The sequence below is a fragment of the Oreochromis niloticus genome, unplaced genomic scaffold, assembly GCF_001858045.2.
Source record: "Oreochromis niloticus isolate F11D_XX unplaced genomic scaffold, O_niloticus_UMD_NMBU tig00001191_pilon, whole genome shotgun sequence".
In the NCBI taxonomy this organism is placed as follows: domain Eukaryota; kingdom Metazoa; phylum Chordata; class Actinopteri; order Cichliformes; family Cichlidae; genus Oreochromis; species Oreochromis niloticus.
Window position 1 is genome coordinate 1 of NW_020327333.1, and position 57725 is coordinate 57725.

General features: G+C 40.3%; 1 protein-coding gene across 2 annotated transcripts; it reads right to left on the reverse strand.

Annotated features, from left to right (window-relative positions):
• Positions 1–4285: 4285 nt before the first annotated feature.
• LOC102081091 (uncharacterized) lies at positions 4286–33001 on the reverse strand. Of its 2 annotated transcripts, none has more exons than XR_003217500.1 (3): positions 6275–6707; positions 5800–5956; positions 4286–4846 (listed from the first exon to the last, which is right to left on the reverse strand). XR_003217500.1 is itself a non-coding variant. In XM_025904373.1 (3 exons), exons 1-3 carry the CDS (start codon positions 32877–32879, stop codon positions 4730–4732), a joined length of 363 nt encoding a protein of 120 aa, XP_025760158.1. In that variant the 5' UTR covers positions 32880–33001; the 3' UTR covers positions 4286–4729. The 2 variants fall into 2 exon arrangements, 1 of the variants encoding a protein (XP_025760158.1); XM_025904373.1 differs by lacking the exons at positions 5800–5956; positions 6275–6707 and adding exons at positions 22911–23085; positions 32809–33001.
• Between the last annotated feature and the right edge of the window lie 24724 nt (positions 33002–57725).

A 57725-nucleotide genomic window follows, 5' to 3' on the forward strand; every position in this document is an offset into this window, starting at 1 on the left:
CAGGTACTGGCTGGGGTGCGAGTGAGCTTTATTTACAGAACTGACAAAGTGGCAAAACAGGAAAACAAGAGCAGAACCCCCGAACAGTTAACAAAACCTAAACTGGGGAAAACTAAAGAACTAACCTGAAAACATAAGGACACGGGATGAGGAGCAAAATGCACAGATAATGATGGCAGAGAGACGCAGAGTGAACACCGGGTTACACAAAGAAATGCAGAGTAACACAGTGGATTCACGGAGAAACACAGATGACGAGAAGAGGAACACAGGCAGACACACACTATAAATACACACGAGGTAATGAGGGGAATGACACACAGGAGGGAAGCACAGCTGAACCTAATTTACAAGACGAGACACAGACCTACAAAGTAAAACAGGAAACACACAGACTGTTTTACAACACAAACTCGGGGACACGAACAGAGCACAGAGGACAGACACAGGTAGGGCTAATAAGAACCAACCCTAAGAACTAATACAAAATAAGAATTAACACAAAGATGAAACCAAAAGGAAACACAAAACGCTGGGTCAACAACCCAGGACCATGACAGTACCCCCCCCCTCAAGGGCTGGCTCCCGACAGCCCCAAAACACGCCACCAGACCCAGGTGGGCGGTGGGAGGTCCAGGACGGAGGGCCCGGACCAGGACCAAAACGAAGCCCCCAGAGTCCCCCAAAAAATGTCCATAACACACAGGGGAGCAGGGCCTAAAATGTAGTTCAGGTGGCCAGCCCGGGGGTTGCCCGCACAGGAGCCCAGAGTGAAACAGTTCAGGGGGTCGGCTACCTAGTAGGCAGTGGTGGCGAGGAGACAGCTCTGGGGGATGGCCCGGTCGCCAGTTCACTAGTCCATTGCCAAGTCCTCTCGGAGGCTGACCGCATGGAAGACGGCGGCGACGGGTGCGGGGCAAATCTGGTGGCCAACCGCGCGGAAAGCAGTGGTGGCAACAGAGCAGGTCCGGAGGCTGACCACACGGAAGGCAGTGGCGGTGACAGAGAAGGTCCGGAGGCCGGCCACGCGGAAGGCAGTGGCGGCGACAGAGAAGGTCCGGAGGTTGGCCACGCGGAAGGTAGTGGTGGCGACAGAGCAGGTCCGCAGGCCGGCCACGCGGAAGGCAGTGGCGGTGGCGACAGAAGTCCGGAGGGCTGGCCACGCGGAAGGCAGCGGCGGCATTCAGGAGGTCGTCCACGGTGGCGATGATGCCCGACAAGTGGCCTGGCAGATGGCCGACGATGTTGAGGCGGCAGTTGTGGACCTGAAGGTGGCGAGGCTGAAGCTGCAAGCGAGGCAGATGCTGAGGCCAGACCAGGCGAGGCAGATGCTGACGCTGCAGGCGTGGCAGGTGCTGACGCTGCAGGCGTGGATGCTGACGCTGCAGGTGTGGATGCGGACGCTGCAGGCGTGGATGCTGACGCTGCAGGCGTGGATGATGACGCTGCAGGCGTGGATGATGATGCTGACGCTGCAGGCGAGGATGATGATGCTGAAGGTGCAGGTGAGGCTGAAGCTGCAGGCAAGGATGAAGCTGATGCTGAAGCTGCAGGCGAGGCTGAAGCTGCAGGCGAGGATGAAGCAGATGCTGAAGCTGAAACTGATGCTGAAGGCGGGGCTGAAGCTGATGCTGAAGCTGCAGGTGAGGATGAAGCTGATGCTGAAGCTGCAGGCAAGGATGAAGCTGATGCTGAAGCTGAAACTGATGCTGAAGGCGAGGCTGAAGCTGATGCTGAAGCTGCAGGCGAGGCTGAAACTGATGCTGAAGCTGCAGGCGAGGATGAAGCTGCTGCTGAAGCTGCAGCCGACAAACATGGGAGAAACCAGTGCACGGGACAAACAGTTAGCCACATGATTGGACTTACCAGCCAAGCGCTGAATGTCCGTGGTAAACTCAGAAATGGCTGCCAACTGGCATGGATGAGAAACTTTGGACATCGCAAACGTCAAGGGTTTGTGGTCCACGTACGTAGTAAAGTGACGACCCTCCAGAAAAAAACGGAGATGACGGGTCGCCAGGTGGACAGCTAGTAGCTCCCTGTCAAAAATGCTTGCTGTCTCGTAGTGTACGCCTTAAAAAGGCGAGCGGTTGCCAGATACCCGAGATTCGCTGGTCCAGCACCGCACCCACCGCTATATCGACAGATCGGTGGTCATCGCAATCTGCGCCAACGGGGATGGGTGGGTCAGAAGGGCACCATTAGCTAACGCTGACTTAGCATCAGAAAACGCTTGGATGCGTTCCGGAAACCAGTCAATGGAGTCATTAGCCTTCTTACCTTTTAACACCCCGTAAAGGGGCTGCAGCAGATGCGCTGCTCTGGGGAGAAAAAAAAATTCACCATCCCCAAAAATTCCTGCAGTGCCTTAACAGATGTGGGATGTGGAAAATCTGAAACGGCTCGGACTTTGTCAGGCAACGGAACTGCGCCCTCGGCGGAAATACGGTGCCCCAGGAAGTCGAGAACCGGCAACCCAAACTGGCATTTAGACAGATTAATGATCAGTCCATGCTCCACCAAATGCTGAAAAACCTGATGCTGATGGAACATGTGTGGCCACCAGTATATCATCAAGATATACAAAGACAAAGGGCAGCCCGCGGAAGACCGAGTCCATCAACCGCTGGAAGATTTGGGCAGCACCTTTCAGGCTGAAAGGCATGCGCAGAATGGATGTGGGGAATGGGATAACGATCATTCTCTGTGACATTATTGAGACGGCGGAAATCCCCCACAAGGTTGCCACTGACCATCAGATTTGAGTCAAACAGGGTAATGAATTAAACGTCTGTTAGCAACATCAACCAGCAGTCCGTGAGCACAAAGAAAATCAGTGCCTATTATAGGCACAGAGCTAGCAGCAACTACAAAGTTCTACTGAAAGTCACGGTCATGAAAGCAAACAGTCACCAACCTTTCACCGAAGGTTTTGATGGGGGAGCCATTAGCTGCAGTTAGCAGTGGCCTGCAGCCCTCAGCTAGCCTGTCCGAGCCAGCCGGGGGAAGAAGGCTCTTCTGTGAGCCGGAGTCCACCAGGAAACGCCTCCCCAAGCGTGAGTCCTCTATGAAAAGCAGCCTTTCCTTGTTGCCAGCGGTCGCGGCTGCTACAGAGCGCTGGTGGGCCCGTTTCCCTGGGTCTTGAAACTGCAAGGCGGCAGACAGCGCCATGCCTTCACTCCAAAACGCTGGTGATAAAAACAAAGCCCTTTTCCGCTGTGCCACCGTGCAGCGATTCCAGCCACCATGGACGAGTCGGAGGGCCCCTGGAGTATCAGTGAGGGGGCGGGGGAAGCCGTTGGTGAGTCCGGGACAATCGCCTGGACACCGAAACTCCTGGTAGCCAGGGGGATGCGATCCGCCTCTTCCGCAAGGGAGTGGTAATCCTTCGCGGCCAATAGCAGGGAGTTGGCAAGGCCAGCGCGCACCGGAGCTGGCAGCCGTCGGAGGAAGAGGTGGATGAAGAGGAATCCTCCGTCATCCGCGCCCAGTAAGGACAGCATGTTCTCCATGAGCTCGAGAGCGGTACCATCGCACAGGCCCGCAAGGGAGAGGAGTGTCTCGGCCCGCTCAACATCAGAGATGGAGTAACGCCGCAGCAGCAGCGCCTTGAGGGCGGTGTATTTGCCTTGGGCGGGAGGGTCCCGGAGGAGAGTCATCACGCGGTGGGTGGACAGCGGGTCAAGTGAGGTCACCACATGGTGGTAGTTGGTATTGTCGGCTGAAACTCCACGAAGAGCAAACGGAGCTTCTACGTGCACGAACCATGAAGGAGGGTCGTGAAGCCAAAAATCTGGCAATTTAAGCGCCACAGCAAACGTAGCCATCGGCCGGAGCTGGCTTCGTCTTCTAACCTTAGCATGTTCGCCACAGGGGTCACCAATGTGGAGGTATGTAAAGACGACAGGAGAGGTCTCAGTGTCTCACTCCAACTTTTTTAACGGATTCACCAGAACTCCACGTACAAAAAGCACCAAAATCTCCACCCCAACACTTCCCTTCTACTTGGGTGTGAGTGGAGCCACCTGGTGGTCCGCCACAGGTTTCCCCTTAAGGGTCAGGTGTAATCATTGGTATGGAAAATATACAGGTTGCTCGTTTTATCTTACAGAGAAGAGGAGTAGGCAGTGTTATTACAGGTGTTTCAGTACATAACTAAAGAATTGAAAGACTGTGGGCAGAACCCAACAGAGTTGTATCAAGACACTTTATAAATATTTTTAACTTTATGGAAGAACAGGGTATGCTGGATTCACTGAATGAGCTACATCTTTTTTGCATGCATTATGTTTATTTGCCAAGGATTGAAAGAGCATTAACAGAATTTGTCAATCAGTGGAAGAACCATGGTCTCTCTACACAAGGAAGACAGACGCCTCTTCAGCTGTGGCATACAGGTGTCACAAACAATGTTGGACTACAGTCGTTTATAAATAACATTTTTTATGTCGATAACGCTCACCTCCATGAAGAAGGGCCATTACCAGAACTTCAAACAAACAATAATGTTGTAATTCCAGATATTGACATCAACATAAATGAGACTGCAATGAACATTATTCAACAAGTGAATCTGTCACAAGCTCAGGAGGGACTCAAGACGCAGACTGGAATCACAGAGATCAGTTAGTTTATTTTCTCACACCAAGTGCAACTATGTACAGGTGAAGGGAAAGGGGGTTGGGGTCTCCAGGGGTCATGAAGGCAGTGAGGTCAAAACACAAGCGGGTTATTCACACATGGGGGCTTCTCCTCCTAGGGATTCCTCTTCATGCTCACACCACACCGACTCACCACACTCACAGCAGATCAGTAGCAGCAGGTCCTCAGGCTGGGCATGCAGAGTCTGGCATGGAGAGAGGAGATTAGTATTAGAATGATGCACGAAGGAAACTTGAAGAAAGTGGAAGAATTAAGGAAACACTGACGAGGGTTACACAATAATCCAGCCACAAGGACTTCCCAGTAGCTGCCTTAAGTAGTGAGCTTGAGAGAGTGCTGATCACAGATGATTGTTTGCAGGTGCGGAAGCCAGGGGCAAGAGTCCACAATGAACTCTGCCCCTGGTAGTGCGAAGAACGCGAGAGGGGAGCGAGAAGGGACAAGATAGACAAAAACACTTGTAGCCACACTGAGCCAGCCAAACAGGCACAGTGACCATGACAGAATCCATTAGAAAATGATGGAAATCATGAAATAGATGTGTTTTCTTCACTATTACACCTTCTACATTGAATCAAATATTTTGCAAAAAAAATTTAAAAACAAAAAAATATTTCAGAACGCATATCTGATCAAAAATAACAAAATATTGAAAGCACTTTCTTTAAAAGGATAAAATGACAGCTCTGTTGTCAATCAAACACAAACTGAGACAGGCAGAAGAATAAACAGACAGAAAGACAACCATATCAAAGACAGATGCACATACACATGAAAAGAGTAAAGTGAGACAAAGATTATATGTTCATATTCAACACTCTAAATAAACTTCTGAAGTGCTGTTAAACAATTGGATTTTAATCCTGAAGAACAATCACTTCTTGTCAAATTGATGTCTTAAAACATCAATTTGACTGACGCAGCTAAATTTGGAAATATTAAAACCTTAAAAAGTGAACACTCAATACTAACTTTGAATCAGCAGAGAGACCAATACAAAAGAGAAAACCACAAACTCGTACAGCATAATGTGTTCACACCCTGCCAAAGCCGTAAGTGTTACCTAATGCAAAATCAAACATCTCCCTGAACAACTGGTATGAAACATGCAGTGGCAGCCTAATGCAGTTAACACACGTGTTGGCAAGAGGGAAAATTGGTGTAGAAGAGAAGTCGTCATCCCCTCTATGAATGAACTCAATCGAGGGTGCTGGGGAAAAGCCAATAGGTGGCACCGCAGTTGCTCCAGTTGCAAAAGCCAATAGCTTCTCTAACTTGGAAGGTCCTTCTTCTTCTGCATAAAACAGAGAAGGAAAAAAATGTTATAAGGTAACTTTATATTAGATCATTTGGCCAGAATAAATTGCCAGTGAGTATTAATCTAAAGCAAGAATCTTAATCACTGTTATTGCAATGACTATAGAGCATGCTTTTCATCTTTCAACAGTCTCAAAGAACTATGTAAAATGTTACTACAACCAAGAGGGTAATTAAGAAGCAGCAGAAGTTGTGGTGTTATTGTTATACAAATATGTTATTTAAAATAAAGATTTCAGAAATGCAGAACTATAAATCGCTATATGTGTTTATTGTAAACTAAAATGGCAATTACCTTCTGCATCTTGGAGATAGTCTCTCCAGAATATAACAACCATCTCCTCAGCAGCTCTTCTGTTGCTTCCTTCTGGAGATAGATGAATGTTGAAAATGATGAATGTTAATAGATGAATGTTAATAATTATGCAATTTCAGGTTTCTAAGTTAATTGCATATTATCAATTTGGCAAACTGGATTGTACTAGGTTATTAAACTGGCCATTTTGATTAATAGGTAAGATTTTTATCACTATTTTAATTAATCTGAAAAACACAGAATACCCAAATACCTTTGAATAGGACCTTGAACCCTGTGGATGACCTGAAATATGACAATGTCATGTACCAGCAGATCCCTGTCTCTTAGGCTACGTTCACACTGCAGGTCTTAGGTTACGTTCACACTGCAGGCGAAAGTACATCAAATCCGACTTTTGACCCTATGCGACCCATATCGATCATGGTATGACAGTTTGAACAGCACAAATCCGATATTTTCAAATCTGACCTAGTTCACTTTCGTATGTGGTACTGAATCCGATACATATCTGATGTTTTAGAAAGCAACTGCTGTTTGAATGGTCATGTCGCATTAAACTCGTCTTTTACATCACTGACACAAGACAGAAGCCAAGTATCAGCGCCGGAGAAGACAAACGAGAAAGCATGGCGGGGGAAACTGGAGACGGAGCGAGTCAATGGACAGAAACTGAGGTTTTGGACTTGATTAGCATATGGGGAAACAATTCTTCTTCAACTCGGAACTCTTCGACTTTTTCAAAGAGTTCCAAATCAGCTATGTCTTCCAGAGTGGATTTGCTGAATTTCCAACAGAAAATACTGTTGGTGACAGAAAGTTAGGTGGTGGACCACCATGTACCAAGCTCCCTGCAATGGCTCTGCCAGAGATGTAGTACCAGTCCCCTCTGAGAGCTGCAAAGCAACAGAATAAAAGGAAAAGCAAAACTGTCAGTAATGTTGCCTGTAAAAATAAATATCAGTTAAAAAGTTCACACTCGTGAGCGATCGTGGCTCAAGAGTTGGGAGTTCACCTTGTAATCGGAAGGTTGCCGGTTCGAGCCCTGGCTTGGACAGTCTCGGTCGTTGTGTCCTTGGGCAAGACACTTCACCCGTTGCCTACTGGTGGTGGTCAGAGGGCCCGGTGGCGCCAGTGTCCGGCAGCCTCGCCTCTGTCAGTGCGCCCCAGGGTGGCTGTGGCTACAATATAGCTTGCCATCACCAGTGTGTGTGAATGGGTGGATGACTGGATGTGTAAAGCGCTTTGGGGTCCCTACGGACTAGTAAAGTGCTATACAAATACAGGGCATTTTTTATCGATCCAGCAGATAGGATCAGACCCGAAGTTAACCGTAACGATCTCATTCAACTTGGGATCATAAGGGAACTCACTTATAATAAGCGAAATAAGCGAAATCACGTCGTTATTAATTTTGACGGACATGCAGAAAACATTGTACTGGCTTTTGAGGGTCTGTTGGGCAGGCTGATACAATCAAACGGCGTGATCGTGACCAGCTCTCCCCTAGAAACTGTTGTGCAAGTGATCCAAAACCCTTGTTACTCAGATGTGAGTAACAAACATACAGAATTTGAGTTCGAGACATGATTATAGCTTTGCAGAATTGTCAAATCAATGTAAAACTTTTAGGCTTTAAATCTCACATATGCTCAAATTCTGTAACAAGTGGCTGATATATTTTATTTTCTGTTTTATTTATTTTTTTAATGCAGAAAAAGTCCCTGTTCGCGAGACACTACTGGAACTGTCAAGCAAAATTAGCACAAAACAGCAGTGCAAATTTAATATAAATCGCTCTGCTGTGTGGGAGGGAGCCTTGCGTGGTTTTCAAAGGATATCTTATGATCCCAACTTGATGATCAGTGTGAAATTCTCAAATGATATGGGGAAAAATGAGGAAGGGGTTGATTTAGGCGGGCCAAGGAGGGAAGACTATTAATGGACACCAGCGCCAGGTCAGCCATGTTTGAGGGGAAAGAAAACTGCAAGAACTTGGCTCTTGACAGTACTGGTAATTACCTATTTTTCTAATATTAATAGTGTAAATGGTAAATGGCCTGTATTTATATAGCGCTTTAATAGTCCCTAAGGACCCCAAAGCGCTTTACATATCCAGTCATCCACCCATTCACACACTGGTGATGGCAAGCTACATTGTAGCCACAGCCACCCTGGGGCGCACTGACAGAGGCGAGGCTGCCGGACACTGGCGCCACCGGGCCCTCTGACCACCACCAGTAGGCAACGGGTGAAGTGTCTTGCCCAAGGACACAACGACCGAGACTGTCCAAGCCAGGGCTCGAACCGGCAACCTTCCGATTACAAGGTGAACTCCCAACTCTTGAGCCACGATCGCTCACGAGTGTGAACTTTTTAACTGATATTTATTTTTACAGGCAACATTACTGACAGTTTTGCTTTTCCTTTTATTCTGTTGCTTTGCAGCTCTCAGAGGGGACTGGTACTACATCTCTGGCAGAGCCATTGCAGGGAGCTTGGTACATGGTGGTCCACCACCTAACTTTCTGTCACCAATAGTATTTTCTTTTTGAGTTGGAAATTCAGCAAATCCACTCTGGAAAACATAGCTGATTTGGAACTCTTTGAAAAAGTCGAAGCGTTCTGAGTTGAAGAAGAATTGTTTCCCCATATGCTAATCAAGTCCAAAACCTCAGTTTCTGTCCATTGATTCGCTCCGTCTCCGTCGGGCGACCTGGCCCGGCCCCTCTGATCTTTCTGATTGTTGTTTGAGGACATAATCATGGATCTCTCTCCTGATTGGCAGACTTGCGTCACACCAACTGATTGGTTAGGGAAGTTGGATCTCCCGAAAATGAATGACGCTGCACGAGAGGCTTTAAACTCAGATATTACTATTGAAGAAGTTTCGAAAGCTATTAAGTCATTCCCCAGTGGAAAGTCCCCAGGCCTAGATGGGTTTGGCATTGAATTGTATAAAAAATATTCTGAAAAGGTGGCCCCGCTTTTATTGAGAATGTTTAAGCATTCTTTCCATACTCAAGCATTTCCCCGTACGCTATACGAAGCTAATATTTCTTTGTTATTGAAAGAAGGAAAGGATGAAACAGAATGTTCCTCTTATCGACCTATTGCTTTGTTGAATTTGGATATGAAAATTTTCACTAAAATTTTGGCAAACAGATTAAATGGATATGTTGGATCAATTATCCATCCGGATCAAACTGGGTTTATTCCCCAGAGGTTTTCCTTCTTTAATGTTCGAAGATTGATGAATATTATGTATCATAGGCATTGGGGAGCTTCCAAGATCGCAGTACTGAGTTTAGATGCTGAAAAGGCGTTTGACCAGGTCGAGTGGGCCTATATGCTCCGGGTACTGGAGAAGTTCGGTTTAGGCGAACAGTTTATATCATGGGTTGATATGATATATAGGCATCCCTCTTCTTCTATTCTTACTAACCAAGATAGATCAGCGCCTTTTTTTTTTTACACCGCGGGACACGATAAGGCTGCCCTTTGAGCCCTTTGCTCTTTGCAATTTCTATTGAACCTCTTGCAATAGCCATTAGGAATGAGCCCTCTATTGACCCTGTCAGATTGGGGAATATCAAGCACTACATTTCCTTATATGTGGATGATGTTGTTTTGTTTTTGTCAAATCCTGAGCGATCTGTTCCTGTACTCTTAGATGTGGTGAGGTCATTTGGGGAAATCTCAGGTTATACAATTAACTGGCAGAAGAGTGAGTTTGTGGCTTTAACTGCAAATTTGGATGTTGATTTTTTAAAAGTTTTGCCTTTTAAAATTACAGACAGATTGAAATACTTGGGTGTTATTTTGCCTAAGGATCCTAAATTGATCTTTAAGTTGAATTATCTTGAACAAGTAGAAAAATTGAAAATAGATGTTGAGAAATGGAGGGCTCTCCCTATTTCCATGGTAGGTCGCATTAATGTAATCAAAATGGTTTCCCTTCCTAAATTTTTATATTTATTTTTAAACTTACCTATTTTTCTGAATAAGCCATTTTTTAAAGTGATCGACTCAGTAGTATTACCATTTGTCTGGGGCTTTAAAACTCACAGGATATCAAAAGTTCATCTATGTAAGTCAAAACTTAAGGGTGGATTTGCTTTGCCACTGTTTCAGTTTTATTATTGGGCTGCAAATGCTAGAACTCTTGCTTACTGGCAGGAAGGGTACAAAAAAGTTAAGTCTGCCGATACCCCACCTTGGGTGGTCATAGAGAGTGGTGGGGTTGAGAATAGTTCCCTCCCTGCTCTTCTTTTTTCATCCTCTAATCTGCGAACCAAGGTCAATAATTTTATAGTTTCGAACTGCGTTAAAATCTTTAGTCAGATCAAAAAAGGTTGTGGTCTACCAGACACTTCGATCCACACTCCAATATACGGTAATCATGCATTTCCACCCTCATGTTTAGACGCCTCTTTTGAGGTCTGAACACAGAAAGGTATTATTACTCTCAAAGATTTATATATTGACAGGCAGTTTGCATCATTTACTCAGTTGCAGAACAAGTTCTCTCTCCCTGCGTCACATTTTTTTCATTATTTACAGATAAGAAACTATGTTCGTCAGAGTATTGTTAATTTTCCATCTCTTCCGGAAGAGGGGTCAATTTTTACACTCCTTCTGAGTTCCCCGGATTCTAAAAAGTTGGTTTCTGGTTTTGTGAAAGCCTTTTCTGAGTATTTAAATTTTAAATCTGACTTTTTGAAGATGGCATGGGAGGAAGAGCTTGGTTTGCTGATTGGAGATGAGGTGTGGGAGAGGAGTCTGTGTAGGATCCATTCTTGCTCTATAAATGCAAGGCATCAGTTAATTCAATTTAAAGTGCTTCATAGACTTCATTATTCAAAAACTAAACTGCACAGGATTTTTCCTTCTATCAGTTCGATATGCGATCGTTGTAAACTTGGAGAAGGCTCTCTTACTCATTTGTTTTGGACTTGTCCCAAATTGTATAACTATTGGTTGGACATTTTTAATTGTTTTTCTGATATCTATAATTGCACATTAGAGCCGGACCCAATAATTGCATTGTTTGGATCTTCCTCTTCCCTTTTACACCTCAGCTCTGCTGCACAAACTACAGTTTTGTTCGGAATGGTAATTGCTAAGAAAATTATCTTGACTCTCTGGAAGTCGGATATTGTACCTCAATTCAAAATGTGGCTCACAGAACTGACTGCTCTACTACATATGGAGAGAATTAGGTATACATTAGCGGACAAACTTAGTAAATTCTTTGATGTGTGGCAGCCATTTTTAGACCATGTATTAAAACAAAGTCCTGTTTGATCGATCACCAATAACTTAGTCTACCACCTTAGCGTTTTATTTTTGTTTATTGCCAGTGTTGAAGTAGTATTTTTGTCGTTGCAGTGTAAACTTTTGTCTTATTTGTGTGTTTTAGCCCTTGCTGTTGTGTTGTCTGTTGTTTTTTTGTTTGTTTTTGTTTGTTTGTTTTTTCTTATATCAAAAAATGTCAATAAATATATATATATATGAAAAAAAAAAGAAAAAAAAAAAAGAAACGTCACACCAACGACCTCCTTAACTTAAAAACACACTAAGCTTTCCAGGCAAACTGCTTGGCTGTTTAAGCAGGTGTTGTCTGCGTTCATTCGCTGATCTCTCTTAGGTGACACAGAGCCTGCTCTGCAGTCGCTGAGTTGGAGCTTGGCCTGGTCTTGCTGGAGGAGGGCGCTCTTTTCACCCCTCACTCTCTTGTTCCAACGCAACTTTATTGTTATTGCGGTGGTTCTGGAATCTTCTCATGATGGCCCCAAACAGCACGACCTTTGACCTCAACCACTGCCTGGGCTGTCAGCTATGCCAGGAATGGTCCCTGCTTCCCGCTGGGTCTCTGAAGACTTCTGATCAGCACCCAGTCTCAGTCTGGAGATTCCACCCTTGGGATGATTTCTTCCAGCAATACTTTGGCTGCTGCACCTGTATCTCCTTACTAGAAGGGAAAACTTCTAACAATTTGGAAAAGTATCAACCATCATCAAATCCTTATGTGAACATGGATGTACCACCTGTAGAGGTTTAATACCTGAACATTAACTATTAATCACACAAGTTACAGTACAATCATGGAAAACATTGTTTTCATGTTAAATCTGGAATCCTTCCTGTTTGACACATGGTCTCTCCCATGAGTCAACTCATCAGAATCAGGAAAATAACAAAAGAAAAGGGGTAGTTAGATCATTTCTCAGACAACATCAGGGCTTCTCCTCTGGAGTAATTTCGCTCCAGCCCTGTAAATCCTGTGTTAGAGAATAAAATCAGTATTAATGTCATGTTAAGTGGGTCTAACTCTTGGTTCTGCCTAGAGCCTGCACCCACACCACAATTACCTAGAAACCAAAATCTGTGAGTTAATACAAACTTCACACTTGCAAACAACTGTAGGGTCATAGCAATAAGGCATCCAACACCACAGACACAAGCGTGCCATGTGCAGTTTATTTCCCCAAAACATTAAAAACACTACTGTTGCCATAATTTGCCCAAATCATGGATCATCCCATGTGCTTAGTCAAAACTACTGTAACCAGTGACTTTTCTTAAGTAATGTCACTCACTTGTTTTCAAATTATGAGCTCAACAGTGATATGATAATGAGCCCAGCACTAAGATGTTCTGTGTTCACTGCACATCCTGCTTCATCTTCACTCATGTCTGTCTGTGTCTGTGCCGAATCCTCCACAAAGACCCTCAGAGAAAAAAAAACATTAGCAGTGGAGCGTCCGGAGGTCAGGTGTGGATCAACAGATTCCAGAGGTGCTGCTGTAAATCATGTGGCCAACCCGCCTTTTCTGTGAAAGGAGTGATACTGATTTTAACACAGTATGTGTTTCACATTGAATACACATTTTCCCACTGTAACATTTAACATTTTCCAACAATACAGTGTGATACTATAACCAACAAGCAGCCAGTAAAAACACAGTTTCCTTCACACAAAATCAGTAACACAGAAAAGTAGCAGCTAAAGGGTTAAGTCTGCAAGGCCCGCCCACACTCATGTGAACCTACAGTCTCCCCTCCTCTGGTCTCTGTCATCCTCCTGCCCTGCAAAAACAAGCAAACAAAAAAAACCCCACATACATCCACCCTTTTTTACTGTTTGGGCGAATCAGGCATTAGAAGTGACTATTTCTAAAATAGTTACTGTCTTCTCAATTTCAAGTCAGTCACACTTAGTCCACATCATCAGTCCAGCCACAGTCCAGTCACATGCATTCATACCATCACATGCATTCATCCCGTCACATGCATCCGTACCAATCATTGCCGATAGTGGAAAACCGCGCACTAATTTAAGGCTCCACTGACAGCAATATGATGTCATTCCAAAAATAAAAACAATTCTTATTGCTTTTGAAATGGATTGAATCGCTACAATCCTTTTGAACACAGGACTTACCATCTAATATGGTCAGCATCCTAGTTAGGTGAATTTCGTGGAGGAGGTTGATCCAGTTCCGTAGTCACACTAAGACATTTGTTTAATATCATTTCCATCACCGCTCAGTAACACTTTCCCTGTCTTATTCTTCCATCCACATTTTAACACATCTCTTTCCATCACTCTCTGTTAGACACACACCCACACCACTTCTTACACACACACTTCTCTTTACTGCATTCCCCAGTTTCTACACACTTCATACTCCATGTATTCTTTCTCATATTCTGAAAGAAAAAAAAAATCATACAATCAAAACCTGGATTTGCCTGGACCACCCAGAGGGATGCCTCCTACGGCCTCACTGGCCGTACTGCTGAGCTCAGCATTGCGGACAAGCACGTTCACCATCCGGCCTTTTCCTTGTGGTGAAAAAGTGCTAAACACCATAAACTAAGGACAGAGTCCTTCCCATGACAGTCCTGAAATCAGTCGTCGTATTCCTGAGGTTTCCCTCTCAGTGGTCCGTCCAAAAAAACCTCTTTTCTCTGTCGACATCTCTTTCTTCCCTCTCACACAACCATCTTCCACATGCTTGGAATTTTCAACCAGACCACAGAATTAAAATCTAAAAAATTGGGTTTTCACTCGGACCACCTCTAGGGACGCCCCCATTTGCTGGACCCAGCTTCCATTGTACGAACAAGCACGTCCGCTGACCGCCCTTTCTGCCTTTTTTTTTCACTGGTGCAAAAGTGCTAAAAAACCATACACTAACACTCAATTTGTTGAGCTTCTAAGATCCTGCACTAGAATACCCAAACTGAGTTTCTGGGAACCTGCACCCAATAATTGCAGCAGTAAGGAAGCAAGGCTTTCCCCACCAATTGAAAATCCTTCCAAATCAAAACAGCTCACCGCTGCAGATCCTTGCAGTCCGTCTCTTGGTTCTTTTAAACATTCCTGCATGTGTGAGTCGCTGAAGCACACCCCGCAGTTCCCCCTTTTTGAAAACAAAGGAATGGTGGGACTGATGGCCAGCCACCGCGTGCCCTTGATTCAGTGAAACTCACCTGAGGAATCCTGCCCGACAACGCCAAATTGTTGTGGAAAATTTGACAATAACCTGCAACACACCCAGTGAGCTTGACTTGAAGTGGGTTTAATAAACACATTGCAAAGTGGAGAGAGCATCCCAATGAAACATTAGGATCATGTCTGAATTGTGGCCGCCGCACTTACATCTTATATACAGAGACACAGACAAAGAAAATTCCACAAACTCTTACATGTTGGCCCCTCTCACGGGGGGGCTATACCTTCTCCCTCACAGAGAGAATTATGACCTTGTTTTCTGCTTAGCCGTCACCTAAGGATTTACATCCCTGATAAGCAGAAGGAGTCTCACTATCTGTTTAACATCTCCCATTACAATGGCCTCACTGTGTTAACATTCCACATGCATGCAAACTGGTGACAGGAGTCCTCTTACTATAGTAAAGTGAGAAAGTGATATTACTATAACTAATGTGATATGATTAAATATGTGATTAATACATGAGAAAAGAAATCTGCCACCACACTCCCAAGCTAGGCGAGTGGCTCCTACAGATCCCAGGAACAACATCAGAGATCTCTGTCCAGAAGAGCGCAGTCCTAGGAACCGCTAAGATACTGCACAGGACCCTCAAGCTCCCAGGCCTCTGGTAGAGGACCCAAGCTTGAAGGAGACCCCGAGAGGGGTCTGTCCTTCAAGCTCGGGGCGAGGGGACAAGAGGGATTTTAAAAAGTGATAATTATAGGAAAGAAATTTCCCTTTTTGTTTAATCAAACATATTATGCCTCAGCTGTCTCAGTCCTTCTATGGTGCTCTGCAACTACTAATGAATAAGAACGAGGGTAGGACTTGGCTGTGGGTATCCTTGTACCACGTCTCTTTCACCTGGAGTACATTTATAGTAATCCTGGTTTTGTTTTTTGATCCTACAAAAAGACAGAGGTCACCCTAGAGAACACAAGATACAGAAGAGCACCAACTTGGTCCAATTATACTAGATATCACTATACTTTACATAACTGTGTATGAATAATAAACAGGAAATAAACTTTGAAGATGCTGGGCATGTGGTCCCTTTATCAAACTGTAAACAAACATCCACCAAAACTTTGTTGGAAGAGGTAATGGATAAAATAGGACTGATTATCCCATCAAGGATATGTAGAGTGTATTAATCTGTGGTATAAGCAGCAGTCACTGAAATATTACTGTTTCAGGTAATATGATCTACTACATAAAAGCCAGGGTGGGAAGGTGTCAGGGGAAAATTCCCAAATAGAAGGCTGCCAAAGTAAAACAGAGATACAGTGAGACAATATAATCAATCACATGTACATGGGGTGAGCGTCTCAAGAGACAGTCACACCAGTACTCTTCTTTATTGCAGGTTATATAGGCATGTAGGTTACACAGCAGACGGAGGCAGTCTCCGCCTGTTCTCAGAATATAGATTGCTTAACTGACAAATGCATATCTTACTAAACATTCTGTCCGTACTATACTAAACGTCTGCTTAAGTGGCATTTTCCGTTGCTCTTTGCACAGGAACTTGTCTTCACAGGCATTTGATAAGCATAGGCAAGGTTTCATGTTTTATCAGGGTGAATCATCATTCAGAGTTTACACAATCACAAGCAAAGCATATTTGAATAATAAACAAAATCTTTTCACATTTCCCTCCTGTTGTTTAACTTTCACACTAGTTAAAACACCATTGGTTTATTATCTGTGCATGATTTCTTGCAGCGCATTTTTAATCAGCACGTCATACATTGGTGTATCACAGCATTTCAGTGTCAGGGGGATTTATCATCATCTTCGTCCATGGGCAGTGTCAGGTATGCCTGCACATGAACTGCAACAACTTTATTAATCATTGATTGTACACATGGCAAAATACAAGAAGTAAAACAACAGAGTAGGAGTAGAAGAACTCCTACAAAAACCAGTCCTTTTATTAAAAGAGATTTCCAGGAACCACTCAACAGCCGGGTAAGCCAATCTTCAGTGTTCGTGACATAGTCCTGTTGCTGAGCGTCCCTGAGTTGTTTCAGCGTGCGTAAGGCGTCGGTCATGTTGGAAGAGTGAACATTATCTGGAATGTATGTACAGCATGTGTTGTTAAAGAGTATACAGAGTCCTCCTTTTTCGGCCAGAATCATGTCCAGTGCGACTCGATGTTGCATCACAGTTATGCGCAGGGCATCAATCTCTTCATTTTGTTGATTGTTGATTTTGCACGAGGCATTCAGGAACAGTCCAAAGCGGTAATCCAAAGTTTCAATTCTTAGCATGTTCTTTCCGGTGCCCACCCATGGAAACAGTGAGTGGAGGACCTTTTGTCCGGTGGTCCAAAGCTTAAATTCCTCTGGCACATCACTGCCATAGATGGGATCATGTGGTTGTAGTGTGGAGACATCTCGTCGTTGTCTTGTAGTCTGAGAGCTATTTACAGCTGACATCCTGAAGGTGTGGTCTGAAATGAAGATTGGGGCACAGGTGCCCGTCCATCCGGGTGGCAGTATGAAGTAGGCATGTTGTCCACACAGCCAGGCCATTCCCTGCACCCAGTAGGTGCCGTTGCTGGGCGCAGACGTGTTTACAGATTCCTGCATGTGTGCGCCCTCTCCGTTGGCTGTGGTTTGGTTACAGTTGGTGGTGTCGCCTAGGGGTCTGTTACCGTCGTCTTGTCGGTAGCACATGGAGTGGTTCTTCTCTGGGGTTTGGTCCAAGAACACTGGGAAGTGAACGGACGTGTTCCGATTCGTCACGTTGAAGTTGATCCAGAAGAGCTGGTCACACGTTCCGTTGTCAAGTCCAGCGTTTTCGACGGTGATTACCTCGTATTGGGGTGGTCCCTGAAACATACTAAAGAAGGTTAAGCGCATAGATGACAGAGCTTGTCTCATCAATGATGATTTTCTTATGTTGATAGCCAATGCCCGTGAAGCTGGCAGCGCACTTGGCTTGTGTTTTATTCATGTAGTTTCCATAAAAAGTGGGATGTGTTGAAGTGCATGGCATGTGGGAGCAGACGTAACATGCAGTGTTATTAGGCTCTCCCTTAGTCCTGTCATGTATGTAGCGGTACCATGCGTTATTCATCCATGGGTGAATGTGGTCTTGTGTCATGTCACGGAGGTGTGAATTGTCATGCGTCCATCTCGTCCGTAGATGGTGCTGTTCGTTTTCTGTACCATCCTCTAGAAACATGAGGAGTCCTGCTGAGAGTAGGAGGACAGCCACGAGGACAACAGGAGTCTTCATGGCGACCAAACACACCTAGGTCCTCAGGTGAGTAGACTACTGGCAAGAAGCAGAGGGCGGGATATACCCGATCAGCCCTCCCTTCACCAGTCAGATCACCTGAGGGTAGGGGTGCCGGCGCCTAGGGGTCTGGGCTGTCACTCACTTTCTTGCAGTGGCTTTGGTGAATCCAAGATGGTCTTTCTGCTATCTTACAGGCAGTTGGTGTGGTGATAAGCACTTGGTGTGGGCCTTCCCAGCGGGGCGAGCTCCAATTCTTTCTATGGAGAACTCGAATCAGGACCCAATCACCTGGCTTCAACCTGCAAGATACTGGAGAAGATTCAGAAGGCAGTTTATTGTTCAAAACAATATCTTTGTTTTCTAGTAGCTTCGACATCCATTCTGCTAGTGTAGTTTCTCTGATTGATTTATCTAAAGGTTCACTTGTGATTGGCAGTGGAAATGGTCTGCCATGAATGATTTCAAAAGGTGTAAGTTTTTGTGAACCTTGTGTTAATTTCATCCACATTTTTACTAGGCCCATGCACTCTGGCCACGGCCTTCCTGTTTCTTCCATACATTTTCTAAGCCTCTGTTTTATTGTGCCGTTTGTCCTTTCTACTAGGCCGGCACTTTGAGGATGATAAGCACAGTGATATTTGATGCTGAATCCTAGTGCTTCAGAGACTTTGCTGATTACCTCATTGACAAAGTGTGTCCCATTATCTGATCTTATCAGAGTGGGGATGCCATATGTTGGAATAAAATGGTTACATAAGCATTTTGCTACTGAAATGGCATCTGCTTTCTTTACTGGATAGATTTCTGGCCATTTTGAGAATACGTCTATGATCACTAGAGCGTATTTTGAGCCTTGGCATTCATTTAGTTCAATAAAATTCATGTGGATTGTGTGGAAAGGATGAGGTGGTGTGGGAAAATGACCTCTCTTTGGTCTAAGATTCCCTTGTACATTGTGTTTTTGGCAAATCATGCATGTTCTGACAAATTCTTTTGCTGAAGTTTTGAAATTTAGAGTGTAAAAGTGTTTTGGAGATTATATCTCCTATCCCTCCTGTTGACGCATGGAGAGTAACTCCATGTGTCACTAAGGCTGTTGTTTTGTGTAGAGATTTTGGAAGTATTGGTTTTCCTTCACAAATCATCAAGTCATCTCTTAGTTGCGCTCCACATTTCAGCCATTTCCTTTGCTCAGCTGTGGGAGCTGCTTTTTGTTCATCCTTTGTCAGTAAAATTGTTTCCCTTTGTAATTTCATAGTCATTCTTCTGATGTGCTGCACACTTGCAAACTGCTAAATGTCGCATCACATGAGGAGTTTCCTCCCATGTAAATTACTTGTGTTGCATCAATCAAGCAGAAAGCATCTCACAATTTATTGTATTACCAACTAAACTTATTGTCTGGTCACTGCTTGGTCATACCAGACTCTCTCTGTGTCTTTATTTTTCCTTCTCTGTTTTCACAAACGTTTCACCTATTGTCCTGCAAGCTGGAGAGTTAAATGTCAGTAGTGGGTAAATTCAGCAGTTGATAACAAAACTATTAAGTTTTTCCTGTTTTAACACCAATGTGAGATATAGAGGCGCACATATAGTGTGTGCTCTAGTGTAAGCTGCTCTTCATTGCATGTATGTGTGTTAGTACGCTTGCATGCAGGGCCTCTGGGCCTGTCTCACCCAAAAGGGCATTTTCTTAACAGTTGCCTTTCACTCGCGTGTGTTAAGAAAGGCAAATGTGCTTGTAGCAGTTGTGAGATTATTATGCTGTTATATATTACATTATACCTGTAATCAAAATACTGCTGTAGGCCACATCATACTTCTTGTGTAATCAGTATGTAGTTTTAGTTTGCATCACACTTCTGAGTTAAAAGAATGTGAAAATCATTAGATTTATTAGATAGGTTTGTATTATCCTATACTGCTGATTTACTGTGAGTTACACTGTTTCATGACATTTCATACCGCTGAGTTAAAAAGAGTATTGTGTTCAGAGAGCAGAGGCCTGTCTTTTTTTTTTTTTGTGATAGTAAAGAGCCACGGGAGCGTCACCCCCACCCTTGGTGGAAGCAGAAAAACAGGGAGCCAAGGTCATAACTCAGGCTCACAAAGAGTCAGAAAGAATGTGAATACTTAGTTTTGTGGCTGTGGCGCATTTTGTATAGCTTCTTTTCTTTGTTTAGTAGCTTTCTGCCTTCACCTGAGGGTGTGCCCTAAGCATGTGACTTCAGGTCTCCATAATTGGAGTTTATTTAAAGATAAATAAGATGATTTCATATATTGCTCGCAGATCATGCACTAGACGATATGTTGCAGTATTAGCCTGCTTCAACACTTAAATAAAACATCACTCTTTGTTTTATTATTATTGTTATTATTATTATCCTGTCTCAAAACAGAAAATGAAATTGTAGTTGTTCTTGGCTGAGAAACACAAAACCTCTTTTTTTTTTTTTTTTTTTTTTTTTAAACAAGAACCTAAGTTTTAATCTCTCAGCCTTGTCACATAAAACAAAACAGATAACCCAGCTCTCAGCTGGCTCTGGACTTTATCATCATCAAGGACACAAAAAGAAAAAGAAAAAGCTGCTGCCAGAAACAAAGCAGAAGTGTGAGGAAAAAACTGAGCTCACAGACAGCTGCATGTGTGACCTTTAATATGCAGCTTCTGCTCTAAAAAACAAATAAAAATGTGTAACTTGCTCATCAGCTTGGTAGTGTCCACATATTTAATTCATTTTATTCAGCTTCTCAAACCTGTAGCTTTAGCTGTTGTATACAGGGTTTGGCTTATTAGTTGTTAGTATAGGTTTGCTCTTCATCTTAACAAAGTCTCATCTAAGATGACAGGTTTACAAGCAGGTCAAGTGTCTCTATGCACCTGATTAGTGTAGTTATTTCCTTATTTTCTTCATCTCCTATATCATTGTACTGAGTTTGAGCAAACCTTAAGCTTGAATCGGACTACTTTTAACAATCTTCCACCTCACATCATAACTGACTGAGGTGCCTCTTCCTATTAATAGTATGTCATTATTAATGTTATCATTGTATTGTTTTTCCTTTTTTATAACAGCAATAGTATATCACAATATACTATTGTATATTAGTAGTAAAGTAGTGTATTATTTTATATTTTATTATGTATCCATCACAGGTCTGTGTGAACCTGCAGCTTCACACCTTCCCAAGCTGGAGACATTTTCCTTGGCTGAACAATGACACAGCCTTAATATACCTTATGCATCTCTCTTTTTTATTTGATACATTTTGTGTGAATTATCTGGTTTCACGCATTCTATTCATTCAGCTTGGTTGTCTTCCCAATTTTGTTTCATTGCTTTAATTTAAGTTAACCTTAATTTAACCTTTTGTTTATTCCACTTCATTCCTCTTTCCATGCTTTAAAATACAACTCTTGTGTATGCTTTGATTTCTTTTTAGCTTCCTTTTCAGTATTTATTTCTGCTTGGAGGGTTTCTTATAATTTAGTTAATGCATTTTCCCTCCCACGTGGGACATTTAGGTTTTCTTTGGATTTCTCCATCTATATGCACTAATTTGTCCGGCGCCTGGACATTTCTTTTCTAGCCACTGCTCGTCAGCAGTGAGTTTTGTTGCTTTATTACCCATTATTAGTTTATGCTTCTTTTAGCGCTTAGTAATACACACACACACCTGCGGCGCTTTCACTGGCACGAGAACAGAGAGAGGTAGCTGACACGCCCTTCTACTTTCAAGCTATTCTTGAAAGCGGTGTCGACTTTACGTGATAAAACACGACCTTCCTCTCAATTCACCAGTACTTCAGCAACCGACAGTAAACAAATCAGTGGAATAGTTCAGCCTCCTTATTGTGCTGTAGAAATCAACTTATTCCACCAAAAAAGACAATAAAAGACAGACAGTTTTAACGCGCGTTCACGCTACCAGCCTCTTAAGGCGAGCGTAGTGCTTCCAGCCACTGCGGGCGAGCTAGGCCTATTTTACCCTTTCGGGGAGCTACCAATCACTTATGACGAGCTCAATATTTATTTTAGTGCTTCCAACCCTCTGCGGGCGAGCTGACTACCAGTCCTCAAGACGAGCTTAATGCTTCCAGTCTGTCTTGGACGAGTCTTAAGTTTCGTTTTCGTTTTTGCGCAAACCTTTATTATCTCAAAGTAGTCTGTCTTACCTTGGCGCTGGTTTCTTCAGATGCACCTGATCAGCCCCCGACGGTGCGGACCACTTGTAAAACGTTGACCAAGACCCGAATTCACGCTCTTGGGTTTTATCACACACCTAGTGCGTGAGCTGCCGGCAGACTTCAACGTGGGCTTCTCGCACCGACGGGACCTGATGAGGTGCTCTCTGTGAGAGCTGCTTTAAATAGGCTGTCTCATCCGGTTTCGAAGGACCAAGAAATGTCAGGGGAAAATTCCCAAATAGAAGGCTGCCAAAGTAAAACAGAGATACAGTGAGACAATATAATCAATCACATGTACATGGGGTGAGCGTCTCAAGAGACAGTCACACCAGTACTCTTCTTTATTGCAGGTTATATAGGCATGTAGGTTACACAGCAGACGGAGGCAGTCTCCGCCTGTTCTCAGAATATAGATTGCTTAACTGACAAATGCATATCTTACTAAACATTCTGTCCGTACTATACTAAACGTCTGCTTAAGTGGCATTTTCCGTTGCTCTTTGCACAGGAACTTGTCTTCACAGGCATTTGATAAGCATAGGCAAGGTTTCATGTTTTATCAGGGTGAATCATCATTCAGAGTTTACACAATCACAAGCAAAGCATATTTGAATAATAAACAAAATCTTTTCACAGAAGGTTTTTAGGTGACCACTGAATACTGACTTACCTCTGCAAGTGTGAGGCTGTTCCTCCTGCACAGGGCGCTACAAAAATCTGACTCTCCAGGCACAGACAAACAAAAAAGCCCAACAGGGAGAGGTGTTGCATTGTGGAGTCCACACATTAGCAGAGTGCTTCTTGTTCCCACTGACCCATGTGGACAGTGACAGTGGAGAGCTGCCCTGGCAAGGTGAAAAACGTAAATAAAATCTTAAAACCCAAACAGGATTTCCATAAAGACAATCTTGGACTCAGCAATCAAAAATTTATCACAAATTTACAGAACATTGTTGGTTCATCTTTTAATTAAATATATGTTCCTTTATTAGGGACTTTCTGGTCACCAGTCTGTCACAGGACTAACCGAGAAACAGACAGAGTAACAAATCGATTTAAAATTTCTGCAAGCTTGCTACAGCTAAATGCACAATCATGTGTTTCTGCACATACTGTCCACTTCTTAGAAACCTGCAGTTATTTTTTTTTGTCTACTTTAAACAGCCCTAACAAAAGGCTAATGTGGCCTAACCAGATAGTATGGTACCTTCGGTCAAGAATTAGAATCTAGTACGTCTCCTCACCACCTTCATTTTAATGGTCCTGGAGTGTGGGAGTATTTTTCCCACACCTGAATAAAAAACACTGATATTTACGAATAGCTGATTCAGCTGATGCAATCTGATTCACACTTGATTATAAATGGTTCCACAAGGACACACAGACAGACAGGTAGCATTTAAAGTTGAGGACTGCAAATGTTTATTGTTAATCTAAATCACTGATCACTTACAGTATTGTTTTCCATAAACATGACAGTAAGTTTCTAACTTACTCTCAGGTGTAACAGTTGTGCCAGGAGGAAAGAGTGCCAATAATCCTGCATCCTGAGGTTTCTCATGCATGATTAAAGGAGACAGACTTTGTTCAGACATCTAGGATTTTATTTTACATTGACCCTGTGTCAGTATTAGTATCATACAGTTTATACAGGGTGATCGTGGCTCAAGAGTTGGCAGTTCGTCTCGTAATCAGAAGGTTGCCGGTGCGAGCCCCAGCTTGGACAGTCTCAGTCGTTGTGTCCTTGGGCAAGACACTTCACCTACCGCCTACGGGTGATGGCCAGAGGGGCCGATGGCGCGATATGGCAGCCTCGCTTCTGTCAGTCTGCCCCAGGGCAGCTGTGGCTACAACTGTAGCTTGCCTCCACCAGTGTGTGAATATGAGAGTGAATGAATAGTGGAATTGTAAAGCGCTTTGAGGGTCTCGAAAAGCGCTATATAAATGCAATCCATTATTATTATTATAAACAAAGCACTGGAATTCCCACTTATTTCTTTAGATGCATTGAAACTAATCAGGATATTTTCTGTGAATCTATCGCAGAAGCTAATATTTCCTTCCTAACATCTTTTAAATAGTAAACGCTTTACTAAAATATATGCAAATGTTTACACATATGCCCTATGGGCCCATATCAATGGAGCTAATGGTTGTCCACCATAACCCTAACCCATTTGTATGCATCTTCATAAAGATAGGTTTAATTTTTATAAAAGAGACAGACAAAAATATTTATCCATGTATAGTATAGAATTGAGGATAAACATTGTGATGCAATGCGATGTGATGTGGTGGAGGAGTACAAATATCTGGGCACCCATATACACAACCGACTGAATTGGAAGATCAAAACTGAGACTGTATACAAAAAGCGGATGGGCAGGCTGTTTTTGTTAAGGAAGCTTGTGTGTGCACCAAAAAGTTGGAGATGTTCTGTCAGTTGAGGTGAGTGCAGTGCTCTTTGCTGTGGTCTTCTAGGGGAGCTGGATTGGAGCTGGTGAGACAAACACTGGAAAGACTGATCAGGACAGCTAGCTCTGTCTTAGACTGCACTTCTGAAACTGTGGTGGAGAGGAAGTAACTGAAAACAATCGCCATCCATCATGGATATTCCTGGCAACCCACTGCACCAGTGTACTGTACTTCTCTAAAAAAAAAAAAAAAAAGCCTCACAGCAAAAACTGTACAGAAACACCCAGAATAATGAAGAATAAAATAGGAACTCAATAGAGTGAATGCCTCAGCATTCGCACAAATATGATGGTAGTAGGGTACATGCTAATCTGTACTCCAATCTAGAAGGTGTCTGTAATGCACCTGAAAGTCATTTTTCCAACAGCCATAAAAAGAGAGGAAGAAGAACAAGAAGCAGAAGAATGGGAGGCAACTGATCCCAAACCTTAGTTACATGATAATAAAATTGGGTCTTATTGATTTATTTTTTAACTGTCCAAAACAAACAGACTACTTTGTTTAGTAGGATTTGAGATTTTTTTTTTTTTTTGAGTGACATTTCAGTTCTCACTCAATACCAATTGGTGGCAGTAAATGTTTTGCTGTATGCTAACTGCCAATAAATACTAACAAAAAGGAGAAGAGGAACACTCGATTCTAGAGGTAAAAGTTATCAGGCCTTATTCCAGTTTTTTTAAAGGGAGGATTTTAGGGTGGTTTTATGTTTGTTTGTTTTTTGAGCGATGTTTCAGTCAAAAAACTGAATGGAACACTACCGCCACCAACTGGTGTGGAGTACACCAGTTGGTGGCGGTAGTGTTCCATTCAGTTTTTTCCTAACCGCCAATAAAATTGGAAGAAAAAGAACTCTCGCTGGGTGCTTGCGGTTAGGACACAGAAGTGGTAGGGATTCAAGGCCCTAATAAAGCTTTTGAAACTGTTTAGTAGTGATGGTGAGATGAAGCCTCGTGATGAACTGAAGCTTTCCATCCAACTGGTCGACTCGTGGTTTGAAGCATTGTGATGATTCATTTGCTCTACTGCGCCATCAACTGGGAGACTCAAGTGAAACAGGCTCAATGATTATAATAATGTGATGTGTAAACCTCTAAACGGAATAAATAAATTGTTCTCATGGTTATTTATCCCAAATATTGTCTCAGTATGTCTGATACGAAAGAGAAAATGGAAACTATCAGGGCAGAGTTTTGGTATGATTGTGTAACTGTGCAATCATGCGTATGTACATCTGGATAATGACACAAACTAGTGTGTGGCGCTTCACTTTTCAATATACCAAAAGACAGAAATCAGATTATAGGATCTGTGGTGTTGTTTATTTATATTTTGGTACTTATCATTTGTGATATTTATTACTGTGTGCATACCTTATTAGGAGAGATGAGATAAAAAAAAAAAAATGTTGCCAGACAGGGGAAAATCTTCTCCTCCTTGCTGGTTCTATCGAAGAAGAAATGCTCAAGTAACTATAGCTGTGGCCCAAGACGTCGGCTGCATCCTTCGGAGGCTGCATTTGAAGGCCGATTACGTCACAGCCAGGCGACGAAGGCTGTCCCAATTCGTCGACTCCTTCAAATGCGGCCGACAAATGCGTCCTTCATTTCCCCGAACTTAAAGGATGGGTCGGGTGTGTCCTTCGTGGCCCACCATATCCCAGAATTCATAGCGCGGTCCAGCCAATTTCAGTTTCCAACAATGGCGGCCGCTACTAACTTTTAAAATGACTCTTTTTAATCTTTCTGGGTCACAAAATAAACTTTTAACATATTTTCAGGCGAGAAAGTAGCTGTGTAAACTTTAAATATCTTCTTGGTTTATCAAGACATCAGCTGTGTCCCAAAACGTCGGCTGCATCCTTCGGAGGACCCGGCCTTCGCGGTCTACGTGGGCCGGGTCCTTCGAAGACTGAGAAGGCCGGAAGTGCGAGGCTTGTGAAATGGGACGGTCTAGCCTTCACATTTGCGTCACCAGCTGTTCCCGCCCTTACCACTTCTCCCTGCCCTTACCGCTTTCTCCCCCTTGGTGAAATAATGGATATCGTTGAACCTACCCGATGGATTAATAATCTAATAATCTAATAACTTTGATCTCAGCCAAACCGGTTTACTCCGGAACAAATAAAACACCGAAAAAGGAAAACAATTCCATTTTTAAGTTATCAGAGTGACTTATATATCATGTTTAACCTGAGTAGCGAAAAAGCGGGGGTCTGAAAACGATGAAGCCGGGAGTCCGCTGCTCTCGCCGGCTGTGTGACCATTGAACCCCCCGGCTTGCTATCGAGCGGGTGGGTAACAGACGTCTCCGAAAACGTCGGCACACTTTTGCAAATATGCGATGTCTTGATAAACCAAGCAGATATTTCAAGTTTATTTCAAGTTCATTCTCGCCTGAAAATATGTTAAAAGTTTATTTTGTGACCCAGAAAGATTAATAAGAGTAATTTTAAAACTTAGTAGCGGCCGCCATTGTTGGCAGCTGAAATTTGGCTGGGCCGCGCTATGAATTCTGGGATATGGTGGGCCACGAAGGACACACCCGACCCATCCTTCAAATTCGGGGAAATGAAGGACGCATTTGTCGGCCGCATTTGAAGGAGTCGACGAATTGGGACAGCCTTTGTCGCCTGGCTGTGACGTAATCAGCCTTCAAATGCGGCCTCCGGAGGATGCAGCCGACGTTTTGGGACACAGCTATCGCATATTTGCAAAAGTGCGCCGACGTTTTCGGAGACGTCTGTTACCCACCCGCTCGATAGCTAGCCGGGGGTTTCAATGGTCACTCTGACTCTGACAGAACACCGGCTTCATTGTTTTCAGATGAAGCTGGTGTTTCATCTGAAAACTGTCTTTCGCTACTCAGGTTAAACATGATATATAAGTCACTCGGATAACTTAAAAATGTAATTGTTTGGCTTTTTTAGGTGTTTTATTTGTTCCGGAATAAATCGGTTTGGCTGAGATCAAAGTTATTAGATTATTAGATTAAATAAAACTTTATTAATCCATCGGGTGGGTTCCTCCGGGATTTTCACACAGCTCAATAAATGTCAAACAGAAAACTGATTAAACAGAACGTAGGCTGCATCCTCTGGAGGACCCGGCCTTCGCGGTCTATGTGGGCCGGGTCCTTCGAAGACCGAGAAGGCGAGAAGTGCGGGGCTGTGAAATGGGACAGTCTAGCCTTCAGAGTTGCGTCACCGCTGTCTCGGTGGTGTTTAATAAACTCAGCCGTGTGCTCCTTGCTATCTAAAATATAACAGGACACTGGCGTAAATTCTCGACCGTCTCACACTTCTGTTTAATTGGGCTGAGATCAAAGTTATTATCTTAGATTAGATTAAATAAAGCTTTATTAATCCATCGGGTGGGTTCCTCCGGGATTTTTACACAGCTTAATAAACGTCAAAAAGAAAACTGATTAAACAGAACTGTGAGACGGTCGAGGCCTGTGAAATGGGACAGTCTGGCCTTCGTCGCCCTGTTCAAGCTGCCTAGCAACCACGACACAAACCGCGAGAAACGGTTCATACAGCATTGTTTGACAGAAATGAAGGAGAAATTTGTTTTGTTCTTTTGTTTGTTTGTTTATTAGCTTTATTTGATTTGATACGTATCTGAGGCTGAGACTGTAAAAACATGATTGTTTTTACATTGGCTCATTTAATTTCTGTACTGAACAGTCATTTTAAGATTAGCTAGTAAATAACAATTAGCTAATGTTGTTCATGAGAATAAAGTCATCCCACTTTGGTAATGTAAATATAATATGGACAATATTAAAGTTAGTATTATAGTAATCATTATTAGTTATTACAGCAGTGAACTTGAACTCTGTGTCAAATACTGAGCTTCAGTAAAGATTCAAGTTCCACTTATTTATATTTCCTATCACCTTAAATCTTCGCTCGAAGACAAGTATCAGTTTCAGTGTATATATAGATGTATTATAAGAGACAAATATTGTTCTTTTAATATGTTGACATCATTAAATTTGGCTCAATGTGAAAAAATTCAATTTATGAGCTGTGATAACTGTTTCTGCTAAAATGAAGATTAGACTGATATATTAAATATTCCTTTATTGGGTGAGAAAATCATACCATGTCATAACTGCTTTAAGTCATACAGAATAGATATCAGAGCCTTAAACAGGCTGACTTCTGCTAAATGGGTCAAACTGGGCAGAAAGTATACAAACGAATAACATCCTTACAGAATATGATGTAACACTATAGATCAACTTACCTCAAAATACATAAAGCATATAAACAATTACAGCAATATGATACAAAAAACACAGCAGTGCTACTAATCCAAAACACTCAAAGCTTCATTTAACTGAAACAAACATGGACATTTATTTTTAGGCCCATTCTGCTGCTGATACATACTTCAGGTTTCTGAATATTAAACTTGTTACTGCCTTTCATAGTGTTTAACTTGAAGGCCCTGAGTACTTTCTCCCACTCTGAAAACACTTGAATGATAGAATTATTTGAACATTGCCTAATAACACTGATTCAGGACAGACAATTAGTTATTTTAAACTTTTCTAGCAGTCCTTCACAAACAGGGCCGTGCAGAGACGTTTAAAGGGGCAAGTGCTCAAAGCTAAAAAGGGGCACATTGAACCAGGCTGAATAACAACAACAACACACATTCATCAAGAATCTAATATGGGATTGCATCATACTATATCACTGTTGTGAGCAGGCACGTGCAGAGGGGGGGGCGGAAGGGGCTTGAGCACCCGCCCCTTTCCTGATGGGTGCCCAAAGTGCCCTTTTGTTGAGGCAATTTTTAAAAAAAAATTTAATTGTTTTTTTTTAAATGTGTGCGTGCGTGCGGAGTCCTGTCTGTGCCCCTCAACAATAATATTTAACTATTAATCACAATTTGCTAAATAAAAGGATCTGGCTTGCATCAGTCACATGATCACCATTAACCAATGATCGCCCTTGACGGCAGAACGCGCTGGTTACGAGCCGGGAACGAGCTCACAAAGAGCACGCGCATTTTTTGCGGTCCGGAGCTGTAGGAATCTGAAGGCTAGACTGTCCCATTTCACAGCCTCGCACTTCCGGCCTTCTCGGACTTCGAAGGACCCGGCCCATGTAGACCGCGAAAGCCGGGTCCTTCGATGGATGCAGCCGACGTTTTGGGACACAGCTACAACTTACCTCAGACACACAGACTGATGCGACAAAACCAGTAAGTTGGTGTACAGCGTACACTGTAGTGTATAGCACACAGGAGTATTAGCTTATTATGTACACGTTGGTAAGCTGTCTTGTGACAACTGACGAACTGAAACAAATGAGCGTGCTGTGTGTGTAACAGCGCGACAAACATTACCTGTCCTTTTATTAACTGCACAAGTAGTGCTGGTCATAGCTGCTGGCTGACTGGGTAAGGCTGTCATGGATCTGTAGCTCTGTCACCGTTTTAGGGAACATATTTAGTTTTAAAGTAAGTTACAGGGCTTTTCGTGCCTTTCTGGAGGGATTATATTTCACTTAAAACGATCTAATATGCATGTCCACATAATGATAGATTATTATAATGATAATATTTAAAAAACACATGCTGTATTTTAAAGAACATACATTAAGAAACAGATTATATTAGATTTATATTTTAAATAAGACAAAATGCTGATTTTACAGCAGCAAAATTATTGTATCTCTACAGTTTAAAAATGTAATAAGCTTTCTGCCTGCACAGAGTGGATAGTGAAACAAATGGAATCATCATAAATACATTATTTCATATTTATTACTTTTTATCCCTCATTGCTTTATTATTGTAGCTCTAGTAATAAATAATAAGGGAAGGATTCTGGATCAGCACCATGATGGAAACTTGTGCCCACAGTATATGCAGTATTCTGAAGAAGGTCTAAAATGTCACTGTGTGCGTGCATGTGTGTGTTTTATGTATATGGATTTTTTAAATTATTACTCATGATATAACATTGTCCAGACATGGCTGGTAAGGACATGAGGGGGAAACAGTAGCAGCTGTGTGAGGTTACTAAAGGCAGTGAATCCCTCAGCAGCTTGATTACAAAGAGCACAGGTAACATTAACACATGTACCAGTTGTTGGAGAAGTATTCCAGTATAAAAATAATAATAAGCACAACTGGAATGTTTTGCTTCTATAACATTTTTCTGTCATCATTTTATTATAGATTAAGTGTAAGAGTTGTTAAGTGTGGATAATTAAATAATAGTTTATTGCAATAGCAAGTTGTGCCTTGTTCTCAGATGGACAGCAAGTGGAGAGTGATAGATGAGATGAGGAAATAGAAGGAAGAAGAGAGGCAAAGAGTGATTCACAGGCAGAGCCTTGTTTGTTTCTCAGTTTTTTGTTGCCTTATGGTTCCAAGCGCTGTCACCAATCTTTGCATTTTGTTATTATCTCATAACACTTGTTTAATCAGCTGCCATCTCTCCTATGGACTTTTTAATGTCTACAGTCTCAGATTAACACAGCCCTGCCCTCCAGTACTATCAGCAGCAGGAGCAGCAGCAATACAGGCTACGTTTGCTTTGCCTCACAACCAGGGCCGTGCAGAGACGTTTAAAGGGGCAAGTGCTCAAAGCTAAAAAGGGGCACATTGAACCAGGCTGAATAACAACAACAACACACATTCATCAAGAATCTAATATGGGATCGCATCATACTATATCACTGTTGTGAGGCAAAGCAAACGTAGCCTGTATTGCTGCTGCTCCTGCTGCTGATAGTACTGGAGGGCAGGGCTGTGTTAATCTGAGACTGTAGACATTAAAAAGTCCATAGGAGAGATGGCAGCTGATTAAACAAGTGTTATGAGATAATAACAAAATGCAAAGATTGGTGACAGCGCTTGGAACCATAAGGCAACAAAAAACTGAGAAACAAACAAGGCTCTGCCTGTGAATCACTCTTTGCCTCTCTTCTTCCTTCTATTTCCTCATCTCATCTATCACTCTCCACTTGCTGTCCATCTGAGAACAAGGCACAACTTGCTATTGCAATAAACTATTATTTAATTATCCACACTTAACAACTCTTACACTTAATCTATAATAAAATGATGACAGAAAAATGTTATAGAAGCAAAACATTCCAGTTGTGCTTATTATTATTTTTATACTGGAATACTTCTCCAACAACTGGTACATGTGTTAATGTTACCTGTGCTCTTTGTAATCAAGCTGCTGAGGGATTCACTGCCTTTAGTAACCTCACACAGCTGCTACTGTTTCCCCCTCATGTCCTTACCAGCCATGTCTGGACAATGTTATATCATGAGTAATAATTTAAAAAATCCATATACATAAAACACACACATGCACGCACACAGTGACATTTTAGACCTTCTTCAGAATACTGCATATACTGTGGGCACAAGTTTCCATCATGGTGCTGATCCAGAATCCTTCCCTTATTATTTATTACTAGAGCTACAATAATAAAGCAATGAGGGATAAAAAGTAATAAATATGAAATAATGTATTTATGATGATTCCATTTGTTTCACTATCCACTCTGTGCAGGCAGAAAGCTTATTACATTTTTAAACTGTAGAGATACAATAATTTTGCTGCTGTAAAATCAGCATTTTGTCTTATTTAAAATATAAATCTAATATAATCTGTTTCTTAATGTATGTTCTTTAAAATACAGCATGTGTTTTTTTAAATATTATCATTATAATAATCTATCATTATGTGGACATGCATATTAGATCGTTTTAAGTGAAATATAATCCCTCCAGAAAGGCACGAAAAGCCCTGTAACTTACTTTAAAACTAAATATGTTCCCTAAAACGGTGACAGAGCTACAGATCCATGACAGCCTTACCCAGTCAGCCAGCAGCTATGACCAGCGCGACAAACATTACCTGTCCTTTTATTAACTGCACAAGTAGTTGTGCAGTTAATAAAAGGACAGGTAATGTTTGTCGCGCTGTTACACACACAGCACGCTCATTTGTTTCAGTTCGTCAGTTGTCACAAGACAGCTTACCAATGTGTACATAATAAGCTAATACTCCTGTGTGCTATACACTACAGTGTACGCTGTACACCAACTTACTGGTTTTGTCGCATCAGTCTGTGTGTCTGAGGTAAGTTGTAGCTGTGTCCCAAAACGTCGGCTGCATCCATCGAAGGACCCGGCTTTCGCGGTCTACATGGACCGGGTCCTTCGAAGTCCGAGAAGGCCGGAAGTGCGAGGCTGTGAAATGGGACAGTCTAGCCTTCAGATTCCTACAGCTCCGGACCGCAAAAAATGCGCGTGCTCTTTGTGAGCTCGTTCCCGGCTCGTAACCAGCGCGTTCTGCCGTCAAGGGCGATCATTGGTTAATGGTGATCATGTGACTGATGCAAGCCAGATCCTTTTATTTAGCAAATTGTGATTAATAGTTAAATATTATTGTTGAGGGGCACAGACAGGACTCCGCACGCACGCACACATTTAAAAAAAAACAATTAAAAATTTTTTTTAAAATTGCCTCAACAAAAGGGCACTTTGGGCACCCATCAGGAAAGGGGCGGGTGCTCAAGCCCCTTCCGCCCCCCCTCTGCACGTGCCTGTTTGGCAGTGACTTTTATATATCCTTTATTCATCCAGTTAAAAAAAAAAATCTTATTGACATTAGAAATTTATTTTTTAAGAGTAATCTGGCCAAGAGGACAGCAGACAGCGCAACAAATATATCAATTGTACCTACATTATAACCAGAGTTATAAAGATACTTGAACAACACGTAATTATTGTATATATAAAACCCCTTTGTAAACCATGTTCACTGAAGTCTATTTACCAACATACATAAAGATATTACACATATTACACTCGGAAACATTGGAAATCAGTTTTGGCAGGCGAACACTTTTTTGGCACAACGCCGGAAATATTTCAATTATCTGTGTAATTATAGCTAAGTAATTCCTAAATGCGTGTAGATTAAAGGAAATTATTTTACCTGGATATGATTGTCTCTGATGAGCCTAAGGTACAAAACGTGCGGGCGACGACGATAAGGTTTTTCTAGCTCCTAGAGAAATAAAATTGTCCAAACAACGGAGCGACATTTCTGGGTCCATTTTAAAGTTTTCGCGCTGTGGCGCTAGCGATCGGGAAAAACACACAAGGGCGGAGTTGAAGGCTAGGAGGCTGTCCACAGCCCATCTGTTATGTTGGATACTCATTGTTTGTTCAATAAAGTTTCTATGGAGAAAAAAAGGGGGCTGTCCAAGCCGCTCACTTCCTGACTACCCGTCCGTCTAAGGACACTACCTTGTGACGTAGGTAGGTAGTGTCCTTATGAGCATCCTTCCCCTGAATTCGGACACAGCCACTGTCTGGCACAACTTCCTCCCACATCCCTCCCACATTTCCGGTTCACGCGCGTCAAAATATGCAATTTTGACACGCGATGGATTTTTCTTGGACACGCGTTGAGGCAGGGGCGATTTTAGCCCATTTTTGGGGGTGCTTCAGCACCCCCTAAAAATGCTTCAGCACCCCCAAAATGCTTCAGCACCCCCAAAATGAATCAAAGCACCCCCAAAGATTTCTTACTTTTTTTGGACAATATTTGCTGTCTGTGTGACACACTGCTAAAAATATAAAAACCATACAGTACTTGGTTGAGACAACATTTTAACAACAAAAGTATAGATAACACCCCCCCCCCAAAATGGTTTGTTCCAGTTCGGCTCTCCCCTACTCTGGCTCTAGCTCCATTGCTGCCAGAGCGGCAGCAGACGCAGCAGAGCGGTGCCTGGCTTAAAACAGGACATATTAGCTGCATTTAACCTTCAGTTACTCTTTATATAGTTAGGTAGGAGTCATAACATGTTTCTTTTTAGCTGAAAAACATTACACCCAGGTAACCTGCAGTGTTGAAAACATGTTTTCCGACGATGTTTGCTACCCTACAATCGGTCCTGCTCTGTAGTAAAATCAGCGACATTTGACCGTCCTGTTGCTCCCACTGAAATGTATACAGCCAATTTAAAATCTAAAACTTAAAATTGTCCGTAGCCTACTGTTGTTACCACTGTCCTGTTTGAAGTGGATACTAACTAGCTAACTGACTGAATGCCCATAAACCTTAAAACTCCGGTTGTGTGTGTGTGTGTGTTTGTGTACAGAGAGACAGCCAGGTTCATAAGGGATATAAGGAAGTTTTTTCAAAAAAAGGAGCCACATTCAGGTAAAAGTGTAAAATCAAATGATCCGTCAATCAAAAATAATGTTGGATCAGTGTTTCAATATTTATATCTTTTATTAGATGTTCATGTGGTTTGGTTATTTGCCTTTTGGTTGAAAGTAGACTGAGAGTGGACTTTTTGTTAGTGATCTTAATAGTATTTTTTCATATTAATGTAATTTTTCATCTAATTGAATACAATCTATTTGTGTATGATTGTCAGTCCAAAGAGGGAGAGAGGAAAGAGGGGAATGTGAGGAGAAAGTACAAGGTCAGGAAGAACCAGGTAAGAAAACAGACAGGGAACAGTGACAGGCAAAACAGAAACTGTTAAACTGACAAAGAGACAAAACCTGATTTTACCCATACAATCTGGAAGTTGTGTCCTCCCTATATTAAAGCTGCTATACAGAATCTGCAAAACAAACTGGGTTGAAACAATTTTGACCCTCTTTAACAACATTCCAACATAACATTATCATTGATTGGGGAGATTAAAATTAATCATATATTTTTATGTGGTTCAGCCACAACTCTACTAAAACCTCCGCCAGTAATACGTAGGCCAACTTTTGGACCGTCCAGTTGTCTGTATGACTGCCGCAGTACAGTATCAGAAAGTGCCAAACGGTGCCCTGGTGGAGTGAGGAGCTGTAAAGAGAAGCAGAGTGCTCTTTTTATATTCTAAAAGTGTTTTAAGCTGGTTTCAAAGATTCTGTACAGCAGCTTTAAATGTTTTCCAAAAGCACACATACACTAATCAGTGTTTCTCAAACTTTTTACAGTGTGTACCACCTGATAAAAATGTCAAGCTCTCCCAAGTACCACTATGAAAGCATGAAACTCATAAATCTTACAACACAAAATTAGTATTATTAAATCAGTAAAATTAGTATCTGCAGTAAAGATTTTTATTTGTAATAATTTATTCTGTTTTGGGAGTGTTTTTTATGTATCTGTATTATATTATACATACACATTAAAAGTGAATCTCTGTCCAAATGCACTCAGTTTACTTCTTACTCACTATGAGCATCATTCATTATTCTCCCCCAGTAATTAAGGTTAGGATATGTATTTTTTTTTTTTATTCCAATCCATTCTTCTTTTGCAGCATTTAAATAACCTTTATCAGATTTGATGGTTTTGTTACAGACTTTTCAAAAAAAGTGTTTTGCCTTTCTTTCTCAAATGTGGGGATTAAATTGTGTTAAACTGTACAAAACAGTAATGTCATGTTTTGAGACGAGGACCCAGGCACAGAGAGACTTGTTGAATTTAAGAATCATATGATTTAAGAAAGAAATTTGCAGACTTGCACAGAGATGGTAAAATTATGATGACTAATAACGGAGACGAAGACAACAGACGATGAGGACAGGGAGGAACAGGGGTTTAAATGCACCAAGGAGAGAGTCGGAGAGAACTTGGGACAACTGGAGACATTTAAGGATACAGGGACTGACCGAGACAGGGAAGAAGTCTCATTGTGACGTGTAAAATTTATCTTGCCTGGCTGGGCAGCTCTCTGGGTGCTCAGCACCCCCAAAGCTCTGATCCTAGAATCGCCCCTGCGTTGAGGTGCGAATGTGCACGCGTCAAATTAGGGGCGTTTGGGGCGTTTTCGCTCGCGCCTACGATGACCTGGATGACTGAGAACCTTCACAGACACTTCTTTGTAACTTTATCTGGAAGGATAGAATTCATTATATTAAGAGATATTATTATTATTATTATTATAATTATTAAGAGATACCAACTCATATCAACATGATGGAGTAAACTTTCTTGACTTCTCCACAATAAACAATGTGTTTAAAATAAACTGGATTAAACAATTTTTCAGGAACCCAGCTTCAGTTTGGAACTTTATTCCCAACTAGAAAAATTTGCATTTCCTGCGAAAATGCAGTGTGGATGCTTTAAAGCTGAAGCTGTCTGCTGAAACTAGCTGAAAAAGCTGAAAAGTTGCAGAAATTGTAAAAACTTTGCAGAGGCAAAGGAACTTTGCTAAAATGTAGTAACTTAGCAGAACTGTAATATCTTAGAGGAAACATAATACTTGGCAGAAATACAATAGCATAGCAGAACTTAGCAGAAATATTGTAACTTACCAGAAACACGATAACTTCTCAAAAATACCAGAATTTAGGAGAAATAGTATAAGATAACAGAAAGAATATATTTAGCCAAACATTCTTAAACATTACAGAAATACTATGATTTAGAAAAACAGTACAACATAGCAGAAATGCAGTGATTTGCCAGAGACACTGTAATATACTATTAATGTTGAAATTTTGAATAAATACTGTTTTAGCAAAAATACTCCAGTTTAGCACAAATATTATAACATAGCAGAAATACTATTCTATAGCAGAAATGCTATATTTAGAAAGAAAAATATAATATAGTAGAAATACTATGATTTAGCAGAAATCCTACAATATAGCTCAATAACAATGATTTAGAACAGATACTATGATTGAGCAGAATAGTAATAACTTAAGTGAAAATATTGGAAAGGTAAAATGACAAGCTGAATAAAAAGGAACATGGTTAAGTTCGCTCAAAACTAATTTTTGTTCACCTGTGAAAAAATAAAATAAAAATACATTTAGAAAAAAAAACAAATAAGAACAGCCAACAGATATACACAAAATCAAATATGGATACACAAATCACCAAATACACAGAAAATCAAATATGGATACACAAATGTACAGAGAGAGACACACACACAGGGTCTATGCCAGTCAAACAGTCTGAATATATTATATTTTTATCCAACAATGAGATGCTGCCCTAAAAAGGGTCTTTGTGTGTATGTCTTTCTTTCTCTCTCTCTCTCTCTTACACACACACACACACACACACACACACACACACACACACACACACACACACAGCAGCAGCAGCAGCAAGTGAACAGGCGCTGTTAACAGCATGTTTCTAGGTCAGTCAAACAGCTGTGAGCTTCTCAATTTGAATCCACCAATCAGAGAGGCTGTGTACTTTTTCCCGCCAAAACAGGTGCACTAAGTGCAGGCTTTTACACACGCAGCACAGAGACAGGATTTTTCCAGTGTATTTCTCATAGTGAGAATTCCCCTCAAACCAACAGCCATAAATTCCTAACCGTAGGGGCTAAAACAGTCATTCTTACACCGTTTTATTCAGAAGACATGGGGGAATCTTGAAATGTTGACCATTTAAAATAAAAATATGAAATATTAGAGATATATGACATAGATGATTGGTTGGCTTAGAAGCCACGAAGGTCCCAATATGCAAATTTGAATGTGCCAGGCCTCAGATATGATTGGCTGGCTGGGAAGCCATGAAGGCAACAATATGCAAATTTGAATGTGCCAGGCCTCAGATATGATTGGTTGTCTTAGAAGCCATGAATGCCCCAATATGCAAATTTGAATGTGCCAGCCCTCAGATATGATTGGCTGGCTGGGAAGCCGTCCAGGTCCTGATATGTAAATTTGAATATTACAGTCCTTACAAAGGACTGACTCCCTGGTGACCTGGCAGAAATATATAGAAATACAATGATTACCCAGAAATACTGCATTTAGTAGAAATACTATGTTTTAGCACAAATACTATAAAATGGCAGAAATACTATAATTAAGCAAAAATATTATATTAAGTACAAATCCTATAAAATAGCAGAAATAGTATGATTTAGCACAAATGCTGTATTTGGCACAAATCTTATAAAATAGCAGAAATAGTATGATGTAGCAGAAATGCTGTATTTAGCACAAATACTGAAAAGCAGCAGAAATCCTATGACTTAGCACAATAGTAATAACTTAAATAGAAAAATTGGAAAAGCAAAATGAATAGCTGAAAAAAGTCCCACTATCACAAATATGGACACATATGGAAAAACACAAGCACAGAGAGACACACAGGATCAAATTCAGTCAACTAGTCTAAATATATTGAATTTAAATCATACAATAAGATGCTCCCATAAAAACTCTCTCTCGCCCTCTCTTTCTCTCGCTCTCTGTCACACACACACACACACACACACACACACACACACACACACACAGGGAGAGAAAATCAAGTTTCTAGGTCAGTCAAGCAGCCTGGGAGCTGCTAAATTTGAATCCACCAATCAGAGAGGCTGTGTACTTTTTCCCGCCAAAACAGGTGCACCTGTTTTTACACACACACAGCACAGAGACAAGATTTGTGCTGTCTATTTTTCATAGTCAGGATTCCCCTCAAACAAATGGCTATAATTTCCTAACCGTAGGGGCTAGAACAGTCATTCGTACACCGTTTTGTTCAGAAGAGATGGGGGAATCTTACAGTGTTGACAATTTATCATTAAAATATGAATTATTGAAGATATTTGACTTCTAATGCACCATAACTGAGTAGAGGCAAAGCGAAAACTGCCTTGACTTGCCCTCAAACAACGCTTTCTAACTCTAAATCTATTTGGAGTATAGATATCATTCTTTCACCGTAAGTGACAGCAGGCTTTGGTGAACAGTCATGGAAATTTTCAGGTCTCTGTGGAAATCTATCAAAAAGATATGACGAGAGAAAAAAGTGCCTCATTTCCAGAGTTTGAAATCTGAAGAAATCTGAGTGAGGGACAAATTTCCTACCCTCAAACAAACCCAATTCATGGCCAAATGGTAATAGATGAGAAAAAAATTCTTGAATTGTGAGTGTCAGGAGTGTCTGAAGATATATTGGCACAAGCCTCATGTCTTCACTTTGCTGCATTAGGGAGATATGATGATTCGAAAATGCCTCTCATTAGAGAAATCCAGCGGTGATTTTGAACAAACTCTCCATTGACTTTCTACACTGCAAAAAACGATTTTCAAGAAAGTAAAAAAACCCTTGTTTATGGACATTTTTTCTTATTTTTTGTCTAAAAAGAAAATATATTCTTAACAAGCAAGTTTTGCACAAGAAAATAAATCTTATTCTAGGAAAATATGTCTAACTTTTCCTTAAAAGGATATTTCAGCTCATCTTGAGCTTTATTTACCAGTTACAAGGTATGAAAACGGTTCGGTTGAAATTCCAGAATAAAAACAAGATTATTTTTCTCATTTCAAGAGTAAGGCCACTTAAACAGCTGCTCAGTTTAAGAAATGTATGTATTGACACTAAAGTGTAATAAAACTGCTGTCAAGTTTGACACAACACGGGCACACACTGTCTGGATCATGCTGTATTGCGTTTTGCTCAATCACTGCATCTTCTCCTGAGTTCAATCTGGTGTCTACAGCCGCATCCATTGTTGGCTGGCTTGTTGGCTGGTTTTCGACCACTGGATCAGTCCTGTAGGCCCACATGTTACTCAGACCTCTCACCAATGATGAGGGTTCCCTCCTAGAACTGCAATTGAGATTAATTGACTAGTTAAAGATATTAATTACAAGCTACACTGATAATTTCTAAATAATTCTATTCTGCATTTGATAATTTACTCTAAAATATGTATGTTTTCAGACTGAGTTTAATAAATTGTTACTAATTTAATGCTGATTGATATTTGGCAGCTTAACTGTCGTTTAAAAGCTTTAAAACTCCTCAAAAACCTAAACCTGGAAAGCTAAACTTGGAAAATGTTGCAAAAACCTTACAATCTGGAGCAAGGAGCATGAGACATGAAAACCTCGGGGGGGTGGGGGGACACAGATGACAGAGGAGAAAATGCAGACGATCCGACAAAGAACGGAGGGAAGCACACACTAAATATACACACACACACAGGGAAACGAGGAGTTGGCAGACAGGTATGAAACACAGCTGACACTAATCAGATGAGAAGAGACCAGGGGGAAGCTACACGGATGCAGGGCATGGGACTATCAAAGTAAAACAGGAATAAACATGAACATCAAACCAGGGACACTTGACTCAAGACAAGGGAGGCACGGAGAACACCTAAACACTGGAAATAATTAACAAATTACCAGGAAACTAACTGAAACAATGAATATTAATAAACACAAACAACCAAGGAGACTCTGGACCATGCCCATCGGTTTATTTAAAACAAAAGTTTAAAAAAAAAAAAATGCTGTTTTCTCTATTAGGAGAAATTAAACACTCAGAAAGTCTTTATAAATAGATAGCATTGTTGTGAATCATAAGGAATTAGCATTAACATATCTACTGTTAAGCTGTAAAAACAAGTAGGAATCTAATATGAATACTTTATATGATTATTTACAAAGATATCAAAGTATATAGTCAGTCTCACCTTACAGATTTTTGTGTCATAGTCGATCCAATGCATAGTCCATTGCCAAGGTGGTCAGTGTGTTCGACGAATGTGATACCAAAATGAATTGTAAACACGATATTCTTTGACACATCCATCTATGCCACAAACTACACGGAAATCTGGACTATGGCTATGTGCAGAATTAATATGACTGAGTAAGGACTTGAGGGTCAGACCCACAAAAACGAAGCAGATAACACAGCGCCAAATCATTTTGTTTCACTGATCTGTGAACCGTTTTTCCCATAATGCCAAGATGACCAGGATTATTCCATTAAGGGGTAGGAATGGCTATCCTAATTCGCTGCCTTATAACAGCTGTAGTAAGTAATACTACCGACATGTCAGTATTTACTGAATATAATCTAACCAAATAGTCAAATCTTTAAATATATAGAATTTTATAGATATAAAAGAGCGAACTAAACCATTTCTGTACACAACCCCATACTTCTGAGTTGGTACAGTCCAGCTTCGCGCCTCTAGCTTCGTGCCTCAAATTTGGATTGCAGGATTAGTAATATTTTGGGGTACAGTGGTACAGTGTGAAGAAATTAAGGCACGCTATGGAGAAACTGGACGAAATAACAATTGCCACCCTGAAAGGTATGTGACTGTTTTGTTTTTTATATGTTTTGTGTTCTGGTATGTTGCATGTTAAGTTGCTAGCATGGCAGGCTATACTCGGTTGTTAGCTTAGCTTGTGCGGTTAGCTTAGTTGTATTAGCATATTTAAATATGCTAGTGCTATTACACTACGTACATGGGTATTTTTGAAAACTGAGATTTTCCGTTTTCGTTTTAAAAAATAATCCCGTCCACAAGTAAACGCAGAAATGAAGGAAAACGCTGCTAGGAGCATGCCAAAGCAACAGGTGGCGATATATTCCCAACCGTGTAGAAATGTTGGCCAATCATAAGTCTAGAAGCCTCGGTGGGAAATAGCAAACAAAGATGGGGCATAGAAGCAGAACCCAGTCCTATGTGTGGAGGGACAGTAACTGTGTGTGTATATGTAAGCATTTAAACACTGCAGAGAGTACAATTAACAGTAACAGTATTGTAGAAATTAATTTCACCGAAACAATAACGCGGCGCACAGTGTGACGTCAAAAAAGGCGCACACCTTTGACGCTGCGTCTTCTCCGTTTTTCTCGTCCACACCTAAATGCAAAAACTGAGTTTTTGAAAATATCCACCCTGGCAGGCGTTTTTAGAAATCTCCGTTTTCAGTGACCGAAAACGCCGTTTACGTGTGGACGAAAGGTGCAAACGCATACAAAAATCAGCTTTTTCAAAAATACCCGGGTAGGTGTGGACGTAGCGTCTGTGAATTTATTCAACAAGTGTGCAAAATGCCATAATTTAATGCCAGTTTTACAGAAATTGTGGGAGTTTCAAATTTCCATTAGTAAAGTTATTTCATTATATACTTTAGCATAGGAAGTTATAAAAAGAGACATTTATATGTATACACTTATATAATTGATGTATCACAAATATAATACTTTTTCCAGTCAATGGGAGGAAGGTAATTTAGAACCTGTGGAGCAGTCAGGAGGGAATATAATGAAATAGAGTATTGTTTTTAAATGGTAAATATTAAATTATGTTTCTTGTGTATCCTGTGTGTTACCCAAGCAAAGCTGTCAGCTGGCTTGCACATGAGGATAATGCAATGTAGTGATAATTGGAAACTCCTATTGCAGAAGCAAATGTTGGAGAAGACCTGCTCTCATCACTGTCACGAGATGACATCAAAGATCTGTTTCCTGGTCCTGAACATTTCCTCAGGCGTCAGGCTCTATGGCTTGCAGTGCACAAATGTGAAAAAGTAAGTTCTGTCCTATCGCTGTGTGACAAAACTGTGAACACACCAGCTTGTTTTATGCAGTTTCAAGTAATTCCACCAATACTCACTTAGCAGATAGACAGTAGAATCTTCTTTAGTTTTGGTTTAAATCAAGTGGCCTACACATTTATTAAATATACATATTTTTTATTGTTCAACACTTTTCCTGATATTTTGTTGTACTTTCTTTCATGTTTAGAGACCTAGTTCTTGTGCAATTTTATGTGAAATTAGCCCTATGTACACTGTATTTTAGAACAAGACTGCTGCTGAAAGAACGCTAACAACTACTGGAGATGGTCTATGTGTATATATTGTTGAATTTTGCAGTTACTCATGTTTTCATTTTATATATTTTACTGTGGAGTCAGTCAAATATTCTTAAAGTTCAGATCCCCATAACATGTTGATGTTAAGAAAACCTACAAAAAAAGTTGATCTATTTTAAACTGGAATGCAACTCAAAAATTGTGTTTCTTACGGTCTTGTTCTAATCCTCTTTTTTTTTTTTCTGTCATGTAAACTTCAGAAGACCCTGAAGGCTACCTGCGTCAGCGACCCCTGGGTGTCCAGTTCTGCTTGTCTCTGAAGGCAACTGCATGATAGCTGTTGGAAGCACACCGGTGAGCACTTTTGACCGGAAGGATCTTAATGAGGGACTCCTCTATCTGATGGCATATTACTATGCCCTCCACCTCACATATCCAAAGTGCATTTCCATGCTGCTGTCTGTCTTGCAAACTGAAATACTCAAAGACTCCATCCATGACCGAGATTCAACCCCCTCTTACAGGAAGGCTCTTGGTGAGTGGAAGTCATTCATTGAGTGAGTCTCTCAGATGACAGACTCCATCTGCCTTGTTTATCAGACTCAGTGTTAGTCAGTGAGGTGTTTTTTTTTTGTTTGTTTGTTTGTTTTTTTTCTCTAGAAAAGTTGTTCAAATGGAAAACACATGTTTGTTTGTGTGGTCGTTAAACTTGTTCTTCTAAAATGTTATGTAATATAGGATTTGAAATAGTGATTGTTTTAAGCTTCAGCAAAATTTATTTTTGATACCAGCCATGAGTGTGTTATACTGTTATTATTCATGTTAAGAGTATCTGGAATATGCACTTCTTGTATTGGCCATGTTACACAGTACCCTGCTGAAATGTATAATTTTAGACATGATTCTCCTGGAACAGACCTCAGTGAGTTACTGACCCATTGCTGTGTCAATAAAGCGCAAAAACTAAGAGTGCTTTTGATGTCTTAATTTAAGATAAATTCCCTTATTTTTAGTAGCTTTTTGAAGAGATGGTGTCTTATTCTCAGGAATTTTGGCTGATTATTGGTCTCAGAGTCGAAACATAATTCTTATAGTTAGCTCAATCAAGAAAGAAACAATTCAGTTTTAAGAAAATTTGTCCTATAGTAAGGCGTTTTTTTTACGTGAAAAATCTAAATTAAGGTGTAGAATCTTAAAGTAAGCAAATAATTCTTGAAAACAGCTTGTTCAAGAAAGCATAATACTCATTTTAGGTACAGATTTTCTAAATATCAAAGTGTCTTTTACTTATAATAAGTCACATTTTCTTGAATTAAGCATACATTTTTAGACAATTTTGTCTAGTTAAAAGGCATATGTCAGTTAGGATTTAGTAGAAATACTATGTTTTAGCACAAATACTATAAAATGGCAGAAATACTATAATTAAGCAGAAATATTATATTAAGTACAAATCCTATAAAATAGCAGAAATAGTATGATTTAGCACAAATGCTGTATTTAGCACAAATCTTATGAAATAGCAGAAATAGTATGATTTAGCAGAAATGCTGTATTTAGCACAAATCTCATAAAATAGCAGAAATAGTATGATTTAGCACAATAGTAATAACCTAACTAGAAAAATTTGCATTTCCTGCGAAAATGCTGTGTGGATGCCTTATTGCTGAAGCTGTCTGCTCAAAAACTGAAAAAGATGAAAAGTTGCAAAAAGTTGTATGGTGGTGAAAAAAAAAAAATTGCCCTGAGCAGGATTCGAACCTGGGCCTCCTGCTCTCAAGGCAGCTACTCATCTCACTGAGCTAAACTCATTCTGACCAAGAAGAGGTGGAGAGACGGCCAACTCTGCTGAAATGAGCAGAAGCTGCTGAGAATTGTGATGATAAGAGGAGAAAAGGCTGAAAATTTTGCAGAAAAGAGGTGAATCAGCAGAATTTCTGCTGAAAAGAGGCAAAGAAGCAGAAAGTTGCGCTGAAAAGAGATGAATCAGCAGAATTTCTGCTCAAAACAGTTTTTCCTGAAAACAGCTGAGACTTGTGCTAATAAGAGGTGAAAAGGCTGAAAAATTTTGCAGAAGAGGTGAATAAGCAGAATTTGGGCTGAAAAGAGGTGAAAATTCTCCTGAAAAGAGTTCAATCAGCAGAATTTCTGCTGAAAAGAGTTCTGCAGAAGTCTTTTCAGAATTCTGCTGAAAAGATGTTTTTGCTGAAAACAGCAGAAAAAGTTGGGATTTGTGCTGAAAAGTGGTGAAAAAACTGAAAATTTTGCTGAAAAGGGGTGAAAAAGCTGAAATTGAGTTAAAACAGTTTAACTGTTAACTGAAAGAAATGTTGCCATAAGCGGGATTTGAACCCGGGTCTCCCAGTCTGAGAACGGCTGCTTATCTCACTGAGCTAAAACACGGCTCACCCGGGCAAGGAAAACTAGTGAGGCCACTGATAATGTGCAAAAATGGGCAAAAAATATTGCAAAAAAAATTCAATATCTCAAAAAGTATAGAAATTATGAGCACCAAAAGTCATAGCAAACATTAGCAGAAAGAGCAGAATTTTTTAAAGTTTGAACTGAGAAAATCGGCTGAAAACTGAAGGAGTAGTTAAGCGGCAAAAAACGTACGGAAGCAACTTGAAGAATAACTAGAAAAATTTGCATTTCCTGCGAAAATGCTGTGTGGATGCCTTAACGCTGAAGCTGTCTGCTGAAAAGCTGAAAAAGATGAAAAGTTGCAAAAAGTTGTATGGTGGTGAAAAAAACATGTCGCCCTGAGCAGGATTCGAACCTGGCCCTCCTGGTCTCAAGGCAGCTACTGATCTTACTGAGCTAAACTTATTCTCTCAAAAAACAGGAGGAGAGACCGACAATTCTGCTAAAATGAGCAGAAGCTGCTGAGAATTGTGCTGAGAAGAGGTGAAAAGGCTGAAAATTTTGCAGAAAAGAGGTGAATCAGCAGAATTTCTGCAGAAAAGAGGCAAAGAAGCAGAAACTTGCGCTGAAAAGAGATGAATCAGCAGAGTTTCTGCTCAAAAGAGTTGTCTTTTTTCTGAATACAGCCAAAAAAGCTGGAATTTGTGCTGAAAAGGGGTGAAAAAAATGAAAATTTTGCTGAAAAGGGGTGAAGAAGCTGAAGAAGCTAAAGTATACTAAATCAAAGTATTTGTGCCAAAACATAGTGTTTCTGCCATATTGTGGTACTACTACATTACAACATGAATACGGATTAAAGATGAAAGAAACTGGCAACAAATTCCTCCACTACAAACCAGTCTGATACCACTTCTTTGCAGTGTTCACTAAGGCACTACCCAAAAGGCGCCACAAGAGGGCACTCCAACACAAGAGATGAGCAGAATTTCTGCTGAAAAGAGGCAGAAGGTTCTGTATGTAGAAAAAGAAACACTGTTGAACCATGTGTGAAATAAATAAAGAAATGAAATGAAAGAACAACCTGGTTCTGCTCAAATTCACCAATCAGAGGTACTGCCTCTGTCTGCTTCATCAGGCTGTGTACTTGTTTCTGCCATGGAGCGTTAACAAGAATCTGAGGTCCATATTAGAAAAGCTGCTAAAATCATAAAACTTTGCAGAATTGTAATAAATTAGCAATATAAATTACAGGTCTGTGATAGTGTATAAATTTGTAGTGAAAAAGAAACGTGGACCAAGGTGGGATTGAACCCACGACCTTTGAGCTGCAGAGCCGTGTCATTACTGACTGCGCCACCTGGACAGGGGGCGGCGGTCTGAAAGACAGATACTTGGGCAGTCAGAAAATTGATCGCGGTGAGAGGCGAAAAACGCCGTTTTTTGGAGTTACAAAACGTCGTGTAACTCAAAAACTAGGAGGGCTAGCAGCATAATTCTTGTACTGGGTGAATCAGCGGACTTTGGTGTATTTTGACTGCGATTTTCATAGCTCGTTCTACCTTCGTCGCGGAGATATGACGAGAGAAGAAACGGCTTCATTTCCAGAGTTTGGAGACTGAGAGAAGGACAGATTTCCACCCCTCAAACAAACGTAATTCATTGCTCAACGGTAAGATAATTGTAAAAACTGCTTCCACTGTGAGTGTCAGCAGTGTCTGAAGATATATTGGCACAAGCCTCATGTCCTAACTTTGCTTTGTTAAAGAGATATGGCGATTTGAAAATGCCTCCCGTTACAGAATTTCAGCTCTGAATTTCAAACCCTCCCCATAGACTTTGAATGGGGAGTATTGAGACCTTGTGTCACTCCGAGGCAAATTGCGAAAAAACGGTAAATCTCACAATAAAGATAGTGACATTGCCTGAAAGCCAGCAAAAATACCTACGTTTTGATGTATAATTTGTGGGGGTTGAGTGCAAATTGAGCCAGTAGCAAGAAGTTGTTTAGACATGAAGAGAAAATTCAGAACCGACCAGCACTCACTCTGACTTAATTGCATAGCAACCATAGCAACGCATGTATTTTCTGAAAAATCACAATTTTGCAACTGAAAACTTAAAGAGAGATAAGATTAAAACGGTAGAAGATCTGAAAAAGCTGAATCAGACAGGAATAGCCCAATAATCTGAGAACATTTTAAAGTTTGAATGGAGTTTCTAGGTGAAAGCATGAGAACGTAGTTAAGATTGAAAGACAAGCAAGTTTTAGCAGAATTGTGGAAGTTTCCCATTCATTTCAATGGGACAAATTAAAGGAAAAAAGTGTAATATTTTAAAAAGTATAAGAGTAATAAACACCAAAAGTCATAGCTGGAATTAGCAGAAAGGGCAGAACAGTTTAGAGTTTGAACTGAGAAAATCGGCTGAAAACTGGAGGAGTAGTTAAGTGCCGAAAAACGTACGGAAGCAACAGGAATAATAAAGAATAAAGAGAAACAGGAAAACAATAGTGTGGAAGCCCTTTAGGGCATCCACACAACTAGAAAAATTTGCATTTCCTGCGAAAATGCTGTGTGGATGCCTTGACGCTGAAGCTGTCTGCTGAAAAGCTGAAAAAGATGAAAAGTTGCAAAAAGTTGTTGTGGAGAGACGGACAATTCTGCTGAAATGAGCAGAAGCTGCTGAGAATTGTGCTGATAACAGGTGAAAAGGGTGAAAGTTTTGCAGAAAAGAGGTGGATCAGCAGAATTTCTGCAGAAAAGAGGCAAAGAAGCAGAAACTTGCGCTGAAAAGAGATGAATCAGCAGAGTTTCTGCTGAAAAGAGTTTTTTTCTGAAAACAGCCAAAAAAGCTGGAATTTGTGCTGAAAAGGGGTGAAAAAAATGAAAATTTTGCTGAAAAGGGGTGAAGAAGCTAAAGTATACCAAATCAAAGTATTTGTGCCAAAACATAGTGTTTCTGCCATATTGTGGTACTACTACATTACAACATGAATACGGATTAAAGATGAAAGAAACTGGCAACAAATTCCTCCACTACAAACCAGTCTGATACCACTTCTTTGCAGCGTTCACGTTTACTAAGGCACTACCCAAAAGGCGCCACAAGAGGGCACTCCAACACAAGAGATGACCTATGTACACTGATGCACTTAGTAACAGTCAGCCTCCTTGAATTGGCAGAAATAATGTGATTTAGTAGTAATACTATAACATAACAGATATACTGTGATGTTGCAGACATAGTATGTTTTTGCACTACTCATTTGTAGTGAAAAAAATTAGCAATATAAATTACAGGTCTGTGAAAGTGTATAAATTTGTAGTGAAAAAAAAATGTTGACCAAGGTGGGATTGAACCCACGACCTTTGAGCTGCAGAGCCGTGTCATTTCTGATTGCGCCACCTGGAAAGGGGGCGGGCGGCTGAAAAACAAAGACATCAGCAATCAGAAATAAGAGAGATTTCTGTTGAAAACACCTGAAAAAGCTGGGATTTGTGCTGAAAAGGGGTGAAAAAAATGAAAATTTTGCTGAAAAGGGGTGAAGAAGCTAAAGTATACCAAATCAAAGTATTTGTGCCAAAACATAGTATTTCTGCCATATTGTGGTATTTGTGCCACAAAAGTTACTACATTACAATATGAATACGGATTAAAGATGAAAGAAACTGGCAACTAAGGCAAACTAAGGCACTACCCAAAAGGCGCCACAAGAGGGCACTCCAACACAAGAGATGACCTATGTACACTGATGCACTTAGTAACAGTCAGCCTCCTCCTTAGCCATTACGTAATACAGCGATATGACAGTGTACAAATTCACATAAATTTGCAGGGGGAAAAAAACAAAGCAGGAACAAGCCCAAAACAATAAAATAACTGGGCTGCCATAGCTATCGCTAACTAGCACATACGCTAAAGGTAACTAAAACCAATACACACAAGTAGCAGGGTAAACATCTTAAGCATGGAACATTAACTCACGTTTATGTGACACACACCATCCCCAACAAATACAGGATGGGCTATTTGCTCCCCTTCCCAGCAGCTCTCTCCTCAATCGTTAGCCCAGGAACGAAGGAAGACCATCTAGCTCAGAAGTCCCATGAATTCCCTCACTGCTCAGAGGCTGCTGGGTAATGTAGCTCACAATAACACAGGTTTTTCTACAAGCACAAATACTATAACATAGCAGAAATACTGTGATTTTGTTGAAATGCTATGCTTTAGGACAAATAGTATGATTTGGCAGAAATACTATGTTTTAGGACATATACTATGATTTGGATCAAATACTATGATATAGCAGCAATACTATGTTTTGGTACAAATGCTGCGTTTAGGCACAAATATTATGATTTGGCAGACACTATGATTTAGCAGAGATAATATGATTTGGCAGAAATACTACACTTTGGCACAAATACTATAATTGAGTGCAAGTACTTTAAGATAACAGAAATACTATGATTTAGCAGAAATACAATGTTTTTGCAGAAACACTGTAATTTCACTCAAACACTATGAAATAGCAGTAAAACTATGATATGGCAGAAATACTATGTTTCAGTACAAATACTATGACAAAGCAGAAATACTACGACTTAGAAGTAATACTATAACAAAAGGGATTCCTCAAAATACTATGAAATTGCAGTAATTCTATGATTTGGCAGAAATACTGTACTTCGTACAAATACAATGCTTTGGTACAAATACTATATTTTGATTTCAATACTATGATTTGGCACAAGTAGTATGATTTAGTACGAATACTACAAATTGGCAGAAATACTGTGACTTAGTAGTAATAGTATAACATAGCAGATATACTATGATTTTGCAGACATAGTATGTTTTTTCACAAATAGCACGATTTCGCTCAAATACTATGGAATTGCAGTAATACTATGATTTGGAATACTATGATTTGGTAGTAATACTATAACATAACAGATATACTATGATTTTGCAGAAATTCTATGTTTTTGCACAAATACTACAACAACTACTACTACAAATACTACAAGAAATACTATGTTTGGGCAGTAATACTATTATTTGCTATAAATACTATTATTTGGCACATATACCATAATCAGCAGATATACTATAACATAACAGAAATTCTATGACTTAGTAGTAACACTAATATAACAGAAATTTTAACTGGCCACAAATAACGTGATTTGGCACAAATACCATGATTTGGCAAAAAGATACCATGATTTGGCACAAATACGATCATATTGCAGAAATACTATGATTGGGTACAAATACTATGATTTGGCACAAGTACTATGAATAAGTACAAATACTATGATTTGGCAGAAATACTATGATTTAGCAGAAATACTATGTTTTAACATAAATAATATCTTTTCACAGAAATTTCTGCTAAAAGGTACTATTTCTGCTTTTTGGCAGAAATACTGTAATTTTGCATAAATACTATGATTTGGGATAAATACTATGATTTGGCAGATATACTATATTCAGCACATAAACTATAACATAACAGACATTCCTGCACTTAGTAGTAATCTCATAACATAAAATAAATATTATGGTTCTGCCCCCAAACCATGATTTGGCACAAATACCATGATTTTTCAAAAATACTATGATTTAGCAGAAATACTATGATTGAGCAGAAGTACTAAGATGTAGTAGAAGTACTTTGATTTAGCACAAATACTATTATGGAGGAGTAATACTTTAACATGGGAGAAATATTGATATACACACACACATACACAGAGAGCAAAGTGTGCAGAGGCTGTTGAGAGTCTGGGTTTGGTATATCTAGGTCAGCTAAATTGGCTGCACCTGCTGTAATCAGCACTTACACACACAGACACAGAGAGAGGTGTGAGTTTTCTGCAGTGTATTTCTCACATTCAGGATTCCCCTCGAACAAATGGCCATAATTTCCTAACCGTAGGGGCTAGAACGCTCATTCTGACACCGATTTGTTCAGAAGAGATGGGGGAATCTGCAGGTCTTCATAAATCAGAGATAAAATATAAATTATTAAAGATATATGACTTGTAATACACTGTAACTGAGCAGAGGCAAAGCAAAACTGCCTTGACTTGCCCTCAAACAATGTTTTGTAACTCTAAATCTATATGGAGCATCAAAATCATTCTTTCATCGTAAGAAACAGCAGGCTTTGGTGAACAGTCATGGGAATTTTCAGGTCTCTGTGGAAATCCATCAAAAAGATATGATGAGAGAAAAAAGTGCCTCATTTCCAGAGTTTGAAATCTGAAGAAATCTGAGCGAGGGACAAATTTCCTACCCTCAAACAAGTGTAATTCATGGCCAAACGGTAATAGGTGAGGAAAAAATTCTTGAATTGTGAGCATCAGTGACGTCTGAAGATATATTGGCACAAGCATCATGTCTCAACTTTGTTTCGTTAAGGAGATATGACGATTTGAAAATGCCTCTCATTAGAGAATTCCAGCGCTGATTTTGAAGAAACTCTCCACTGAGTTTCTATGGAGAGTTTTGAGACTTTATGTTACTCTGAGGAGATTTGCAAAAACTCTATAAGTCCCACAACAATGATAGTGACATTTTCTGAAAGCCAACAGAAATACCTACGTTTTGATGTATAATTTGTGGGGGTTGAGTGGAACTTCAGCGAGTAGCAAGAAGTTGTTCAGACATGAAGAGAAAATTCAGAAAGGACGAGTGCACACTCTGAGTTAATTGCATAGCAACCATAGCAACGCATGTATTTTCTGAAAAATCACAATGTTGCAACTGAAAACTTAAAGAGGTATAAAATTAAAACGGTAGAAGATCTGAAAAAGCTGAATCATTCAGGAATAGCCCAATAGTCTGAGAACATTTTAAAGTTTGAATGGAGTTTCTAGGTGAAAGTATGACAAAGTAGTTAAGTTTCAAAACAAGCAAGTTTTAGCAGAATTGTGGAAGTTTTCCATTCATTTCAATGGGACAAATTAAAGGAAAAAAGTGTAATATTTTAAAAAGTATAAGAGTAATAAACACCAAAAGTCATAGCAAACATTAGCAGAAAGAGCAGAACAGTATAGAGTTTGAACGGAGAAAATCGGCTGAAAACTGAGGCAGTAGATAGACGGCAAAAAACGTACGGAAGCAACTTGAAGAATAACTAGAAAAATTTGCATTTCCTGCGAAAATGCTGTGTGGATGCCTTGACGCTCAAGCTGTCTGCTGAAAAGCTGAAAAAGATGAAAAGTTGCAAAAAGTTGTTGTGGAGAGACGGACAATTCTGCTGAAATGAGCAGAAGCTGCTGAGAATTGTGCTGATAACAGGTGAAAAGGCTGAAAGTTTTGCAGAAAAGAGGTGGATCAGCAGAATTTCTGCAGAAAAGAGGCAAAGAAGCAGAAACTTGCGCTGAAAAGAGATGAATCAGCAGAGTTTCTGCTGAAAAGAGTTTTTTTTTTTCTGAAAACAGCCAAAAAAGCTGGAATTTGTGCTGAAAAGGGGTGAAAAAAATGAAAATTTTGCTGAAAAGGGGTGAAGAAGCTAAAGTATACCAAATCAAAGTATTTGTGCCAAAACATAGTGTTTCTGCCATATTGTGGTACTACTACATTACAACATGAATACGGATTAAAGATGAAAGTAACTGGCAACAAATTCCTCCACTACAAACCAGTCTGATACCACTTCTTTGCAGTGTTCACGTTTACTAAGGCTCTACCCAAAAGGCGCCACAAGAGGGCACTCCAACACAACAGATGACCTATGTACACTGATGCACTTAGTAACAGTCAGCCTCCTTGAATTGGCAGAAATACTGTGATTTAGTAGTAATACTATAACATAACAGATAGACTGTGATGTTGCAGACATACTATGTCTTTGCACTACTCATTTGTAGTGAAAAAAAAATAGCAATATAAATTACAGGTCTGTGATAGTGTATAAATTTGTAGTGAAAAAAAAATGTTGACCAAGGTGGGATTGAACCCACGACCTTTAAGCTGCAGAGCCGTGTCATTACTGATTGCGCCACCTGGCAAGAGGGCAGGCGGCTGAAAAACAAAGAGATCAGCAATCAGAAATAGATCGCGGTGAGAGGTGAAAAGCGCCGTTTTTTGGAGTTACAAAACGTCGTGTAACTCAAAAACTAGGAGGGCTATCAGCATCAGCAGTTGCTGAAAAGAAGTGAAAAAGCAGAATTATCTGCTAAAAAAAGAGGTGTAGACGCGCTTGATGGAGATGTCTTTATGTGTAAGGGTACACTGAAGATTGTCAAGAAAGCAGAGTGCATGCAAGTGGGGATGATGTGTAGCAACTGTCACAGGTATGACTCGAACCTCTGCCACCGGGTCTCACAGCAGCTTCTCAACCCTCTGAGCCAAATGAGGTCTGGTCAGAAAGGGGGCGGGTGCCTAAAACACAGAGACTTGAGCAGTCAGAATTAGATCGCGGTGAGAGGCATAAAACGCCGATTTTTCGGAGTTACAAAACGTCGTGTAACTGAAAAACTAGGTGGGATAGAAGCACAATTCTTGTACTGGGTAAATCAGCAGACTTTGCTGAACTTTGACTGCGATTTTCATAGCTTTTTGTACCTCCGTCGCGGAGATATGACGAGAGAAGAAACGGCTTCATTTTAAGAGTTGGAAAACAAACGTAATTTATGGCTCAACAGTAAGATGACAGTAAAAACTGCTCCAACCGTGACTGGCAGCACTGTCTGAAGATGAATTGGAACAAGCTTCTCATCTTAACTTTGCTTTATTAAAATTATTATGGCACATACAAGTCTTGCAAATAAGCACACAGGGAAAGCTTGAGCTTGTAATTCCACCCCAAGCTGGTAGGAGAAGCTTTTTATTAAACACTTGCTTGTTCTACAATGTGCTTCAAGGGTCAATAACAGCATAACAGAACTCACTTATGGTACTGCATTCTTCCTTCCTATAAAACAATAACTGTCAGTGACTTTGTACCATAGTATAAACACAACATTCAAGACAACAGTTAAAAGTAACGTCACCATAAACAATGAAACAAGAACATCTAAACAGCAGCACATGTCCCAAGGCATGATGGGAGAGGACTAGCTGTTCCCCCAACACGCCACATTATTTATGATTTATGATTTGGCAGAAACACTGGGACTTGGTATGATTTACTTGAAATACTTTGATTTAGCAGAAAAGCTATAATCTAGCAGAAAGCACCTCAGCATAGTAGAAATTCTATGAGCAGAATTACTAGGATTTAGCACAAACGCTATGATTTGTCTCAAAAACCTTTATTTTGCAGTTATATTGTGATTTGGCAGAAATACTGTGCTTTGGAGCAAATACCAAAATTTGGCAGAAATACTATGAGCAGTAATAATATAACGTAGCAGAAATACAAATATTTTGTGGAAATACTATGATACTATGAAAAGCTAAAAACGATGAAAAGTTGTATGGTGGTGAAAAAAAAAATGCTCCACTGAGCAGGATTTCAACCTGGCCCTCCTGGTCTCAAGGTGGCTATTCATTTCCCTGAGCCAAAGTCATTCTTACAAAGAAAGGTGGAGAGACGGACAATTCTGCTGAAATGAGCAGAAGCTGCTGAGAATTGTGCTGATAAGAGGTCAAAAGGCTGAAAGCTTTGCAGAAAAGAGGTGAATCAGCAGAATTTCTGCAGAAAAGAGGCAAAGAAGCAGAAACTTGCGCTGAAAAGAGATGAATCAGCAGAGTTTCTGCTGAAAAGAGTTTTTTTTTCTGAAAACAGCCAAAAAAGCTGGAATTTGTGCTGAAAAGGGGTGAAAAAAATGAAAATTTTGCTGAAAAGGGGTGAAGAAGCTAAAGTATACCAAATCAAAGTATTTGTGCCAGAACATAGTGTTTCTGCCATATTGTGGTACTACTACATTACAACATGAATACGGATTAAAGATGAAAGTAACTGGCAACAAATTCCTCCACTACAAACCAGTCTGATACCACTTCTTTGCAGTGTTCACGTTTACTAAGGCACTACACAAAAGGCGCCACAAGAGGGCACTCCAACACAAGAGATGACCTATGTACACTGATGCACTTAGTAACAGTCAGCCTCCTACTTAGCCATTACGTAATACAGTGATATTACAGTGTACAAATTCATATAAATTTGCAGGGGGAAAAAACAAAGCAGGAACAAGCCCAAAACAATAAAATAACTGGGCTGCCATAGCTATTGCTAACTAGCACATACGCTAAAGGTAACTAAAACCAATACCAACCAATGTTTTTGCAGAAACACTGTAATTTCACTCAAATACTATGAAATAGCAGTAATACTATGATTTGGCAGAAATACTATGTTTCAGTACAAATACTATGACAAAGCAGAAATACTATGACTTAGAAGTAATACTATAACAAAAGGGATTCCTCAAAATACTATGAAATTGCAGTAATTCTATGATTTGGCAGAAATACTGTACTTCGTACAAACACAATGCTTTGGTACAATACTATATTTTGATTTGAATACTATGATTTGGCACGAGTAGTATGATTTAGTACAAATACTACGAATTGGCAGAAATACTGTGACTTAGTAGTAATACTATAACATAACAGATATACTATGATTTTGCAGACAGTCTATGTTTTTGCACAACTAGCACAATATGGCAGAAATACTATGATTTGGCACAAGTACTATGATTTAGTACAAATACTCTTATTGGCACAAATACTATGTTTCAGTACAAATACTATGATTGGCAATAATACTGGGTTTTAGCACAACTACTGAGATTTGGGTGAAATACTATGATTTAGAAGAAATACTATGACTCCGTACAAATACAATGTTTTGGTTCAAATAATATGATTCTGCAAAAATACTATGATTTGGCACAAGTACCATGATTTAGTACAAATACTACAGTTTCACTCAAATACTATGAAATTGCAGTGATACTATGATTTTGAAGGAATACTATGATTTGGTAGAAATACTATGCCTTAGTAGTAATACTATAACATAGCAGATATGATGTGATTTTGCAGACATAGTATGTTTTTGCACAAATACTACGATTTCGCTCAAATACTATGGAATTGCAGTAATACTATGATTTGGATACTATGATTTGGTAGAAATACTATGCCTTAGTAGTAATACTATAACATAACAGTATACTGTGATTTAGCAGACATAGTATTTTTTTGCACAAATACTACAATTTGGCAAGAATACTATGTTTGGGCACAAATACTATGATTTGCTATAAATACTATGATTTGGCACATATACTATAATCAGCAGATATACTATAACATAACAGAATTCTACGACTTAGTAGTAATACTATAACATAACAGAAATTTTAATTGGGCACAAATAACATGATTTGGCAAAAAAATACCATGATTTGGCACAAATACAATGATATGGCAGAAATACTATGGTTGGGTACAATACTATGATTTGGCACAAGTACTATGACTTAGTACAAATACTATGATTTGGCACAAATACTATGATGTAGCAGAATACTATGTTTAAACATAAATAATATCTTTTGACAGAAATTTCTGCTAAAAGGTACTATTTCTGCTTTTTAGCAGAAATACTGTAATTTTGCACAAATACTATGATTTGGGATAAATACTATGATTTGGCAGATGTACTATATTCAGCACATATACTATAACATAACAGAAATACCTCCACCTACTAGTAATACTATAACATATGAGAATGTCATGATTTGACACAAAAACCATGATTTGGCACAAATACCATGATTTGGCAAAAATACTATGATTACCCAGAATTACTATGATTGAGCAGAAGTACTAAGATGTAGTAGAAGTACTTTGATTTAGCAGATACTATTATGGAGGAATATACTTTAACATGGAGAAATATTGATACACACACACATACACAGAGCCTAAAGGAACAGTGGCTGTTAAGAGTCTTGGTCAGTTAAATTGGCTGCACCTGCTGTAATCAGCCCTTACACACACAGACACAGAGAGAGTATGAGTCTTCTTCAGTGTATTTCTCAC

What these genes read in the sequence shown, in the direction of transcription:
- LOC102081091 (XM_025904373.1), bottom strand. Translation starts at nt 32,879, where the DNA reads ATGGATGCAGCCGACGTTTTGGGACACAGCTACAACTTACCTCAGACA. An exon ending in AGACTGATGCGACAAAACCA is followed by an intron (nt 23,086 to 32,808) that starts GTAAGTTGGTGT and finishes TCACCTTGCCAG; the next exon opens with GGCAGCTCTCCACTGTCACT. An exon ending in ACAGCCTCACACTTGCAGAG is followed by an intron (nt 4,847 to 22,910) that starts GTAAGTCAGTAT and finishes TCTCCATGCCAG; the next exon opens with ACTCTGCATGCCCAGCCTGA.